The following is a 63099-nucleotide window of genomic DNA, read 5'->3' on the forward strand; positions in this document are numbered from 1 at the left end:
CTTCATACTTCTGACAGCTACTTTGCAGATTAAGATTTTATCTACAAAACATGTGATTTATAAAATATGATGTATTGCTATAGATGAAACTGTTCAGCAGTATATATGGTTCCACCTTGATGAATATGAAAATGCAGATTTTACTTTTAATACTCAGGCACTTTTTTGCTGATAATACATTTGTAGGAAAAGTAACATATGAATACATAAATGAAGTTGTTTTTTGCACTGTGGTGTTTTTTAATTTGACTTAAGTGAAGGATCTGAATCCTTTTTCTTGCTTATAAATACAGTTACACCTGTAGAAATGACTGTTTTATGGGGCCAATTTTAGTGAAATTGTAGTTTTGGTTTTATTTCATCAAAAGTTTTCTTAAGTTTTTTATCCAGTTTGCAGTTAAAACCTGTTTGTTATTCTACAGTTTAAAAATGTCAATCCTGCATAATAATCCAGTTGCAATCCAGGACATTTTTCACTTTGAAAGCTCGATTTGAAACTCAGGCCTGCAGAGTGAACTGGATGGAGGAGGTGGTGGTGGTGGTGGTGGTGGTGGAGGGGAGGGGGGGTTTTAACCGCCATGCAGCCCTGCAGGAATGGCCTGATGGGTGCTAATGAACTTGGGATGTGCTACCACAATGCTGAGCGGCCCCTGGACCATCTCGGTGCCCGGGTTCCCATGCAGCCGATGGAAGAAGAGAGAAGGGGTGATGTGGGGGAGGAGGAGGAGGAGGAGGAGGAGGAGGAAGAGGAGGAGGAGGAGGAGAGGGGTGGGGGTGTTGGATGGTGCACCCAGGCTATTGTGCCCGGTCCTTAGCCCATTAGCCACCACCAACCACTCCGCTTTCCCAAGAAGAGCTCGAGGCCTGCCTGCCTGCCTGCCTGCCTGCCCGGACTCGGTAACCAGGCATCGGTTAGGGCGGGCGGTGAGGAGGGGAGGAGAGAAACAGTAGCCGTATTTAGAGTTTGATCTCCAGGAAAGCGTCCAAAATTTGGAGAGAAAGAAAAGGGGAGCCCGGGACATTGGTAGGCAGAGAGAGCCCCCGACAACAAACCGGGGGCTGACAAAGTTGTCTCTTTGGCAGTCGCGCCTCCTATTGAACCAGTAATTTATTCAAAGGAGATTTTTATCCCCGCGATCTGATTATTATGATAATCAAGTGACCCAGACCCCCTTTCTTGGCTCTTGTCTGCGGGCTCTGGGCTCGGCGGTGACAGTAAAAGCTGATTTGCACGGTCTTCACCCCCTGGTCACATTCCTGGACTCCTCTGTATCAAAGACGCAGACAATGAGAATAGTGGATGTGCGCACTTGATCCAGGCGCATGAGCGGAGGCCGCAGTCTCCGCCGGGGGCTTTGTGTCAAACGAATACTAGTAGCCAGACAAGATTACACGAAACTTTTATAATCCCACATGGGCCAAAACGGGGCTCCAAACGACACACTTGATGTGTGAAACTCCCGAATAGACCCACAATAGAGGCAGCAGAGAGGATGCTGTAAGTGTGGAGGCGCTTATGGTGTCCATTTATGCGTAATTAGAGAATTAATTATGAATCTGGCTATAAGGTTTCATCCTATATGAGGATGGGTGACAATATTTGGTTGGTTGTGTTTGGTTTTGTCTCAAATCTTAAATCAAATGAAGAAATCCAACATTATTAGTTTCTATTAGTTAGATTCTGATCCATCAGGGCAGAGAACTTCCATGCTAATTCACGACCACGTCTGCTTTCATTTTTTTTTTTTTTTTTTTTTTTTTTTTGGGAGGGTGGAGACAAAAACAGACCTGCATCGTGTCATAAAGGGGAGGGCCTTGGTGGCGGTATATGTTGTTAGAGCAGGCATGTTTTAAGTTCATATTGCATCTGACGCGAGGAATGGCGAGTGCGAGGGACGGCGCGAGGGGCAGCAGCAGCAGCAGCAGCAGCAGCAGCAGCAGGGGGGGAGGCGAGAGCCACCTTCGCGGGAAATAATGGGGATGATAATAAAACAGGGGGAAAACCCATTCGAGGGAAGCTGAATGGATGGAGCCAGAGACACGTCACGGCCAGCCGCAGCCATGAAGACCGTGCGGTCCAGCCTCCGGCAGCTCAGTTGGTCTCCATCTCCCGAGCTGCTCGCTTCTCGGTTTTGGAGCTCGGACGCTGCAGCGACTCGCAGGCGACGGCGTAAGTATGAAATATAATCTGTGTTTTCTTCAAAAAGGGGAGGGGGGAGAAAGGAGAAAGCAGGTGCGGAATACCGGTTTTTAAAAAAAAAAAAAAAAAACGAAAGGAAAGCGTGTTTGCATCCGCGCCGTGCATATACGTCGCCAACCTGCACATATATAACGGAGCAGGATGCGTGGATGTGGCAACGACAGGCGAATATAGGCGATGAGTGTTTGAGCAGCAGGTCCTCAGCTCTAAATTGAATAGCATTTTTATATTTATGTGTCTTTTTCTGTCTTGATGCACTGAGCAGTGTGGAGTAGGAGGTGATATTTCCTTCAGAATGGCAGCTGTTGGGGAGCGAATAGGAGATGGAAACATATTGCTCAGCACTAAATATGCACATCTTGTCTTTTATTTAATGTTGTATTTTCAAACTGCATACAGGGCTCTAGAGATCAAATGACTTCTAGTTAATTCATGATTACATGGAGTATGGAATAGTGCCCAGGTCCAGTGAAAGGTCACAGATGAACAAGCAGAAACAAACCTGCTGCTAAATGATGAAATATATCAGTGAAAGAGCAACTTGTAATTATACGTGGTTTGGCGCTGCTTTGAGGGGAGAACTCCTGTTTTTTTTTCCACAGCATCATGACGCATTGTGCACAGGCTTTATATGCGCCATTCACAGCCACAAAGGCCAAAAGGCGCTTCCAGCCCTGATTTCATTTCTCATACACACACCTCCAGGCACTTAGCAGGGTCACTTCTACAGCTCTGCTGGCTGTGGCAGCGGGAGCGACAGAGAGTCAGGCAACATATGGCACCAAAACCCGCTCAATCTGACACAATCAGGGTCTGGGGACAAAAAGAGAAAACCTTTTTTTTTTTTCTTTCCCTTTTTTTTCTCAAATTAAGCCCTTGCAGGACTCTCTGTATGCGGCCATGTGGCTCAGATATGAGGATTGCCAGCAGACAGGCCTGCAATGCATGCATAATAAGACAAAGTGGTGGCGTTCACACCCATAGTTGTCGGATAAAGGGATCACAAGGCCAAATATCCAGTCCACACGTGTGCGCAGAGTACGAGGCCTGTGCCGAGAACACGTGTGCGCCCCCGGACACACCGGGGGGAGAAAACAGGAGCTGTGGAGCTCTGAGGAGGGTTTAAAGCAAAAAAAAAAATAAATAAAAAAAAACTAGGATTATGCAACGTTTCACATGATGAACATGAGAGTATTAATGTGTATGCACGCAGTGGTCAATGCATGAGGAGAGACAGGAAAAACACCAAAAAACATCTTCATCTTACAACTGGACATTTGATTCAGGAAAAAATTGAAGTTAGACAATTTTAGAGGTTTTCTTATTTATTTCTTAATTTATTCATTGAACTAGTTGCACCACACACACACATACACTAACACACACACACACTAACACACTAACACACACACACACACACACACACACACACATACAGTTGTGTGTATCACTGCAGTGTGGAGTTTTGCTAAAACCCACCAACTGTATTCCTTTACGTTCAGACATAAAGACGTCAGGTTGTGTGTTATCTTATGGTTTTACATGATTATTATAACAATGCTTGAGTTCAGCACAATAACAGCAGTGATGTGCAGTAAGAACAGACGCGCTGCTGAGGCATCACACGGTCTGAAGTCTGCACCTTTTCACGCCCATCATCGTTGTCTTTTTAAAAAAAAAAAAAAAAATCTTTTGCTTGCGGAAGGAAAAAAAAAGCAGTTTGTTGATTGTCTCTTTACTGTTTGAACGAAGGCTACAGTTTGTATAATTTGGCTCCTCCGTGCTGTGTAGTCCATTTTTTTAAGAATAAAATGATCGTCTCTTTTTTCCAGGGATCCCTGGAGAGACATTCAGCGGCCTCACAGCACATGGCTCACTGTAGGTAATACTGGCTACCAGCTCTCACTGCCACTCACATCACACACAGGCTTCCTAGGTTGGATATTTGAGGAGGTTTGAGGGAATTATATATTTTATATTTGAGGAAATAGGATATGAGATGGTGTAGTCAGTGTAACATGAAGTTATACTAACATACAAATACAGTTTTAAGGTAGAATATTAATTACGATAAGAAAAAAGTTAAAGTTTTAACACAGATATGATGAAAACAGCCACAAGCCAACATTATGTCATAGCAAAAATTATGCTTTTATTTTGTCAAATTCATACAATATCAGAGATGCTAAACAGCTATAGATTTATCACATACAGGTGCGCGTGGAAATTTAACTGATTTATCCAAAAACGTAATTTCAATCAATCTCACATTCTACATTCAGACACTTTTGAACACTGTGTGTGTTTCTATTTGACAGAAACTCACAGTCACAGTCTGCCAACAGGCCACCTTCATGTTCCATTCACATTCTGGAACAAAAATACACGGATCCACCTTTAAATATCACTTTAACACGTGCTTTATGTGGTGCGTAAAACTCGTGCGTAGCCTTTGTTGAAACAGAATGTAGCATTTAATCTGAAAATTCAACTTGTGTTATAAAATGGCGTATAAAGAAATGCCTTTTTACCCCCCCTCCGGATTTTACCACGTGGTTTTAATCAGATGATAACCAACGAGATTTCATAATAGGAATCAATTTCTTGGTAATCAGCTCTGCACCTTCGCATAAATTATTTCCAATTAGAGGCGCCGGATTTGTTGACGTCATGCAAGTCTTGTCCAATGGCACAGCCTGATGAGGTTTGTTTAAATGGGGGAGAGAAAGAACCTGAAGCTCGACTGATACCTGAATTGTGTTTTTTTGGGGGGGAGTTGTCTGAGTCCAGATGAGCTTAAGAAAAGAGGCCGAACTGACTGACACACTGCGGTTTACACACACACATACACACACACACACACACACACACACACACACACACACACACACACACACACACACACACACACACAGTTTTTGGTGTAAACTTCTGCAGAAAAGAGACACTTTAAAATCTATTCAAGCGTCTTTCTCTGAACTCACGGCGTCAATAATTTCCTGGTCGAAATGCATCATAGAAGGCGAACATTGTGAGGATAAAAACCCAGAGGGCAACTATTGGAATTGTATTAATTTATTAGAATTATATAACAGCAACACAGTCACGAACAAGCCAGTGTTAATGAAGGGAGCATTAATGATAATGGGGAAAGAAGTGCAATCTGCATGTAATTATCTTTCTCTTTATCCAGCTTGGAAATTGTGAAAAAAAAAAAAAAAATCAGATCTAAAAAAACGAGGCATAAAGTTCACATCACAGGCGGCAGCGATTACAAATGTTAATGTTAGTGTTGCATCATTCTAACGCAAAATATTATTATGATGAATTACTGGAGTTCAAACAGCGAAATCAAACCCCGAAATAACAGCAAATTTAATTATATGATTTTTTTTCAAACAGGCATTTAGTACATTTAAACATTTTTTAAGATTTTCAAAAAATATTTTTGAATTTTCAAAATTTTGCAGGTTATTATTGTATATAAGTACTGTAAAATATAATAATATAATAATAATAATACAATCTGACCATTATGTAATTTTTAATATTAGAACAGGTGGAAAATTGTGTCTTTTAATATTTTATATTTTACAAAAAATATAAATTAACTACATGTAAATCTGACTGAGCAGTAAACATGTTAACATATTTTACATGTATGACTGCAGCTGTGTGTGTGTGTGTGTGTGTGTGTGTGTGTGTGTGTGATTGCATGCATTTATGTGTGTGTGTGTGTGTGTTTGTGCATTTATACTAAAGGTCGTCTGTTAGTCTGAAATTATCTGCAATTATGCATCTAAACACATTCACACTCTGTAAAGGTACATATGTGTGTGTGTGTGATCCGGTGCAGCAGCATTCTGGGAGCTGAGGCATGTTTCTGCTCTTTAAGGGCCTCGCTTTGTCCTTGTGGATTGAAACAAAGCACCTTGACGAACCTCCGTGTTATGATGACAGCCTTCTGAACGGCAACAAAACATCTTTTTTTTTTTTTTTTTTAGAAATATACACAGATTCAGACAGTAGAAGAAGAAGACCAGCTGTTTATTGTAACCTGGAGGTAGAACAATGCCAGTGGGATTTGTTGTTTGCTAACAGGGATGTAGCCATCTCTGCTAACGCCTGCAATGTTGCCAGTCAAGCCGTGCAGGAGTGTTCAGGTTTGGGTGTGTGAGAGTGTGATGGAGGGCGAGAATATTCTCTGCCTCACTCTCTCTCTCTCTTTCTCTCTCTCTCTCTCTCAATATCTCTCCATCTCTCTCGCCTTTCAGTCAGTAGAGCTTTACTTGGTGTTGGTGGGGGAGGAGCCTGCCACAACAGGGATCTGGGCACACAGAGCAGCTTTAATTAGATGGGGCCTCGTGCCATGTGCCACCACGGCATGTGTGAGAGGGAGAGTGTGTGTGTGTGTGTGTGTGTGTGTGCTACAGCATTGTCTATACTCACAAATGTGAAGATGTGTTTCGTTTGGCTTTATTTTTGCATGTTTTTTGTGGACGTTTTTGAGTGTGAAATGATGCGAGCTGTGCTTCACGTTCAGATGAGGCTGAGTGTATTTATACTACATCACTGTTAGTGTATGTTAGTGTATATGTTAGAGCATTTTTTTCTTTATATGTGTGTATATATACATCTTAAACCCCTCTATCTTGGCTTTGACGCCAACCTCGAGCACTGGCCAACTGCTCTGGCATCAGATAATGTAAATGAAGATAAACCAGTTTCTTTTGTAGTGAAACAGCCAGCATCTTCTTTTAATTTAAAAATGCATTTGGGCCATGGCGGGGGGTGGCGTTAGAAGCCATCACCCTCCTATGGAGCCAGTCAGCGGGTGAGGCGGGTGCACCATAGGGATGGGCGCCAGGCCGGAGAAGGGAAGGTTGGCGGCAAAGCCGGTTTGGACTGGTTTGACAAGTTGCGTACATTTTTTTTTTTTAAATTGGTGCTTGCTGATTGTCTGACTTTGGGGACTTTCGATATAGAGACATTACCTGCAGGCCAATCAAAGCTTTCAGTGTGCAAAGGGAGGTCTCCGATTGGCCGAGGCGGTTCGAGGGGGGGGTGAGGGGCCACTTGGTGATGTCACAAAATGAAGGGTCAGGACATTTAAGGGCCACTGTAGGTTGAGTGAGGAAAAAAAGGCCCCAAGCTAGAAGAGTAACGTCTTTGTTCGGAGTTGGTGTTAACTGCCGTTAGGTTTTTTCTTTAGTTAGACATTCAAACTTTGCTCATTTTTGACATAAATTCAAACTTTTTCCCAAGTTAGTCTCTAATCCTTCAAATTATGCACAAATCAACGAGATGGAGACATATAATCATGTTTTATTAACAACTTTTTCCTTTGCTTATAGGCCAGAGTCTGGCCCATGTTACTCCGCCTGCGGCTTGAGAGGATGGGTAGCCTTAGGGGTTGGTTGTTATCTTTGGTTATCTAGCTGTATGAGTGATGTACATTCTTCATAAAGCTAGATAACCGAAAGTAACAAGAATCCCATTACACTCCTGAAAAGGCATCAAGACCCCAAAATGCGCCTCCCCACAAAACTCTGCCACAAGAACAGCAAGATGACAGAAGAAAATGGACAACGTTTAAAAAGGACATGGGAACAGAATGCAGCAAAGGTAAGGTGCATGATTTTGATCTGTTCTATAGATTTATTGATTATATGTGTGAATGCGTGTGTGTGTGTGTGTGAGCAAATCCCAGATCACAAGGCCTTTACCTAAACCTAACTTTACTGCGAGGCTATTGTCTATACTTGGTGATTCGATTTATTTAGATCGTTGGTAGACATGTAGAAATAAACGGGACATTGCTGAACATGTTCCTTATTGCTCCCTGCAGCCAGTGGCAGTGATCCATAACAGTACGGTTTGTGCAACAGGATCACTTTTAATCTAATAAGCCCCATGATCCTTGAGTGTTGGGCTGCATGCAGGGGCTTAGCTTTTAGTATCACATGGCTGGGAGTGACGGCCTTGCTGGAAAAGACCCGGACTGATTCACCAAATCCAGTGGACTTTGACAAGTCGTTTAACAAGTCGGTGTTGGCTAATCAGTTTGCTAGCCAGCTTGGTCAATGCTCTATTCATTATGGCTACATGAATTTCAGCTTTACTGCTTGCATCTTTGGCATCAAGAGAACATGCAATATGTAAAGAATGTGGGCCTTTCATATCATAGGAGCTGCATACGGTGCTATGAATTATACATATGTTCCGACTTGGATGGGATTGTGCGAGTTAAGAATGCTCCCTCCAAGTTAATCCGGGCTCCCAACGCCCCGCCGGCATCTAAGCGAACAGACAAGAATTTGTTTGAGGCCAGTTTTGTTAAGTTAGCCGTTGTTGATTTTTTTTCTCCTTCCCACCTACTCCTTTCTCCCTCTTGCATGAAAAGATGTTTGATTTGGGGTCCTGGCCGTTGTTTGATTTGACGTGACAGTTGGCTTGGTTGTGAATGGGCCGTGGCAAAGCCTCCATTGCATGAGGTGCTACCATGTGGAAAGGCCTGATGGGATCTCACTGAATGCCGCTGTGTGTGCGCGCAAGGCTTCGAGGGGGGAGTGGTCCAGGGGCAATCAAGCAGAAAGTGCCCCCAGTGACGAGATCCATGAGCGAGGGAAGGAGAACAATCTCAGCCTTTAGGTTCTTTGCCCGGGCTCATGGTGAGGAGTAATTGGTCAATCAGATCTCCAACCTCAAGGCCTCTGATGGCTGATTGAAGGTGTGATTTCTTTTCTGCCCATCAAAGCTAGAGGGTAACTCCTGCTGAGAGAGGCCACTAAGGATTGTTCCCAAGGTCTCAAGGCTTTGGAGCTACATGGCTAGCGGTGAACTCCAATTGTAATACATATTCCACATGGCGCTTTGCTGTCTCAACACGGCTCGGCTAAAGCATCAACCTCGAGTTCGGATATATTCAGCCTGACATGGTACAAATTCTAAACAGTTGTGCAGGGCCGAAGTGAAATTCCCTAAAAGCTTGTGTGGCAACCTCACCTCACAGTGTCAATCTCTTCAAGCCCTGCAGCTGTGCCTGCCTGCCTGCCTGCCTGCTGCATTGCAGGTGCTGAGTGTGACATTTGAGCTTTGGGCTCAGAGAGTAAGAGAGAGGAACGAGGGCCTTGACAGGAAGTGACAGCCGGAGATGTCACCTTCTGGGATGGCAAAGTAATACCTGGTGTCCTCTTTATTGTGTTGCTATTGCCACTGTTGATGTTTTTTTTTATTATAGTGTAGACTTATGAACAGGGCATGGGTTCGATCTCTTATTGTAAATGATAGATTGTGATAGAGTCTAATTGCGCGGATGCATTTTTGCATTTAGAAATTTAACAGATTAGGAAAAGCGCAAAGCAGACAGACAGCAGCGTAACGATGGGTCGTCTCCTCTTCCTCTCCCTTTTTGTGTCAGTTACAGTGTTGAGGCTAAATGGGAACTGAAGTCTTCGACAGATTGTGTTTATACCCTAAGCAGTGCCCTGGGAGACACATGTCATGGTGCAAATGCTTTGTGCTGGCTCTGTGTGTGGCACAGTTATATCACTAACACTTCACACTGGGGACCCCAGAGTAGAGACTGTCTTAGCTTCTGCCTGCCTGAAAATGGCACGGAGATGGGAGAGTTCCTAAAAACCACCTTAGGGCCTTTTCTCTCTCTCTCTCTCTCTCTCTCTCTCTTTCTCTGTGTCCCATGGCAGTATCTGAAATAGAGTGCAGAGAGAAAGGGTGGAGGAGGAAAGAAGGCAGGGAGAGGAAAGAGGAGGAGGAGGAGGAGGAGGAGGAGGAGGAGGGTGGGTTTGTCTTAGCTTTCATGCACTAGGCAAGCAGATTTAGACTCCAAGTGTCAAATAGAAAAACAGCCATTGTGGTCAGGTCCTACTTGCCCCCCCACCAGTAGACTTTACAGTCAATAGAGCTAGTCCACTTGTCACTGAGGGACAATGCCCCCCTTTGCCTCCCTTTCAGCCCTGGCGGGTCCGAGCAGCCAGACAGTTTTCTGAATAAGACCCAGTGATTCTTGCCCCCTTTTCTCTGCCTCTCTTTCTCTTGACGGAACACACCAACAGGGTTTGGAAAATGGCTTCGCTGTTGGGCCGGAGCAGAAGGCCAGACCCTGTTATTTTCTACAACATTGGCATTCTCTCCACCCCTTCACGCTCACAGAGAAATGAATGTATCTTAGGCAGTTGCAAAAGTCAATGGGCCTCCCCAGACAAAGGAGATTAAGTTTGGCAACTTAGCAGTAACAGGTGTACTTTGACTGTGCTCGGACCACATGGGGGGTGACTGCGGTTGTCTGACCCGTTGCTCTGTTTGCCTCCCTGTTGGTTTTGACTTCTGCGGAGATAAAGATGAAACCCGCTTTGTGTTCTCGGACGTCGAGAACGCGTCAGCCCTCGTCGACTTAGAAGTTTTAGTCGGGAGTGTGTTCGGCCCAGCTGTCCAGCGCCGTTCTCTTATCATTTTTCGCTGCTTTTGAAAACGTAGCTCAGTTTTGCCACATTTCTCCAGTGATTTGCCAAAGTTTTCTTCCAAAGGGATTCTGCAGATAATTTTAGATCTCGAGCTGTGCTCACCCAAGGGAGCGAGTTAAGGGTAAACAATGCGGGCACACAGAGGAAGAAAGAAATATCAGAGTGCGGCACAGCACTGAAGCATGAATACATTTTCACATTTAGAATGGAGACAGTGATGTTTTAAGAGGGAAAATATCTTTCAAAGAGAATGAGTGAAGCCTTTTCTATCCATACCTTCAGTATTTTCAACCACAATAAATCAAGCCATTCAGCAGCAGTACAAACAGAAACACTCTCAGAGCCAGAGCAAAACAGTACATGCATTTGTTTGTTTCAGTCGTTAATAAAGCTTTTACCGAGAGCCTCTGTCCTCAGAAAAAGCCCATTCTGGTGAAATGACTTGGCAAAGCATTGATGAAGGGTCTGTTCAGACTGAAGCTGCTCCCACTGCCATTGTCTAGCTCTCTCTCACACACCTACGAGTCCAGAGTAAGCACACAATTTCATTGTTGCGTGAGCTGTTAATATCAGAGGCTTCACAATAGAGCCCATTCGCCATATTTGCATAAGGCACTTTTCCAACAAGGACCCGGAGAGGGCTTGAAAGCTGGCCCACTCCAGTGCCAATGGCAAAAAAATGTCAAGTGCCAATTAGGAGAGGTTTGCCACCATTCAGCGGTACCCCACCCCTGTAGTCCTTCCCCTCCCTGCTTACCCACCCCAACTCTCTCACACTCCAAGTCACCCCTGTTTTTACCACCTTATTCCAATTTCAGACATAGCCTTCCCCTACTGACACCCAGAGACAAAAGCTTGCTCCCTCCTCTGCTGGCTAATGGAGGATCCTTTCTGCTGGGCTCCAAGTATTAGCAAAATCAGACAGCGTGCTCCCTTCACCGATTAGTCAGCTTTCTTTGTTGATATCTTTGAATAGAGGGGTTCAGGAACTATGCGGCTAAACCTGTGAGATAGAGACTCCACCTGCTAGTGAATATTGAACTTAGCAAGCTGGCTACATTGTGCTACTTTGGTTGTAGACTCTCAGGTTTGCATGGGCAGGTGTGAGTAATTGAGGGAATGATTTCGGTAAAGACAGACGCTGATTTCAAGCAATTAAAAATAAATCCTTTCATCTTATATCTACAGTGGTCCATCTGTGTTAGTGCTAATAGCATTTAGCCCCCTAATAACTTGCTGTAAGCTAGTCCTACTTATTATTTTTGCACTGATGCACATACAAACACAGAAGATTCTTTGATGAGAAAAGCTGCAGTCAGAGACTGTTTAAATTGAGAGCGCAGACGTTGAGTCAGCTGTTGAGGCTAAAAGAAATGCATAATAACACTACAGTTGGATTTACCATAGCTACGTCATATCCAAGTTAGCTTAACTGGTGAGTGTCAAAAATGCTGAACAGCTGTTTATAATTTCCCCGGTGCTGAAAATGCAGCATTATTCCCACTAACGCTTAACCAAAGCTGTCAAATGCAAAGTACGTGGTGACAGGAATGTAGAACGTCATCAGTGTCCTTAGATTTAAGTCAAATTCTGTTTACATTGGGGAAAAACCTTTGCTACAAAAGGCAGATACATCAAATGAACAAAAAAAAATACATTCAAGGATGCAGCAAATTATAAAAAAAAAAAAAAAAATGTTGTAGACACAATAAAAAAGGTAATCGTGTTTGCCCAATTGGGCTACTGTTGTTTTCCACAGAGCATTTACCTAACTTACCGCCTCCTGCCACTCAAAAGGATTTTTCTCTTGTCCCTTTTTCTCTTTCATTCTTTCATTCAATCTCTGTGTCGAGTTTTTTTTTTTCTTTCCCACCCTTGATTCTCAGATGGTTGGATCTGATTTGCATGCATTTGCATAATGAAAGTCATTTGCATGCTCAGGGGCAGACTGTACCATGAGAACAGACATGAAAAGGTGTGTGTGTGTGTGTGTGCATGTGTGTGTGTATACATGCGTTCATGTGTGTGTGTGTGTGCATGGCTTGCATTCGTATGCTTCCGTGAACTATACATGTGCGTTTTGATGGATAAACCACGTTCTGAAAATTTTTCCTCTTGCCCTCTGATTTCCCCTCCCCGCTTTCTGTGCAGGCTACCACTACCACCACACCACTGAAGGAAAGCTGGCAAAAGGAGACTGAAAAACAGAGAAGAAGGAGGAGGAGGGGTTGCTGTTGATTCTGCCCTCCCTCTCTTCTCGCCCTCCTCTGCATCGCCTCTCCCCTCCTCCTCCTCCTCCTCCTCCTCCTCCTCCTCCTCCGCTCCATCCTCACCAGACTGCCCCTTTTTCCTGTACAGCGAGACGCAGCCCGCGCCACCATCTTAGAGCAACGCTGGCATGAAATGGAAGTGGGAAGACCAGTCAGTGCAGGTAACACACCAAACCCACTGCGCCCGCCATGTCGCATCTCTCTCCACCGGCGCCGCCTCGACCCTCCATCCTCTCCTCTTCCACCTCCCCGTGCCCGCGCTCCCCTTCTCCGGCAGGCTGTAGCCTCCGTTTTAATCACCTCGGATGCGTTTGTTAATTGCTAGATTCACGAGCTGATGGGAGATGGGGGTGAGCTGATGTGGGCGGGGCGTGTTTTGTATGTGTGTTCACATTAAATCACTCTGCTCTCAATGCCTCTCTCTCTCTCTCTCAGGAGGCTTTCAGTGGGCATCTGTCCTCCGAAGCGCCATGTTTTCTTTCCCGTTTGGGAATTCTCGTGCCATCCTCCAATACGTGCCCCGACATGGCGGCGGCTGCCATTTTGGAGAAACGATGCAAACCGTGCCTCCTGGACAATACAGAGGCACAATTCATAACTCCAGATAGTTCAGCACTCTAGGATTCGTATACACGGATAAAAAAAATGTGGTAGAGGGCTTTTAAATTGTGATTATTTTGCAATTGTTATGTAACAGAATATATAAATAGAAAGATTCTAAACACTCTTAAATGAAGTCAGAAGAAATGTCAAGTTGGGCACATCTGTGGAGAGGAAAGTGATGATATCCGTGAACCGCTATTCACATTCTCATACAGGGACATTGCAGCATATAACCACTAACCACAAAGCAGGAGAGACACAGACAGAGAGAGAGTGAAATAATAGAGAAGAGACGGTGAAGAAGTGAGAAAGTGGGACCTTGAGAGGCAGAGTCTCAGTGCTGGAAAGCCTCTCTTTGTGCAAGTGGCAGTCGTGTTGGAGGGCAGTCGGTGCTCAGACAAGTTGAGTATTGTTCTCCCTGAGCGAGCTCGTTGTAGCGCAGCATTATTCCAGCCAGGGAGCTCCAAACTTTGAAAACCGCTTAAACCAAAACACCAATTAGCGTCGGCTGGGCTTGATTAAGTAAGGCAGCCGGTAAACAATGCGCACCATTGTCCCTGCAAGACCTGCCTTTGTTTGTGTCTGTGGTGTGGAGGTCAGAGAGACAATGCTAATGCTAACTTACAGTAGGGTGCTACTCCATGGAGCTAATAGAGAGGCTGCTAATACCCCCTGTTGGGTGGAGGTGAGAAGAGAAATAGAGACTGTTGCAAAACACAGGAAAGCATCACATCACTGAAGGTCTCAAGACTTTCCCACTTTATGAGAGAAACTCAGAAAATCAATTTCAATCAAAGTTTGAAAAGTTTTTAACTTCAGCTAAAACTTCATCTTTTCATTTTAACACTGATTGCCAGCATTTACAAAGACTAAACCTTTCACTGATACAAACTCTCAAATGAGGTCATGCCAAGCTTTTCTGAATTAAAAATTTTTTGACGACGCAGGCTTTAACGGCGGAGGCGTCGCTTGGCTTTCCTGAGAAGTGCTGTGGTAACTGTGTCAAACCCAAAGCGCACTAATCACGGCCAGGCCTCCTTTAACAGGTGGTAGATTGAGCAAAGGGGGCTGGAGCCGTTCTCAATTTACTGTGTAAATTATGCAGAGCCCAAAACAATGCAAACAGTAGACAGTGGAGTGGCTGGCGTTGGCTAATGAGATGATGAGAAGCCTGGGAGGGCTGGGAGCTAGTCGAGGTGAGGGGGTGGGCACGGCCGGCAGCTTGTGTCTGGATCTGTGTATTCGTGTGTGTGTGTGTCTTCGTGCGAGTGTGTGTGTGTGTGTGTGAGGGTCTAGAGGAGCTTTGGCAGGGGAGCAGACACTGTCCCGTCTGTGCAAACCCCACCGTCAGCACCCCTCCTGCCCAGACTGAGTGCTGCAGAAGGAGGGGAGGGTTAGCAGGCAGCTGGGGCACCCTGCCCCCATTGCTCTGGCGAGAGCACCAGCCTTGGGAACCTCTGTGGCAGGGGTCCCCCCCAACACTGGCACGTAGGGGCCCCCCAAAAGTCTGGCTGCAACCCCCCATCACTACCATCCCCTCCTCCCTCTTGTCTCCCCAACCACCACCACCACCACCACCCCTCCCACCCTAATGTGAGGCTGGGGGCCTGGGAAGGACTTCAAGTTCACGGCCAGACCTCCTATTGAGCTGACAGCCTGACTGTTTGCTCAATTCGGCTCCCTATTCAGAGCCGTGCTGGAGGGGGGAGTGTTGAGAAAGGGCTGGAGGATGGGGAGGGGGTGGGGGGGTGTGTTTCTAGATGGGACACCGTAGCACTGTGATAGCTATTCATTCAGCAGGGGGAGACAAGTAAAGAGCGAGGGAGAGAGTGAAGAGGGATGCGGGGTTGAGACGGGGTGCATAAATAAAAAAAGTGAGGAATCCAGGCTCAAAGTTTGCTTTGAGCAGTGTGCGCCTCTCTCACACTCTTTTAGACTCTTAATTACCGGCGCCTTCCACTTTTCTCTCTCCCTTTCTCTAAGTACACCCCTCTCCTCCTCCCCAACACACACACACACACACACACACACACACTCCTGAACAGACACACACACAAAATCGCAATCATTCTCATCATCCTCTCTATCCCCTGGTTTTATTAGGCCACATGCTGGGGCTGTAAATTTACCATTAACAAGCTTATTCACTGTAGTCCTCTCAACAAAACAAGACCATGATGCCAATAACTCAAAGCGACACCAATACCCGAAACTGCCTTTTATGCCACCAACCTCCGCTGTTAGCCACTCCCTCCCTCCCCTCCATCCATCCCTCCCTCCCTCCCTCCCCCGAGCCGAATGCAACCGCTCTGAACAGCGGCGCAATGCTAAATGCCAAAGCTAACGTGACGCTTGCTAATAGCTCAGGTGATGCAAATCAGCACGATGGTTGTTGATTTCTGCAGCTAAGCTGGACGGCTGCATTATAGGTTCACTCTGCACTCGGTGACCCACTGTAATATTTTACTGTAAGTTGCTTGTCTGAGCTGCTTGAAAATGGAACAAAAAAAAAAAGGGGGTCTGATAGTCCTCTGAAGTCCAATTCAGCCTAGCTTAGGGTGTGTCACATGCTTCCTCTTTGTATTAGCAGCTCGTAGCGTACCAGTCTCCTGTTAAGGCCTTTCAACTTCAGCCTCAATCCCTTCAGCTAGAGCTGTGCTTACCTCGGCCAGATTTAGGACACACAATAAATACTCCCAATAAGTTATTCTTCATGTTTAAAGAACAAAGACTTCTTTTGATACTCCTAAATTGGCATTCAGGGTCCACTGTCTTCAAATAATTGTTTTGACATTCACATGATTGGCCTCACTGTGTATTTCGACTGTCTCGGAGGAATGGAAGCTGTATCTTAATGTCATCTTTCTCTCGCAGGTGAATGTTGTCGAGGAACGACCGGAGCACACAATGGAGAGACAGCGGTGTACTCCTTTCTACGGTGGCTGTTTGTCGCCTCTCAGCCTGGAGTAAACAAGGAGGATGGCGTTGATGTCTGCGTGGTGACTCCTGCGGTGATTTTGGAACATTGCCCTCGCTCCTCTCTCCTCTCTTCGATGCTGCTGTGTTTATTTGACCCGACAGTCAAGCTGGACCGGTTTGCGAACGCCCGGCGTTTTAGCCGAGCAACATTACGGTGGACTGTGACTGTGGGAAACAAGGCTCGGAAAGAAGATCAGCAGCTGGAAATGTGGACAAACGGGTCCATAATTCTGCTTCTGCTCTTGAGTGTGTGGCCTTTTGTAATTATATATATTCTCATATACAGTATATTTGACAATATTTCTTAGACATGAAGAATTATAATGTATCTTCACTAGAATAGGCCCCACTTGAGGTAGGTTATATTTGATCAGTTGTAGCCCACGTTTTTGTTCGATTTCTTGTTTTCGTTATAGTTGCTAGGACTCAAAGACACGTGAATGTGAGACCCACGGCAGCAGTGAATAATACTGCACTGCGATTGGACAGCTCCATGTGTCGGCTGACACAATGGCGAAGGAGTGAGCTGTCGTCTTTATACTCTATGCAACTGTTTAATCTATTTTTTTTTGTTGTTGTTGTTCTTTTTTTTTTTTTTTGAGCCCCTTTCATCATTACTGTGGATTTTTTTTTTTTTTTGGGCTACCAGTTTATAGACATTCCCCTCAGACAACATGAAGAGAAATGGTTTTTTTTGAGGAGCCAGCGTTCCTGTTGTTAATATACTGAAAGAGAGAAATTACAGTCAAGAGTGTGTGTGTGAGAGTGTGTGACAGATGACAGAATAAAGATTAGTTTCATCAGTGGATGTATTGAATCTCACATTTGCAGCCCTTTGCAGACTTTGATTTGACTGTGCAGCCATGAGCCACAGTTCTTGAGTAAATGTGGACTCACACATTTAATATTCCTGATGGCAAGAAGTGTGTTTGATCAGCAAGGAAGTAGCTGAGCAGGGCTCATGGGCTGCGTGTATACACACACACACACAACACGTCATACTATTAAAAACCCTTACCAGCAGGCTTTGAGACGCAGCAGTTTGGTTCATGGCGGTTACCTGCTTCGCTGTAATGATACATCTTTGGGTGAGACATGACAAATACATTGGCTTCAAACGCTGCCTTAATTTCCTGTCCTTGACATTAACACACACACGCACACACACACACACACACACACCCAAATGCAATAAAGCAAGTACTATCTCAGCCTAATTCATTCTATATTAATTTTCGGGAAGTGGCAAATTTTTTATTACGATTGATAATCTATGCAAATCTTTTAAATATTACTTTAAACAATCTATGTCTATGCAGTGCTTTTGCAATTGATTCAAGGGAGACTATCTTGGCCTAATTTAGAAAATGTATTCTTTTGATAATCATGCACAACCCAGTGCTCAAGACAATTACTTATCTGCCTGGATAAGCTTGAAATTATGTTTTTAATCTCCAGTAAAAAAAAAAAAAAAAAAAAAAAAAAAAAAAAAAGCCACTCTTATGATATCAGTCCAGAGGCATGAAAACCATGAATTGTGGTCTAAAATAATTAAATTGGTTGCACTAAGTCTCTTTTTTTCCTTAAATGCAGATCAAACATATCTATTCAGCTCTGCCCTCCTGTAGCTTATTGTTTTATATAAGCACCAATGTTTATATTATGCAATCTAATCGCTGTGAATGAGTGTTCACCATATGTGCCTTTGTATGGAAAACTGTGTTGGAATAGTAATAAAGGTTTACATTGAAAACAATGAAAAAAAAAAGGCTATCGTGCACGTTTTTGTCCATTTTTTTGTCGTATGTCATCAGTTAGCTGGTTCATCTAGTGATTGATGTGGAAGTTCAGCAGCCATGTTTGCTGCTGGAGTGTCGTTGAGCAAATCACTGAGCTCGGTCACTATTCTGTAAACCAGTAGTGATGTAAAACAGTGAAATACATCAATGTAAATATCTGTCTAATGGAGACAGGAGGTAGATTGAAGTTTATGAAAGAAAAAAAAAAAAAGTAGCTGGCAGCCTTCCTTAAACGTTTTGCTTTTACGTGGCAGTCGCACCTACAGAGAAATAAACTGCAATTCACTTCCAACATAACGTTACAGCCAAATGAAAAGATTATCACGATTCCCTTGAGATAAAACAATTTTCACAAACACCATCATGGGATGTGGGTTTATTTTCTGTAGCGTTTGGCACCGTTCTACGAGGGATAAAGACGAGGAATCGATGCAAAGACGCTCTCTCTGTAGTAACCAGAGAAAAAACCCCTGACCTCATTGTTGTCGTATATAGATGAGTAATATGCATCTACACACATGCCATTAACCTACTGCTATTCCGAATTTGGGGTAAAACAAAGAGCACAGTAGCACTTTCATCCTGGATTATAAGGATCTGCATGCGGCAGCGATGTTGCGCGGGCCACCGTGTGCTGTGCAGAACACACTTCCCCTGCGTGATTTGCTGTCTGACACCACATATGGCAAACGCGCCCACACCGACATATGGGCCCCTCACAATTCATTAGCATTGTCATGTAAAAGAGGGTAATCCCACTGTAAAACAAATGAAATGTAACCCTTTACAGTACAGGTTGATCACGAGGCTCTTTTCATTCATTCCCCCCCCCTCTTTTATGAAGTCTCGTGTAATTCAATGAAAGAGGGTTTTTAAAGCAGCTCCAACGCACCCCCTTGGGTGTCTGCATCCTCGGTGTGTAGCAGCAGTGGCTTTACAAGCCGCACTCCTCTTGTTTACAGCTGCTCTGCGCATTGAAATGAGCCGTAGTACACATAAACAGCAGCTCCATGCAAATATTACAGTGCCCTTATTAACCAGGGCAGGCTGCAATTACATTATGTCCCAGGCGTTAACATCCAGAGAGCGAGCGCCAGTCCTCTGTGACAATTCCCCTCGCCCTCAGTGTTTCTTGGCGGCGTTATGGCCCTCATAATCTGATTCACAGTTTTTGTCATGCTGCCAAGAGGCAAGTTGCATTAGCCAAGCACTATAGGCCTTAATGAACTGAGTGTCAATGTTAAGCACACTAGAGCAAGCCAGAGTGACGGCGTACAACCGGGCTGTCATTTGCAGCCATGTTGGATCACGGTCTAAGTTATAGCTGCTGTTCGAGGTTTGTCAGGTCTCTCTGGTGAAAAAAAAAAGAAAAGCAAACCTCCACCCTCCGTTATGCTTGATGTGTCGAGCATCCTGAACGACAGAAAGTCTCGTGTGTGAGGAGCTGCTCTTAAAGAGTTAGGGTGTGGTTTCCTCTTGATATAAAAAGCACAAAATGGCTGCTCGCTACATGCAATCGTGACACTGAAGGAATCAGATTCCAAGATGGCGTCGCAATCACATTAACGTCGTTTAGATCGGATCGGATCATTAAAAACTGGAAAGGCCGCTCTTCTAGCCACAACATTTTGATGGACAAGTACACAAGAGCCGGTGTTGGGAGAGGGGGGGGGGGGGGGCGGGGGTGGCGGTCCAAAATGGGAAATGGCGGGTTTTGGTGCACGTCCAAGGTCTAGGAACTCGGGTGCTGCTCCTTTCACAAGTTCCTCAGAATCGTCATTGGTATGCAGGAATGCATCCCTAGGAGGCCATTCTGTGTGATTTTGGAGGGAAACGTGCTTGCGACCGGTCGCTAGGACAGAGGATGTGTGTGTGTGTGTCTTTGGATCCGACCGTGGTCAGTGCCAAGAAAAAATGGGCGTCCGTCCAGATCTGTCCACCTTTGTAAGCTGCCTCCCAGTGTTGCAGCCCAGCAGCTCTGTTCACTGAGCAAAGACAAAATGGCTTCAGATGCTATGAAGGGTACGTTGTCCTGTGACACATTACAATAATAATAAATGTAGATAATGATTAAAGACGTGTGTTTGTTTGTTTGCGGTGAGCTCGATTGTCTTGGGTGAAGATTATCAAGGATTTCAGATGCTCAACGTTTGCGGTGACGGCACTGACGGAGTGACGCATTTTAGTCTCTTGTACACATAACAGACACAAGTTGTGGTTTTTCACGCTCATACATGATCCTATTTTGAAGCTGTTGTATTTGAAAAATAGCCAGAATCATCGTCATGGCCTTTCTACAAACCAAGATACTTGGGTCTGATATTCTGACTGTGTAGTCTCTTGTGATTGGGTTTCTTGCTGCAGGTGAAACCACCACACAAGGTGCGTTTGACTGGTTTTATCTGGAAAATGTTGCTGCTTTCGTTCCCAGGAAAGAAGATATCTAGAAATCTTACGAAGGCCCAAAGAACCTTAAATTTGACGAAAATTGACACGATTCAGCCAAATAAGCTTTGATTTAGTTATTTGCAAGTCAAAAGTCCTACAAGTTAAAACTGAGCTAAATGTGGTTGAAAAGTAAAAGTTTTTTGGGTTATAAGTTACAGTAAAGTATATTTAGCCAAGTCCTGTTTTAGGCTACTTTATACTTCTACTCAACAACATTTCATTGACAAATATTCTACTCTTCACTCCACTACATGCATCTGAAAACTGTAGTTACTCTGCAGATTAAAGATTTTAAGTATAAAACATGTGATCATTTTATGAAATATGTAGCATCGTTATAGATTAAACTCCCCAACAGTTGTAAAAGTAGGTAAAAATAACTCCTCAACCAGCTAACACTACTGTAAAAATGCTGTTTAAATATTAATGCATCAAATAATGTAATATATAATGATATAACATTGACATTTTCCATTCTTCATGAGTACTTTTGATACTGATAGTGTTATAATAATACTTTTACTTAAGTACATTTTTGAATGGAGGGCTTTTACTTGGTAATAAAGTATTTTTACATGATGTTATTAGCACTTTTAGTTAAGTGAAAGGTCTCAGTACTTCTTCCCCCGCTGCTCTCAACATCATTTAAATATTTCAACATATATTAAGACCTGCTTCACATTAAAATATATTAATTGAAATGCTGCTAAAGGAGTGAATATGTGTAACATAGACGTATAAAAAACCCTTTTCAACCTCTTGACCAAATCAGTGCTTACTGGGCACATGACACCCACATGGAAACCTGCCAAAATATTTCTTGTGCAGTTGCATGTGAGCTTATACTAAACTAGAAAAGACCGATTAATTCACATCTCACATGTCCTAAATGTAAGCTTTATAGGAAAATGTTAATCCTGCTTTTTTTTTTTTTTTTTTTTTTACCATGACAGCCCTGTACTTTCCAGTTTATCTACTGGATTTGATAACCAAAACGTCTGCGCTGCATAATGTAAGTCAAAACCTGAGACAGACGACGGAAGGGTTCACCTGACAACTATGATATTTCAAACTCAATTTTCGTCACTTGCGCAGGTAGTTTCAGTAACAGCACTCTAACACCCTCAAGTAATTTCTTGCAGCTTATGTATTTATATAACGAAGGAGAAATACTCGAGCAGGAGAGGTTAGCAAAACTTGCAGCTCAGGCCCTGATGAGTTAGACGTCCGGATCACTGAGGATGCTTTTCTTGAAGGAGAGGAGAGCTCTGTTGTGGAATGTCAAGTAGTTTGGCCGGGGCGGGTGACTGAAGCGGGAAGTGATTTGACTAATGTTTTCCCTTTCATAGCACTCCTCTCCCTCCGTCCTCCCCAACCGCCAAAAACCTCCCCAAGAAAACTTTACGGTGATGTCATTCATATGCAAAACAGGCGTGCTTTCAGTGGCTGAATGTGTGTGCATGCGTCTGTGAGCGAGTGTGTGTGCATGTGTTGCTTGACTGGCTGATTCCATTACTTGAAGGACCATTACACTTGCCTGTCAACAGCCAAAAGACCTGAGAAAAATTAGCAGATTAAATCACTCGGATCCTATCCTCCTCCTCCTCCTCTTCCTCCTCTCCCCCCTGCAAGCATCCGAGGCTTGTTGTTCACGCCGCGGAGGTGTTTTGACAAAATCAAAAATGTAATGCATCTCCTTTGAAAGTCACATCAGTATTTGATCAGTGACAGGTCCTAATTTTGGCGAGAAATCTCTCAAAAAAAATGACAAAAAAATAAAAATAATGATAATGGTGCAAGACACAATCAGGGCAGAGCTCCTGGGAAAGTGAGTCGCTACGAGGCAAAATCCTATAAACAGGGGCAACCGTGGAGACTGAAGCTAAATGTGGTTTTACAGTCTTGTAAAATCAAATAACACTGCGACATTTGGGGTTCCAGTACACGTTTATTGATGCAGTTGGGTGAGAGTTCAAATGTCGGGGAGGGTGAAACACATTCATGATCGGTTTGTGCTTTTTCAGTGGATTCCTAAGAAAAAAAAACATCAATTCTGCGACTGTTTTTAATCATCAAAGTCACTCCACGAACATAAATCCTCGTCATAATCTTGCAACGGACTCCAGAGGTTGCACCTAGTTTTACTTATCATGGGATGACAGGAATCCAGCAGAGCTTCTCCGCTCAAAAACAAAGGAATAAATCCAAGATCCCAGAATGTGGGAATGAAGCCCCCTCGGGTCAGATTAACATTCTGGGAAAAACAAAATTCCCCACTGGGGCGTTTGCCACAGACCAGATGGGTGTACCCCAGAAATCAGCCACACAGGGGGAAGTGGCTGAAGAAGAAGAAGAAGAGGAGGCTTGGCCCCTGGGGGAAGATGGAGGAGAGAGAGAGTGTTGGAAGAGGAGGAGGTTTGTGAGAGAGAGAGAGAGAGGGGGCGCGAAGAGTTAATGCCGACAGCTCAACAAAGGCCGCCACCGCCGCCGAGGGCAGAGAGGAGCACGGGAAAAGAGCTAAGGTCAAGGGGACCTCTGGGGGGTTCAAGTTCAAGGCGACTGTCAGTGTCTGCGTTTTAACTGCCGCGCCACACCCTCCAAGTACTTATACTTCCATTTGCAACAACAACAACCGCCGCACCCACCCCCCCCCCCCCCCACATCTCCGTTTACTCCCCAACATTAAATCTGAGGCTTACACACAAAACTGGCCGTTGTCTCACTGTTTGGTATCAAGGCCACATAGAGGCAAAAAGGTAAAAGCAACACAGAGGAGGGTTGGGATTCGTCTGGGCGGCTCTTCATGGTAATGTGTGAGATTTTGAACTTGTGACGGCCTCCGCAAGAGAGAGAGAGAGAGAGAGAGAGAGAGAGAGAGAGAGAGAGCCTGTTGTGGGGGGGTTTGTGTGTGTGTTCGGTGGCTGTGGGTGGTATTGTGGTTGAAGGACAGGAAATGTTCAGTGACTTGCATGAAATGTGTTTTTATTCAGCGGTTTCAGACTCTTCAGAGATCTGGGTCTGTCTGGAGTTTCGAAGGTTTGCGGCGTTTTCAGACATCAAATCGAGACAGGCTGAGAAAAGAGATGTGAAAAAAAAAAAAAGTCCTTTTCTGACTCAGAAGAGAGTTTTTTTTCTGATAAAATACTGTTCAGTGTGCGTTTGAACCCTGTATCATACAGTTTTTCCCCTAAGTAGCAAGTCTGACAGCATCTCATATGTATAGACGACGAAGCCAAAGTGAAACCAGAAGTAAGAAAACCTTTAAATTCCTGTTGACATCTGTAGAATCCAGCCATGAGATATAACATTTCTCACCAGTATGTCGTCTTGTTCACTCCATATGTTCAGACAAGGACATTAAATCTAAAAAAAAATGACCCTATATCAGTATTTATTCACTATTTCTGTTTTTTTTGTTGCAGCATTTGACAAACAGCATTTCCCACAAGCCCACAGAACATCATCATAGTTCATTTAAATTTCTCTCGTCACATCTTAATGAGCTTCTTTTGACTCAAACATGTGAATGATGAAAGATTCAGTCATGATTGATTACGGTGTCACCACCAGACTCATATTGGGCTTTTATTAGTTATCGGTTGGTCATTAGTCATCTAAATCTGATATGATGGAGGTTGCTCCTTTTTCCTCCGACAGAAAAAAAACACTTCTCTTTATTTTCTTTGTGTATTTTCTTTTCATTTAAGTGTCCTGCAGTGTTTTTATAAGTTAATTTAAAGTTGACAAGACAATCTCCACTCAAGGTCCGATTGTTCTGGAGTTCAAACTTTCAACAGTTCTGGAAATTTTCTGGCATAAAAATGTTTTTGTGAATTAATTTGTCATTTAAAGGGCATTACGTATTTTAGTTTCTCTACACTTTGAGTGCTTATATTTCATTTTAAAGGCTCTATAGTTATATCTAACCATCTTGAATACAGTCAGAATGTGTGAGCTCTGAAAAGAGGATTCTTCTGGATGTGCAGAACAACGGCCTAATGAGATTTTTAAAGTCAATTATATCGATTATTTCTGCTTCTCTCTCATGTTAAAAAGGTCACATCAGGACGCCAAAACAATTCGGCGTAGAAAGAAGAGTTTGAATCTGCTGCAACCTTGAAAAACGTTGTGTGTCATCACGTACTGTACGAATCACGGCGGCCAGCAGGAAGTAATGTCGTAGTGCGACTTTGCAAATGGAAATTTTCAGAGAGCTCGATCACGAGATAGTGAGTTGTGAGGTTGTGAGGAGGAGATGTGTATGTTGATGTTTTTTAATGCTGACACCTATAGAAGTTATTTACCTTTAAAATAACTTTCTACCTGTTTCTTATCCTTATCATGGCACAGAAATGGAGAAACTCCATAAAATATAAAATCATTTGTGAAAAAAGAACAAGGTGTTGTCTGTTGTTAGTCACCTGGCAGCAGTAACATGCTTGAACACGGTGAATACTGTGCACTCGACTTCCCAGTATGACCTGGCAGGTGACCCTTTCTTCCATCTCCTTCCAATACACACCAGCAAACAGAAAATACCAGAAAGCAAGTAGAAAAACATCAGGTGTGCTGTACGATGGTGACATACAGTACATCATGATCATTCAATAAACACACAAAGAGAGCATCGTTAGGTTATGAAATAATGTAATCAAATAATACAATCAGAAGTATAATGCATCATAGTTCTGGAGACAAAGATACCGCCTAGCTATCTTTTCTTTGTCTGAAAAGTTGGGTTAGAGTTAAATACTTAAATACTACTTGTACAGAATTTCAGACATCTGTTTACTAACCTCACAGGTCAGGAACCAACCTTCAACTAACCTAGGAACAGTCTTTCTAACCCTAACCCATATATGACAGAACATAAGCATGCACCAAGTAGCATCACTAAATAACATTACTACTATATTAACTTAAGGACAAACCACACTATCCTCTAAAAGCTTATCGGATTTACACATAAACATCTACATAACTATAGTTTATCTTATCACTGGCTCAGGTAAAAGTATAACAACTGCCTCATCTTACACAGCAAAGAACTACGTTTAGAATAGACACAGCACACGCAAACTAACACTAAACTCAACTTTAACACTATCTGAAACATGTATGATATATTCTTTCAAACCGCCACTGTGGAAGTTTTAACAGCAGCAGGTTAAAAGACATTTTTGTTTGGTTAAATTTGATTAAAATAACTTTTTCTGATGTTTAGGTTAAATATAGATGTTGCTATATTTCAGCGTGAAGCCGGTCTTTATAACATGTTGAAATATAGTCACTGGAATGCAGATAAAATAACAGATATACATACTTTAGATGTCTTTTCAAGCCTATTTAGCTCAGTCTTAATCTTGACGTCTTGATATTTTTTGACCTGCAAAGCATCAAATCAGTGCTGACTGTGTGCAGATGATTTTTTATAACTCTATAAAATTTTTGGGGCTGAATTTATATGAAAAGTTGCTGCAAGAGATTAAACTCCACTGAAAGTTGCAGTTAACATCTATATTAGAGTCTGATCCATTCAACCCAGGTGTTTGGGAGCAGGGTCAGATGACCTGTGTTAACCTGTTCACACTGATATCAGACGTGGGGTTTTTCCATGCTTGTTGCTTCGGTCTGGGGAGGGGGTGTGACATTACATCACTGCTAACTAATCTTGACCATAGAGCAAAAGTTCAAATCCATTTAATGAACTGGAACACCATAAGTTGTCCCTCGTGATTTAGAGCCCATTGAAAAAGAGCATATGTTTGTTTTCTTTTCTGTGACCAGGCAGAGGTCAGAGGTCGGGCAGACCACCACCGTCACCCCATAAAAAACACAACACATCACCGCTGACCCCCTCGTCACCTCTCCGACCTCTCCACAATGGAAGGTCAATGGAGTAGAAATCTGTGTCCCTGCGTCTTTTTGTTGCCCTCAAACGAACTAGACAAACCACAACATGTCCACAAGCCGACCTCTGACCCCTCAGCCTGCCGGCCACACACCCAGAGGTCTGTGGGATGTCGCGGTGAAGAGATAAATATCTGGACTGTTGACTTTCGATGCCTCGCTGGCGACCAGGGGAAGGTGGTGAAAGTTTTTTTTAAAAAGATAATTTCCAACACTTGAGCTGCCAAACGTGCTGTAAATCAGTAGTTTTAGCTCACAAAGGGACACTAAGAAGCTTTCTGCTGATGGTTATTAAAAATCTTGTACCTACAAAATGTCAAAATGTAGAAAACCAGCCAATTTTTTTACCCTTATTACTCTGGTTTTCTTATTGTTAACAAATCTCATAAAAATAGGGCTGAAACTATTATTAACAATAGTATTAACAATATTAACAACAACTAACAATTATTTCCCTTATGATTAATCTGTCCATTATTGTTTGGTCCATTAAATGTCAGAAAATGGTGAAAAATGTCAATCACTATTCCCCAAAGCTTCAGCTGACAGTCCAAAACCCCAAAATATTCAGTTTACTGTCATAGAGGATTAAAGAAACCAGAAAATATTCACATTTGAGAAGCTGGAACCAGAGAATTTTGAAATTTTCTTTTCAAAAAAATGACTTGAAATGATTAAAAATACTCACAAGAACACCAGCTGTGTATTCATGTGTATTAATCAACAGCTGAAAATAGTAACGTTTGTGAAAAACTACGGTTCCCATTTTTATATTTGTGAGCTGTTTTTATTTTAATGTCTACAGACAGGAGAGGGAGGTCAGAAAGTATTAAGAGACGCCGTTGATTTTGTTCTTTTAATGGGATTTTTTTTTTGACAATAACAAAAAAATATCCTTGAACATTATCCAACAGCGACTAACAGCCTGTAGAGGAGCAAAAATGATCCTTCAGTTGATGTTTAAACATTAAAATAACTTGAACCAAAGCTTCAAAAAAGGTTTTCACATAATCTTACTTATGCTTAGAGAGGTGGTAATGTTAAATCTTTTAATCTCTTTTAATTGTTCTTTATATGTAACACAAGAAAAATTGAAGTAACTAAGAGTGAATGAATTCAAGGTTCTGTGGCAGAAACTGTTCTTTGATATTTTTTTTGCTGACTGTTCAGGAGTTTCACCTTTTCACCTGTCTGCAGGTGATTATTAGATTATGTTATCTTGCAATTAACAAAAACGTAGGTTGACGCTGCATTTTCTCACTAAACAACTGACTATGAGAGGAAATAAACTCACTGTAAACACTTGAACACAACATCTGTTCATTGTTTTTTTTTTTTTTTACAGGATAACAAGTTTTGCATCTAAATGTCTTTCATATTATTTGTAGCTGGGTTAACAGACTGCATTTCTATAGTGCTTTGATACCAAAGTGCTTTACATTGTGCCTCTCATTCACCCACACACAGACGCTGATGGAGGCAGAGCTGCCGTGTGAGGAGCTCAGGAGCAATTTGAGGTTCAGTGTTCTGCTCAAGGTTAAGACTGAAACTGAAGAAAACAAAAAGGCTGAAACAAATCAGTTGTTTTTGTACATTTATGTGGAGCAATCCATGCACAGTGACCTCTTTATACATGGTAGATTACTGGAGTTTTGATATCATATCTTTTCCTGCCTCCTTAAACTGAAACATCCTTCAGGCCTTTTGACAAGAATGCTGTCAAAATTTGGACTTTTGCTGCTTCTACAGTACATGAATTCAACCAAACTGGACCAAATATCTTTGATAAAAATCTACCGAGGCTCTGACTGTTATGTCTTCAAATCTGCATTGAAATCATCTGGTGTGGCCTCCACTTTAAAATGTGACGACTCCGACAATAAAGCTTTTTGTACATACAGTTTTAACATGTACACACACTCTATAGGTTTTTATGTAAACTCATGAGTCGAGTGAAAATGTTTTTCCAGCCATAAAGCGACATCTAATTATTCAATTTAAACAGCGAAGTGTAAGTGGAAAGCAGACGACGGTTAATGGACACAGCATCTTTTGTTATTTACTCTTTCTGGCTGTTAATGTCGCTGTCGTCCCCCCCGCCCCCCCCCCCCGCCTCCCCTGTCTCATTATGGGTCAACACCGGAAAATGCACAAAAACACACTGCATAACTGCATCACTTTTGCACACACACACACACACACACACACACACAACACACACACACACACACACACACAAGGTGGCAGTTGCTTGTCAGACTGGTGCCATGCTCCACCTCTCCTCACAGCTTTCATGCTAGCTCCTGGTTGCCTTGGCAACTGGCTCTGTGTGTGTGTGTGAGTGTTGGCACTGTGTCGAGTACAACGTGAAGAGAGAGAGAGAGACAGAGAGAGAGAGAGAGAGCAGCAAATGCAGATACACACGCAAAAACATGTGCAGGAAACACACACACACACACACACAAATTAATTTATGGAGATGTGAGAAGTGCAGGATTAGCATTATGCCTGGTGTTACTACACATCCACTTTAGTGGCCTGACGGCGAAACAGACCACAAAACCACATCGTCCAAACCAAGACATGTTGGATCTCCCTCTCTCTCTCTCTCTCTCTCTCTCTCTCTCTCTCTCTCGTTTTGGAGAATGCATTAAAGAAACAAAATAAAAAAACAATAAAAGCTACTAGAAATAACTGAATGACAGGAAATCTGTGATAAATCAGCTGTAATTTAAAAGGTGGTAATAAAGTGTAATTGACTGCTGCTGTCTGATAAGTGCCTCCTGTAATTTATGGAGACTGATTCTGTTGTGTAATGTGTGCATATTGTTATGTGAAAATTAGATGCATGGATTACATTCTACCTATATTGCTGGTGTGTGTGTGTGTGTGTGTGTGTGTGTGTAGACTATTGTAACTGCAACCACAAAAGGTGATAAATGACTTGTGCATTAACAGCTGCAGATATTTACTGTATATGGTGGGAAAAAAAACAACAAAATCATGTTTCAACTGTAAAAAAAAAATGTTGTTAAAGGATCTGTTTTAGCTTTAGTACGTCCTTAAATTAACAGTGTGACATCACAGCTATATATGATCTTAACTAACAGCTTCCACTCTTCTCCTGGTTTCAGACTTCCCAGCAGATGTTCAGCCACGAGAGGATCAGTGAGGTCCGACACTGATGTTGGGTGATCAGGTGTTGATGGCGCTGAGGTCAGGACCAGTCAAGTTCTTCCACACCAAACTGGGAAAACCTTTAATCTTTATGGATCTGACTTAGGGGAATTGCGTGTTGAAATAGATAAACTGTTGCCATAAAGTTGGAAGTATACTATTGTCTAAAACATAATTTTAGACATATGTTGCAGCAATAATTTGCTTTCATTTGAACTGAACAGGCCTGTATTTAATTACTGGGTATTTTGGAAATATTACAACATTTAAATCGTTAAAAAATATAATTTTAAGTCCATAACTCCGTTCAGTTGTCTCGTTTGCTTTTGTATAGTAAATTTATCACAACCAGATGTTTCCAACAGTTACATTCAAGTTTGAAGAGCCAGATAATTATGAATATACTTCACGAAGAATAAGACAGATATCTGACATGTGTGATACATTGAATCCGGCACCAACAGCAACGTTTTACAAAAGACGAGCCGGTTTGTGACCCGTCAGGTTCTGAGCCACTTGAGATTCAGTTATAAAAAAAAAAAAAAAAAAGAAAATATTTTGAGTATGTACTTATATCCTTTTCATTTTGACTGTGCAGCACTCGCAATTCAGGTTTTGAAAAAGATTTTACTTACCATCGTTGAAGTTTGTGACCAAATCAAGTGATGAGGTCAGAAATGTTAACAGCTGTCCACATATTTGAGAGTATCAGAGTACCAGGTAACACAGGATATAGTGGAACACCGGTACTGAGTCGACAACTTGAAGCAACAGTTTTAATCAGGAAATTCTGCTCCTGCACATCAAAACAGGAGATGGCATTTTTTTATTCTTATTATGCTGATTATTATTGAAATAAAAAAAGACACCTTGTACATGCAGCTGGTGTTCCAGTAATCTAAGATGTCAGCTGTAAATGTCAAGATTGCGGGCCAGCGTTTCTTCCACCAACATTCAAAAATCATACAGAGAGAAACCTGCTTCTACACCCAGATCACAATGCAATGCAGCCACAATTTGTGTCTTTTCTGCTTTGTCATCAGTAACATAGTAAGTCTATCGCCTTTTGTGGCTTTGTTTTGTACCCAAACTGACTTCTTTTCTCTCTCTCTTTTTTTTTTTTTCTTAGGAGAAACACACCATGCTATCACTATCACTGTCACTTTCTCCACAGACACCAGCAGCTATGCAGCCTGCAGCCACACTGCTGCTGTTTTTCTGTCTGACCAGCTAATTGCAGTTAATTGCATTCACCTGCTGGCCCTGGTGTGAATCAGCGCCTAATTAGAGGGTTAGAATGAAAACCAGCAGGGCTCTGCAAACTAATGACCAGGATGGAGAACCACTGACCTGCATGTTTTGAGCATTTTCACACTTTATCCAAAGCTGACCTTTGCTGCATGAATTCTGTCTTTTTTTGTGTGTGTGTGTGTGAAAGCTGTTGTTCAATCCCGACATTGTGTAGAAAAGAGAACCCAGGTTGACCTTAAAATGGCTTAAAATGGCGATTCAGGGCTTAAGCTGCATTCATGTAGCGATGGGAAAGATTGTAGTGTTCGTTGTGTGATGGTTTTATGGTCAATATAGCACAATATCAATTACTAGTGGGTTTAATTTCCTTGAACAACATACTTTAGCTGATGTGAGGCATCCATGTGTATTATTAAGCACCAAGTCAGATATATGAGAGTTTTCAGAAAAATACCCAGTTCTGATATTGATGTTATTTATGCGTCAGAAACTGGTAATTACGGTAACTCCCACATAATGTGAATGCAGCATTACTTCCCCTCATGGCACGACTCTTGTGTGGCTGTTTGACATCTACACGTAATGTGAAAGCCAGTTGATGACACGACTGGTGGAATATTTTCCATTAACATCATGTGTCTTTACTTAGGATCCAGTGGAAATCATGATGATGTCGTCTGACAGGTGACATTAAAAATTCATGTAAAATTGAAAGGGACATCTTACAATAAAAAAAAAAGCCTTTGTTGTTCATGTTTACAAAAATAGTGTGTTGAATGTTTGTATTTGATCAGTATTTCTAGAACTTAAATTCATATCGGACAGTTCCACATCTCACAAATTACGTTCCTTCATGTAGTGAGGCAGAGAATATAGGTGGAATTATGGTTCTCCAGCCGTTCATTTCACTTATTTGTATGTTCTGTGGCATGTTCACGCTTGTTTTTGTCTCCATTTCAGACCCACCTCACCCCAGCAGCAGGTCCGGACTATGCGCTCTCGAGATTTAAGGGTGTGCATGTTGGCTCCTCTGCAAATTTCTGCGAGCTGCGGTTACCCGTAAGACCCTTCTCTGTGTAGGTTTGCAGAGAAGTTTACGTGCATCTTCGGAGAAGCGTAATTCCAGCTCAAGGTTGCGGAGGTCAGGGTGGAGGATGGATGAGTGTCACACTTTCATGCAGGAGATTAGACTGTTTAAAAAAAAAGAAAAACATAATCATGATCCTTCCCTGATCTGCTTCATAACCATAGTTGCCATATAAAGTAAAAAATAAAGAATTTCAAAAACGTTGTCACTGAGCGTAATCAGGAGTTTTGCAGAAGCGTCTAATATTAATGTTCTTGTCTGGAATAATGCTTGTATGTGAAAACATCTACATCATAAGCAAAAACTGAATATGCAGAAGGACAATTAGACTGTAAAAACTAGTTATTTGAATACTTGCTCGGACAAAAACTCCTGGGATCAAACTAAAATACGTTATAATAATTTTTCTTTAATACTACAGTTGTCCGGTCTCTAAATAACAGCTGAAATGTAGTTAATAGAAGTACTTTTTAAGTAGCCTGGGGCCACAGTGGGGCCCTGTGGGGCCTCCTCAGTGAGGCCCTGTTCCTGGGAGTGACGGTGTCCATTTATGTGATCCCATAAGGTTAGTTGTTGTACACCTTAATCCACATGCACGCCTCCTCCCTCTTTTATTCAGGAGCTCTGATTGGATTACACCACAGCTCAGCCCATATGTGTGTATGTGTGTGTGTGTGTGTGTGTGTGTGTGTGAACAGCAGAGAGAGATTTCAAAGAAGGGCATATGGAAGGGAGGAGGGAGGAGGGTGTAAAGAAGCATGTGTGTATGTGGAAATGAAGGATGTCTACAGCTAGTTTCTCTCCGGCTGTATGGTTCGATAGCTTCAGATGTAGCGATTGATATCACATTCACTTCAGAAAAAATATTGAATATCTATCTTATCCATTTATTTCATTTTTTAGCAAAAGCAAAATGCAGTTTTTTTTTCATTCATGAGTATTTTGTTTGATTTTTTAACAAGTTAATTAATCTCCCACTGACAAACACCTGGAGACGGTTAAAAATCTTATTTTACAGCGTCTTTAAACATACAGAGATGACTCATTCTTCATACAAAAGAGTAAACATTTATTACAGCACATTTATTCATTCCTAAAACAATCTATGCCTTATTTGTCCACAGCTGCACTCTAGCTCCTCCTTCTGTGTGTGTGTGTGTCTGTTTGTATTTCCACTGCACACTGAAGAAGGCGTTGCTGAAACGTCCGCATTTTTTCCCCATGTGCTCAAGCTTGACGGAGAAAACTAAACTGAATTGTTCTGAGTGTGCAAACCCTTTTTTTTTTTGCTTTAAACTTTGGTGAATCACTGACTTTGGTTGCACCTCCGTCCCCCTTTCTGTTTCTGGTTGAGTGTGATGTTCTTTACTTCCACTTATATGTCATTCCCAGAGAAACCTGGATTCCAGTTAAAATTCCTTTCAGTTTTATGGTTTTTCAGTGTGTTCAAAGTGGCAAAATTAAGAAAATAAAAACCCTAACCCTTGATTTCCTGAACACTATCTGGAAAAAGTGGTATACCTTGAAAAAAGTTTTAGTATATTCTGTATATTAAATTGGGACACAGCTTTTGTTTTTGACTTGAATCATACAGTAACTTACCTCCAAACACATTTTTATTACCTCATCCATCCAATCCAAGTCTGAACTGCAGAAAATTTATTCTTTTGAAAATGAGTCAGCGGAGGACTAATTAAGTGACAAACAGACAACAGAATGAATGAAGAACTTGATTATTAAAGGTATACTATGCAGGATTTGTCATTTGGTGTTTGTAAACACAGCATTCAAAGTTGGTCCCTCCTCCCCGGCTCGACACCAGAGCGACACAGAGAGAGAGAGAGATACAGAGCAGTTGTGGTCGAGCGAGCTATAGAGTGAATGAAGAGAGCGAGCATATGAGAACGAAGCTGTGAATCAGATAAATAAAACGTTATTTTCTTAGTCTTTCAAGGTGATTATATTCTAAAGCACAAATAAACACACCCACACCCCCCGCACACCTCTGCACAATCCTGCGGGAAGGTGCAGCATCGTCGGATTTTGCGTGATTTTGCAGAGCTTCATCTTGTCCGCTGTGGCCTCTCTGCTCTGCGTCTGTGTAGCTCAGCCCCGCCCTCGGTCAACAGACACACAGACCTGCAGCTCTTTATACATCCATGACACAGAGACAGAGAGCAGAGCAGAGCAGAGGAGAGAGACGGAGACAGCGATGTAACCTGGTCGCTACGCTACGAGTCCCGACCTCACACCCCATGCGCTGTTATTGGCTGGGGGCTACACAGCCACTGCCCAAAGGTTGACACCCAGAGGCATCCCTAACACAGCAAAAATAAGCAGAGGGCAGAGTCAAGCTGCCACACACTTCTAGTGGGACATAAGTGATGATTGACAGGAATTATTTTTGTATGAGTTGAAATATTGTTTTTTTTTTTTTAGGAAAACCCTTCATAGTGTACCTTTAAAGGCATGAATTTTTGGAATGATATGCAAAATTCCCCACATAAAAAACATAATCATAAAAATATGAAGCAACAATATCTGTTGTAGCTCCACTTTTAAATCATTCTCTCTGTATTAGCTTTTATACCATGGCAAAGGGGAATCGTCACTGGTTAGGGGTTATGCATTACTTTAATCGCTAACCAAACATCTCCTCTTAGCAGTGTAAATCATGTGGAGTGTGGATGTTGGATTTAAATCCACATATTTAGAAAGCAAGCTGAAATTTGAATAATGGCATTTTAAAACCCCTTTTGAAGGTGGCAGTAAAACCTTTTTTAAATAGTGCCGCTAAATATCAAATGGCTCCATCCTAATGCTACAGTGTCAGCACACATCCTCCAAAATCACCCAAACCTGCTTTATTTGCCTGTTGGCATGGAATAACAAGCGTCAGTTTCTAGATCAACTCACAGGAACTTCTCAAACTGACAGTAAGGAGGTGGAAGGCAAGAAATGAACAAGATGCAACAAACTCTGTGTCCAGTGATCACATACAATAGAATAAGTAGAAATAAACAATATAGTGGGTGAACATAGTCTGAAAAGTTGTTTTTATACAAGTTGAACTCATCTACATTTGTAATTGCAGCTCATTACGGTTAAATGACAGTTTTGCAACACCTATTGCATACTTGTCTGTCCTGGAAGATGGATCTTTTTAGTCTTTTTTCCCATCTTAAAGGGTTTTTTTTAGGGAGTAATCTGTAAATTGGGATTTTAGGCTGTATACAATTCACTTTTTTCAGAGTTGTGCTGTTTTTCCAGTTTGGGAGAGTTGATAAAGTATTTTCTTATTTTCTCTCTCTGGTATGGCTCATACAGCTGAATCGTTGCATGTGGTTGCCTAGCAATAAGATAACACCGAAGAAAAAGAACAACTGTGGAGCCCATACTGCAGCTTGTCTCTATAAAAACATAAGTGAATAGGTTGTCAAATGCATTGTTCTTTACAAAGCAATAAAGTACAAAGGGCTCTACTGTCTATGATTTCATTTGAATCAAATGTTAAGTTTTTGCTGCGTATACACGACCCAGATGATGCTGAGAGGCAGCATGTTAAAAGCACAATAACACTTAAATCTCATTTTCTTTCAACTTTAATTCATTTTTCTAAATAAAATAAATACCATTCCCTCTAATTTCTACAAATTAAGAGAAAAAAAAGTTTTCTTATCTGTTGCTTCTATCAGCAGGACATCATGTGTCAGTGCCTTCCAAAACAAACCACTGTAGAAAATAAAAAACTGTTCTCTGAGCTGACTGGTTTGAGTTTAGGCACAAACAAGTTAGGGAATGATCGCGGTCGTGGTTAAAAGAAATCAACCTTGACTGTCAAAAGGAAACAGGACGCCAACTTCAGTCTCCTGTGTCAAAGTCAGACATTGTGTTGATCCATTTGACCACCAACCACCTCTCTTCTTCTGACTGACAAGAGTCATTCATCACTTGAATGTAAACAGAATTACATTTTGGGGCATTCATGGAAACTAGTGCAGTGCCTGTTCAAAAACGTGCTTGTTCAGAACGGGCTGATTGCTTTGCCTCCAGCTGCTACTTTAATGTAGAGAAGAATTAATACAGTTGCTGTTCGGTGTGAATGAGTTTAAACACCAATAACATGAGAGAAACTAAAATTCTATTATACACAGATATTATAAATAATAAATACTCCAATAGTAAATAAATGTTCTTTTCTCATTTCAAGTAGCCTCATATAAGGGCTGCATTTGTGCATCCTAAAATAAAGTAGGCCGATCATACTGGGCTCTTAGATTGTTCTTATTTTCTGTGCCTTCAGTTCAGAGTTCAGTGGGCATGTTTGTTCCAAAGAGTTGGGCTTTGTCTGTAGTGGTGCACCACTGTCTCGGAGTATATGAGACAAACAGGTTTTGAACTGCCTGTGGAAAGTATTTCCATCTTTTTCTCTGATTTGTGCCTCGTCTTTGGTCTCTCCCTGACATACTGGAGTCAGTCAGAAGGGCCCTGAAGCTCTGCCCTGTACCTGCACAGAGTGGAGCGGCTCACTGATTTCTGGTTTATTCAAAGTTTATTAATATTAATCCAAATTGCACCAAAGTTGATACTGCACTCCCTTTGGTCCCCAGCCATACACCCACCAAGAGTGGAGTCAATCAGATGAATGGTTCAAGAGATACGTGAAGGACATACATACAGACATACAGACATACAGACAGAGACTCTTATGTCTAATGTTTCTGTTACAGTCTAACAACAGATTTGGGCTTTGTCTGTAGTGGTGCCTCACAACAGTCAACACCACAGTCTTGGAGCATATGAGACAAACAGGTTTTGAACTGCCTGTGGAAAGTATTTCCATCTTTTTCACTGATTTGTGACATGCCTCGTCTTTGGTCTCTCCCTGACATGCTGGAGTCAGTTAGTAGGGCCATGAAGCTCCGCCCTGCCCCTGCACAGAGCGGAGCGGCTCACTGATTGCTGGTTTATTCAAAGTTTATTAATATTAATCCAAATTGCACCAAAGTTAATACTGCACTCCCTTGGGTCCTCAGCCATACACCTACCAAGAGTGGAGTCAATCAGATAAATGGTTCAAGAGACACATGAATGACATACATACAGACAGAGATTCCTATGTCTAATGTTTCTGTTACAGTCTAACAACAGATTTGGGATTTGTCTGTAGTGGTGCCAACGCCACTGTCTCAGAGCATATGAGACAAACAGGTTTTGAACTGCCTGTGGAAAGTATTTCCATCTTTTTCTCTGATTCGTGTCACGCCTTGTCTCTGGTCTCTCCCTGACATGCTGGAGTCAGTCAGTAGGGCCCTGAAGCTCCGCCCTGCTCCTGCACAGAGCGGGGTGGCTCACTTATTGCTGGTTTATTCAAAGTATATTAATATTAATCCAAATTGCACCAAAGTTGATACTGCACTCCCTTGGGTCTCCAGCCATACACCTACCAAGAGTGGAGTCAATCAGATGAACGGTTCAAGAGATACGTGAAGGACATACATACAGACAGAGACTCTTATGTCTAATGTTTCTGTTACAGTCTAACAACATCCGCAGCGAAATGTATCACACTATGAGATGAGATACTCTTCTCACTGCAACGTATATCCAACACAGCCTTTGTATTATGGTGGTGTGTTTAAGCTGTCAGTCTTCTGCTTATTATTTTGCTGCTGTGCCTCCTGATGCTGTTCATAAAGCATTTCAATGCTCTCCCTTCACCTCAGCATCCACCTGTAGGCTCAGAATCTACGCTTCTCTCAGGTGGAGGTTATTATTGTCACTCCTCGCTCCCTCCTGTGCCTAGCTTGGTGTTTCGTTGTGGGGAGTGACAAGGTCAGAGTTCATGTGGCAAATATCATCACTGTCCATATTCTACATTCACATAATAGTCTAATTATGATTAGAACATTGACAGAAAGTTTTGATAATTGTTTAATATTTAGTCATTCATCGAGCAAACATGTTAAACATTTGCTGGTTCCAGCTTTTCAAATTTGAGTATTTGCTATTTTTCTTTTCAGTTTTATATGAGTCTTAATTAAAAATCTTTTTTTTCCTATTAAGATTTTATTTACAATTAATTTTATTCACAAACAGACAAATAAACAAATAAATACACAATAAGGAAGTTGCTCTCTCTCTCCATATTTAACAGGTCAAGCTAGGCCTCCAACCAATGACTTATTGCAAAGCAGGATGGTTTGCACACTTTCCAGTTCATTACAATTGTTATTTTTGCTGAGAGACATCCCAGTGAGAAAATATCTTCTTTTAACTGTTTTTGTCTGTTGGTTGGATACAACAACAACCAATTTGAAGACATCACCTTGGACTCTTGAAGCTTGTTATGGGCAAGTTTCACGATTTGTAACATTTCAGAAGTGTGAGATTAAACAATTATTAGATTTATCACTAAAATCAAAAAATTAATCAAACATGAAATTTGATTTTGAAAGGAACAAACATGAAAAAAGACCATCAAAAGTGAAAATGATCTGCACAATATTCTGGACAATCAGTGGTTTGTGGATGTTCCAACGAGCCCTGAAGTTTGATTTCCTGTCATGTATGTATATGTGTACATGTATGTACTGTATGTAACAGACGTAACTGAGGAGTTTAGGCCTGCACTACTGCTGTGTGCACTATGAACTGTTCTAGATAAAAATGTGCACCCAAAATACACAAACAAAACCAGAACCTGAGGTCAAACCACAAGGTCACTCCTTTCATTATTTTCTGCCCTTACTCTCCTGATTCCCTTCAAATCAGCAGACACACACACACACATAGGAAGGTCTTAAGTGACATTTCACTCTGGGAGTCATGGCAACCATTTTACTCTAAACCCCACCATTACCACCTGAACATATCAGGGCTGCGACACACAAAGGGAAGAGGACTTCTGAGTATGTGTTATGTGCATTGTTCCTCCATGGGACCTCACTGAAAACACAGGGACAGGTCAAGGCTGGCACAAATACTCTCTGACCTCCAAGAGCTAATGGCTGAGCAGAGCCTGGCTGCTGTGAATCAGCCCTCTAGATTAGACCTCTGGGGGCAGGAAGAAGAAGGAGGGAAGGGAAGTCGCATGCAGCTCGTCACTTGACCTCTACATGTGTGACTGACTGTGCCCCTGGGAAAGGCAAGACGGAGCATCTTGATGGCCTCCTACAGCCAGCTCCGGTCTTGTACAGGACAATGAGCAATCAGGAGTAAGTGTTGGTGATTAGGGAGACACTCAGAGCAGACCTGAACCTACTGAACCTCCACGACAACATCAGCCTCCAGCAGGCTTCTCAGACCATGTTCAGACTAAGCTGGCTGAATCTGAAAATGCTTCTTTTTCTCTCAGTTTTGGCCTTCTGTCCACACAAAGCTGGTATCACCACCCAAGAATAGAGCTTTTTAAAAGTGCTCTCTAGAGTTGATAAATCTGAAAAATGCTGGCCTTGCATCTTAGCGTGGATGGGGAAAACTGACCTCTTTCAAAACAATCTCCCAAACTTGCTCTGACACGACTGAGTGCTGCAGAAAACTGGCAAGTCAACATTTCCTTGGGCATCCTTGTGGCCTCATGGTATAAGACATGTAATCATCATGCGTCCCTGCTGCGACTCCGGCTGGTGACATATGTTTCATATCATCCCCCTTGCTCTCTCTTCCTGTCACTGCTGTCAGCCTTCTGTCTTTTTCTTTACTTTGTCAGAAAGGTCTGTAGTTTTTAAATAGTAATTTGATCAATGTCTCAGAAAGAATGACTGTTTACTTTTTTTACAGGCACTGCAGCAAATGAGCTGTGATCAAATCTCTACATTATACAGTGCTTGTTCAGTCTTCCCACAACAGAAATAGAAAAACATTTAAATGAGAACTACATTGTGAGTTCAGCATTATCAAAACACATTAAGGTGACAATGGTGGACAGGAAGCAACAGAATTACAAAGGTTTAACCGGCTAGGATTCAGCTGAATTGCGTCTGTCCTATTTCTAGTCAAATGATGGCTGTAATACATAATTTTGTTTTCTGCCAAGCAAAAGAGGGGAAAAAAAGACATTTAGTCAATTCAAGGTAAGACATGTTTCATCTGTATCTCTAGAAATTAGTTCATATTGGACAATTCTGCAGGTCATGATTTATGTCCAGTGTAAATGTTCATTTGCAATGCATTGTAGCAAAGAATGTTGGCATTGGACATAAACCGCAGAATCAACCACTATCTGCTGTACCTGACTTTGCAAGGACTTTTCAGAGGAGACCTGCTACTTTGGCTGCATAATGTTTTATACACATAAACAGCATTCTCAGCTTCAGCCGGCTGAGTGTTGACATTGTGACGTCCTCTGTCTCAATGAAGATGCTTCAACTAGTAAAATGAATTCTGATTGATTTTATGATCACACAGTGTGATCATAAAAAGCGTCATTCCTGACATAGTGTGTACAGTAAAAGTCAGTGGATCAATACAGCTTTTTTTTAAGGCCAGTGCTGATAATTTTGGAGTGAAGTAGCTGATAATTAAATTAATTCTTCTTGACGTTGTATTCTAACCAGGGTGGGAAAGCTTCTGAAACATCATTTAGACCATCATGGGATGATAAAACTTTCCATTGAAATCTAGACTAATGAAATTCTTTCTGGGTTAGCAGCTCTTTAAGGCTGCATGACCCCCCAAACACGCACATGGATTCAATGGCTGGGATCTGGAAAACTGGGATGCATTACTGCATTTAAATGAAGAAATAATTCTCAAAACTGGACAATTGAATTACAGAAAAAACCTGCAAGGAAGATGCATCAAATCAGTGATGGATGTCTGGAATTTTTCAGTGTTTTACCAAGGTAATATACTACATTTATCGTGTGTATAAGACCAAAATAGCACAAAAACTGGCTGTCAGTACATTTTCAAAGCAAAATAGGAAATTATTAGCAAAACGAACATGCTGCTTAAATTTGTCCTTACAACTTCTGCAAAAATCAAAACCCCATGATTGATAAAATTTCTGTTTTTTTGCTGCTATAAAGCATCAGTTAAAAAGAGACACATATCTGCAGTGCTACAAAAATCTGAAAACAGCGGGATTGTAATCAAAACTGCTTCAGTGTTGAAAGCAGACGCGGCGATTACCATATGGTAACAGCAGCAAGCACAAAGACTTTCCCAGGCTTTGATAGTAAAACAGAGGACACCATTGATGGTGCTGTGAATGCGATGCACCCGTAATATGCTGCATATGTTTCTCATCCCGTTGCAACTCTATGGGATTAAGCCTCCAAAACCAGACACACACACACTGACGCACACATGCAAAGTCTACGGACTCGCGATCTCAGGGTCTCCCTAATCATGCTCCTTCCATGGGTCCCCCTCTCTTCATTAAAACTCAGACAAGAAAAGGGGGTGCAGACAGGAGCAGGGCGGCAAAGAAAGGCTGCTGAGACAGAGTCCTCCAGCCTGTCTGGTTAAGAGTGTGGGAGCGTGTGTGACGGTGTGTGTTTTTGGAGAGAGGGGGGTGTATGGGAATTGACTTTGGTATTAAACGACTTGATTGAGAGACACCCACCCGACCTCCTCCCCCGGTGAGAGGACGGCAGTGGCTGTCGAGCAGCGAGAGACCCGCCACTACCACTGCAGCAATTTGCTGTCTGGGAAGCACAAAGGGGAGGTCAGAGGTCAAATAAGTGCACTGAGATGGAGGTGCTTTCTCATGTTAATGCCGTCACAAACAACTCTGCATCATTCCAGAGCTGTTAGAGAAGCACGCCAGTGCACCGGATGGAGATATTTATGGATATGATGCTTGGTATAATGAATGACACCTTCAAGGACTCCATGAAAAGTAACACTGGTTAAGTGAATAGCAAACAACGGTGAATCACAGCTACACATGTAACATGAATCCACCAATCCAGCAGTTTTGGTGGAGATATTTAAAATATGACACTTTGAAAAATTAGACAAATCTGTTTCTGTGAATCAGAAAAAAACTGTTTCAATCCCACAGTTAGATCTGTCAGTGTATTCTGATGTTGGCGTGTTTCAGTTGAATTTGGTGGTCCTACATTAAGGTGAGATTTACCAAACCCTACCTGTATAGTCAACAGGAGTAATAACTAGCAAGCAGCATAAATTAAATGCACAATTCACATAAAAACGTAGAGAGAATCATAGTTTGTTTGAATTGTTCAACTGGCCCTTTGTCGACCAGGGGAACTTTTTAGTAACTGAGGAGCTTTCTTTCCCTGAAGCAGGACTTTCTGATGGCCCAGGAACTATCAGGGTGGAGTCTTCAGCCTCCATAATACTACAGATTCTGTACAGCATTTGTCAGACTGTAAGAAAGCACTAGCTGTCGCTAGTGTGTATCTTAGAACTTCAGTCTACTAATAGAGTAGACTGTTAACTGTTTCAGTGCTGTTCAAGTGGCAACTACCACAGCTGGAGGCTGAAGCCAATGTGGAAGTACCACCGGCTTCCAACTGACTCCCATTCAAAAGCCTCGACATTTCTCTAGAAATACCAAGAATATTTTTTTCAAAGAGTCATTATGGTCTCAATTGCTAAATTCAAGCCCTCTAATAAGTTTGGTGGTGGTCATTTCAGAAATTATTGCTCTGTTAATAAGACTGGAAGACTTATAGTAGCTTTGATGTCTGCTGTGTGGGTGTTGATTGCCAGCTGATTGACAGCTGGTTCATCTGTTGCTCTCCCCGGGTCCAGGAAACAATTGTCGCAATATGTCACTAAGTTTAATGTTACTTGATTACAATACCTGCCCTGTTAGTACAATTTAGCTAAAACAGCTAACACTAGCCCAAGTGCACACCGTTCAGTGTTTCCAGTAAACTGGCACTTGCTTTGGTCCAAGTTGGAGGGGTGTGTGCAAGGATCCAACAACGCATTTTGTTGTTTAATTTGGAGGACTAAAATGTATAGATGTCACCAAGTTTTTGAGTTTACTTCTTGGAACTATTTAGTCAAAAATGAATGTTAAGTGAACCAAACACGAAGCTACAATAAAGTCAATTTTGAACAACAGGAGGTGATGGATTGTACCCTTTCACTCACTTACATCCACCCTTTTGTCGCTGACTGGCTGCCTCGCAGGAGGAGGCTGTGGGATCAGGCTTGTCTAAGAAGCAACGAGTCTGCAGCACCTCCTTCCACCTTCTACTGAGAGAGGCCCCTGCACATGCAGACATGAAGCATTATGTTTGCAGGCTGCCTGTCTTGTTGTCTGGGTGGAGAGGCTGTTCAGACGGAGGGGAGGAGGCAGCTCAGGCCTCAGTACTGGAATGTTCATTAAGAACGTCTGAGATGTCGACGGAGGCTGGAAGGAGATACTCCAAATACCTAAATACTCACTGTGACTCCTGTGTTCAGGAACAGGCATGACTCAGATCTCTGAAAACCAGAGCTACATGAAAATAAAGCCAAAATATGCAGCCCCAAAACAATCACATGACATTGTTCGTTCTTCACGAAAATTTCAACAGGTTCTGCTGCCAGTCTGTGCACACAGCAGAAAACTAATGTGGTGGTAACGAACAGTCCAAAAGTCTAGAAGCTAAGATAGCCAACTGGACAACATGATTTCTTGTTGTTCGTTGCCGTCCACATCTTGAAATTTGACTTTGGAGTTCATGAATTTTCTTTATCTTGCAATTGTGTTTGAGTAAGAACTGTTGTTTCGCCCCACCATCCAAACACAACAATAGACTGTATATAACTGTATATAAGACTGTATATAAAGATGGACGGAGCGAGGTGTGACATCACCCGTTGGTTTGCATTGGAGCCGGTTTGAAGCCAAGAGTTGCAGCTTATTGTCAGCATCATCTTTTCTGTTTGGAGCCAGGACCTTCCAAATAAGTAGAGCAGGGTGTTGCCTTTCATGCTCTGGAAACACGCCCCACTACCTCAGACTGAAATTAATGCTAGCTTGCTGGGAACATTGAGTGTTGAACACTCAGGCTAATGTTAGCTACTTTAGCTAAATTGTGCTAACAGGGCAGGTATCATAATCAAGTCACATTAAACTTAGTGAATCCTGGAGCCAAGGAGAGCAGCAGGTGAGTCGACTGTCAATCAACATGCACATGGCAGACATCAAAGCTACTTTAAGTCTTCAAATCTTATTAACAGAGCAAAAATTTCCAAAATGACCACCAGCGCACTTATTAGAGAGTCTGAATTTAGAGATTGAGACAAATAGTGACTCATTGAAAACAATGATTGACTTAGTATTTCTTGAGAGAAGTTGAGGCTTTTTGAATGGGAGTCGTCTAACGGCTGTCGGAGGCACTTGAAGTACTTCAGCCTCAAGCTGTGGTAGTTACTGCTTGGTCATAGTCAGGGCCACCTCCATAACTGTTATTGCCCCCTACTGGCTTGGAGTGCAAATAGCCAAAACTGGCATAAACCTTTTATGAAATAAACAAATTAGATTTCATTTTGTTGTACTGCCGGCTCCAGCGGTGCGTCTTCTTCCCTCTCTGTCTCACTCTTTTCTGTTTGTATCGGTGTCATTTAACTGATGTGAATAAAAGACAAACACAGGATTAAACAAAATCTGATAATAACTTCTCTTCATGTACTTATACCTCTGGGTAATACTCTGTGACATTTCCACCTGCTTCTCTTCATCACGACTGACAAAACACATTAGAGCTTCAGCCACAGGATTTTTATTTGCTCTTCTACACACTCTATATGAAGAAAATCGCTCCCACAAGTCCTCTCTCCAGCACAGGGGCTGATTTTATTTAACTTTCCTGTTCAGATGTTTGATTGATCTCCTTGGTTTGGACTCTTTGATTGATGGATGGTATGTGGTGGTAAAGAAAAAATAAAAAAAAATGGGTACTTGCAAATTGCATCAGAGCAACATTGAGAATATTACTCAAATTGCATGATAAGGGCATCTTTTAGCTCAGTGGTTCAATACCAGACTGATATCTTAACTGTTAAATGTCACCGCTTAACATTACAAAACTGTGGTCTTATCCTGAATTAGCAGCAAAATATCACCCAACTACTATAAAATATGCATATATAGAGTACATTTTAGTTTATTTCTATCACCCGACAACCTTATTGTAGGCTCCCTACCTGCTGCTAGGCATTTGAGCAAAATCCCTGCAAATGAACAGATTAGTCAGAAAATGTTTCTCCTGTCAAATATTAGTTTAAAATTGAGTTGCCACTTCATGTATGCCATAGGCTACTCCCCTCACTGTTACATTTATCTAACGCACCCTTATAATCTTGGCAGTGTACTTAAGTCATTGGTGCCCTGCTCACACTTTGCTGCATGCCTGCAGCCATATTGCTCACACAAGTTATGCCTGCCATTCATACAACATTTCAAAAGCCCAGCATCCATCTGTAGGCTCTGGCCCTGTTCATTAACATGCATCTTGGGTGATCTGATCACAAGTGGACAGTTCTAAACACTTACGGTGTGGCCGAATACAAATATGTTGTTTGGCAAAGCACAAATAGTGGGTTTTATTCGTTTCATACAAATATTTTAAAAATTATTTGTTTTCGGTAAGAAAAAAAAACATGTCAAATACCAACATGCAGGTCAGTTACATCACTATCTCAGTCTCTCTCCTCTGCTCTGCTGTTACATCTATCAGCAGATCTCAATGAGGGGAGTCACATCCACCTGTTACATGCGCACATGTCAAAATGAGCCGCTCTGACTGTCGCCATCTTAGCAGGTCGTGCCTCTGCTTAACTCCCAGCCAATCCAAAATGGGCAAAGAGGCGGGTCAAATGGCTGAAACAAGCCACCTAGCGGCAGGTGGACCTGTCACTCAAGGCAGCCATGTCCTTCATGATGCATAACTTTATGGCTTAATAAAATTTAAAAGGGTGAGTTATAAAAAAATTCAACCCCCCTACACTTGTCATGAAAGAGGAAATTAGCTACAGAGACCAAAACCGTTTTTTGTACCAGGCTGTAAACATGTTTATTTCTGCTGTAAACATGGGGGTCTATGGGGATTGACTCGCTTATGGAGCCAGCCTCAAGTGGCCTTTCAAGGAACTGCAGTTTTTGGCACTTCCGAACTGGCTTCATTTTTCAGCCCCGGAGTTTGCCACTTGGTTTACATCAGCGGTAACTTAACACAACTCTGATACAGCTGCTCCTCAGGGGGCTTCTGGAAAGCTGGCCAATCAGAACATGGGCCCATCAGGAGGGGGGCCTTAAAGAGACAGGAGCTGAAACTGCCTGTTAGAGACAGAGGCTGAAGTGAGTGAACTGTGAATCATGCAAATCTACTCTAGTGGAAATGAGCATAATAAGTCCCCTTTAACTGTTCCACAGACACACACTCAAAGAAGTCAAAGAAGTACGAATATAGCCACTAAAATCTCGTGTATGAGTGAGATTGCATTTCTGCTGCTAATTGGGGGGGGGGGCTGTGATGGTGCCTGCTCACTTAGTCTGGATTTGCAGTTTTGAGATAAGATGTGAAGAAACTCTAGTCAAGTAAAATTTTTATTTTTAATTTAATGAAGTAAATTGCACTTCACTGTGTACATTCATACTTTAGAAGACTTTTAAAATCTTATTTTTCATTTTACTGGTATATTTATTTGAACATTGAAACATAAAGTGCATCACTCCTTGTTCACCAGGAAGATTTTTTGTCAGCAATCAGCTTGTTTTAAGTACATATAAAACTATAATAATAACATATTGTATAAATCTGTGTTTTCTTCTGCTCTGTATGTCTTCCTGTATTTGTCTTAAAATCCCCACAGTTAGTAATCTGAAGTGCAGGCATCATCCACGTGCATGCTGCTGCTCTCATCCTCCTCAGTCAATTAAGCTGCAGGGTGAGAGAAAATAGTGCATTAGTCTGTGTGCAGTCAGACATAAACAGTAGTCAGTTAGTTACAATCAGTTTCCTCATTTTATTTTAGGGCCTGAATTTATTTCATGGTAGGACAAAATGCAGAAAAAAATATTTTCACTCAACAGAGGTTTTTCAAATGTTGACTATGTGTCCACATGTTTAGTTACACAGAAAAAACATACTTCATAGAAAATAATGAAATGAGTATTACTATTATTATTATTATTACAACACGACCATGAGAGCATATAAGAGACATTTTCCAGGTCTAACACAACTCCACTGCCACAGATTCAAATTCGTATTATTGCTGTTTTAGCGGGTAGGATTCATATGTGGTGAGTCATTGAGTCTAATTGCAATTTAAACCGTGAATTAATCTAATAATAACCAGAAACACATATCCGTTGTGCTGGAGGACTGTTCAACAGCACAAACCGCTGAAGCTGGAAGTCAAACCTGCTTTCTGGTTAAAGGACAAACAGGACAAACGGCCTCAGACTCGAGTCAAATGAGTAAAAACGCGGAGAGTCGTGGTGCGTTCAAGTTCTCCACTCCGAGAAGTCATTAGTTTGATTGTAATTGAAAAACAAGTCAAATGAACAGCAGAGTGAAGAGTGTTATATTTCATATTCCTCATCAGGTGTCGCTGAGTTTCTGCTTCCTGTGTCTTGAGTGCTGACTCGGATCTACAGGTAGCCTGGAAGATATTAGGAGCAAACACAGCACATTATTGATTAGCTATTAATTCGACAGCAATTCGTTGATTTCACAGAGAGCTCTTCTCAAAGAAGAAACTCCTCACATTGCCAGTTAATCCAGCTTCTCAGAAACAGATTTTTACTTCAGCTCACTGGCAGTGTAACAACCTCAACTTCAGTTGATAAATTAATTCGTAATTTAAATGATCAACTCGTCAGTTTTATATTTTCAGAATTAGATTTTAAGTCAACCACAGGACTGAACATTATTAGTTTGAATCATTAGAAAATCAAAACATTTCAGGTCAAGAATTGTAGTTTTGTAAAAAGGTTTTTACCTTTAAAAATATTTTTTGTTTTAGTTTTTTCACGTATAATTATAGTCTTCAACGTTTCCATAAAGGATTCATGATTTCTCTCTCACTTAAACACTGAAGCAGCCAGAGATGATATGCTGTTAAATAAATAAATAAATAAATAAATAAATAAATAAATAAATAAATACCAGAATTCTTACAGCTCTTACAGATTTGGAAAAAAAGTTTTTTCTCCATTAATTTTTCCCAAAATGGTTTCAAGGAAACACTGAATTGGTTTAAAAAAAAACCGAAACTATTATTTACTTGGTTTGCAACGGACCTTGTTTGTGATGTTTCTATACTTTATACCTTATTTTATATGATATAATAAATCAAATGTAGTACTGAATGGTGTTTTAGTTTGGTCAGTGTTATAGTGGATTGATCTAAATCATATCATCATCATGAAAACATGAACCCAACCTATAAATTACAATAGAAAGAGTTTTTTCCTTTATGTTATCAGAGAGAAATGTCTATAATATTTGCAGACTACAGAATAAGCGTCCAAAATCTCCCAGTGTGTTACATAGATGTGATCTAAATCATCCTGTATATCATATCTGGTGTTAGAGGTCGAAATGATGCTAGAAGTAAAATAGTAACAAATTGAGAAGCGGCCTTTTTCTGCTGCGGTGTCCGTGCAGGAGCTCTCCTCTCCGGGCCTGTTCTTTCCCCGGGCCCCTTTCTCCCTCTCTCTCTCTCTGTCTCCCTCTCTCTCTCTCTCCCTCTCTCTCGTCTTGTCTGCTGAAGGGTGTCTAATCAGGGAAGACAAGCGGCTGACGGAATGACGATGCTTAATTGGCATGGAGTCGTGGGAACGCGTAAACAAACAGCTGCCATTTTCATTTTGCTTGTTTCCCCCTCGTCCCTCTTCCTCATGAATAAAAGCCGCCGCGGAGAAGAAGTGGAACAGCAACCTGGCAGCTGCAGGGAGGGCGAAGGAACGAAGAAGAGAAGAGGAGGAGGAGGAGGAGGAGGAGGAGGAGAAGGAGGCCCGGACTGGAGATTAGCCTCACTTTAATCCGCCCTCTACCTCCTCCAGTGATGGGAGGAAAAACACAGACATACCTTCTGAACAACAGAAAAAAATCTCCTCTTCACATAAAGGAGAACACATTTCCAAGATAAGCTGTGCATGTGATTATCCCTCTTTTATACAAGCATGGATCTGCCCTGCAAGATCCTCCAGAGTCCTGTGCTCTTCAGTGTGTAGTGAATCAATGGGAATCTTATTGTTTTTGTCTCATATGGTACAATATTCTTATAATATTCCTACAATACAAGGCCTGGGGGGGCGTAAATCTGACCCTTCTTCCTTGTCAGTTAAGAATTTCTATTTGGCTTCAAACTGCTTTAATACAAAGAAAATTACTGCAATAAATATGTAAAGAGTAGATCAAATAGATGTATGAAAGAAGTACAGAGCCAATAAAACTCATACTGAAAAGTTAAAATATGGATGTGTAATCATTTTTCTTATTTCTAATCTTTCCTCAAAAAGAATATTCTTTAAAATCTCCTGGTCATCACTATATATTATATTATATTATTTTATTTTTATTTACTTATTTTTTTATTGGAGTGATTGATTGATTTCAGTTCTGTACTACATGGAGTGTACAATACATACAACAAGTAATATTACAAATCATAATGAACAGATCCGCAAATTCAAAATTTAAAAATAATTTCAAAAGACACAGTTTATAACAGAAATATTCTGTTACGAGGGAAAGTAAAAAGTAAGTAAATATTTATTTATATAAAACTCAATCATCAAAAGTTACAAAATGCTTCACAATAAGGTGGGAAAGTAAAACACACAAAAGGAGCAAAACGGATTTGACAAAAAAAAAAGCAAAAACATCAGTAAAGAAAATCAAGGGAATATAAGTGAGCGCTGAGATTTATTTTTTAAGTCTAATAGTGACAAAGAAGGACAGTAAATGCATCATCTCCCCCTTATTTTAAGCCGAGCTTAGGGATCATCCAGTAACTGATGTGAGAGACTTTAACTTTCTATTATATGGACAAAGCAACTCAGATAACACTGTGTAAAGCCTGATAGTTAAAAACTGAAATGTGTGTATTGGATTCTTAACTCCACACTGGCAGCCAATTGAGTTATTTTCTCCCTGAGCTTTACCTTGACGCTGAAATAAAACTCTCTTCATTAAACTGAACGTATCACCTCCAAACACACACAAAACAAGTCAGGATTCTTTTATGAATCAGGAAGTTGCTGCACAATATCTTTAACAACACCTGAATGATAATAATAAAAAAAAAACACATAAAGGAATTGACTCTATTGCCAGTCATAAAGATCGTACAGTGGCCTTATGAAGTTCTTGTATATTTATTCTCTCTCATTGTATCAACATTCAGTGACTTTCTCAGAATATTCCTGTATAGCTCTGCTCAAAATGCTGCGTTTCCACTGACATGATCATAATTTATGGTATTTTGAACCTCATATTTGGATCCACTAATGATTATTTTACTTCTCAAGTTTGTCCACATTGTCTTTTGATTTGAACTGAATAGCTGCCTTTATTCTATATGTTTCTTCTTGTCAACAAATCAAGTAAAAAGATCAAAATCAACACAGTGTTAGTCCGTTTCTCAATACTCTGACTTCCCTACCCAGTCTGGTGCTCTCAGATCCAAGGATTTAAATCTTTGAAAATGCCTCTAAAATACAGTTTATTTATTTAGACTCAGTAATTTTCCAAAAATCAGCTGGACACTGTAGTTTCTAATGAATGTTAGTCAAACGGGTAGAAATACATGCAGTGCATTTGTTGGGGACTATTTTCAGCAGCGGATGAATCCACATTTGATGCTCTAGTGAGTATTACTGGCAGCATGACGGTGTGTGTGTGTGTGGGGGGGGGGATTGAGTGAAAGTAAACTACAGTGTGTGTGTGCGTTCATGGTAATGAATGAAACATGTCGACCAGTGCAGCGGTCGACGTGTTTTAACAATGGAGCTCTAACGGCACAGATGAATAAGATATATAAAGATACAAGATTCGACAGCTTTATTGTCACATACACAGCAACACAGCGGATGGAAATTCTGAAGGCAGAAAAATTTGGCTTCTTTTAGTTTCAATTAAAGTACTGAGGAAAATATTAACAACTGTGGAAAAAGGAGGAAGATGAGAGAGAGGAGTAAGTCAAAAGAGTGTTGAGAATGATGAAAATCATGCAGGCTTTGGGTCATTACACAAGTAATGCTTTTGGATTTTTGGTCTTTTTATGGGATTTGTTGACAACAAGAAAATGTAGAATATCACCAACATTTTTCTTTATTTCAGCTGTAGTCTTCCTCATTTAGGAGTCTTCCTCATTTATTGGTCCAGTGGACTTTAACTATGAGGATGAACAGACTGACATGTTCACATTTACAAATGAATGGTTGTTATCCTGCAGAACTGGCCTTTTAGTATCAAGGTGAATGCGATGGACCTATAGAAGAGCCTGACCTTCTTTATGTGTCTCTTTTATACTGCTGAAGGTTTGAATCAGCCTTGTCAGTTAAAGGAGAAACATGCATTATTCATCAAAATAAAAGTTAACATGTTCTGCTTACTTCAATCTATAAACCAGCTATTGCAACACATCCTCATAGCAAAACAACACGTCTATTTCCAATGACTCCCTAAGCGACATATATGAGTGTTTTCAGCGCCCTCTAGAGGATGCATGGGGACCAGAAGAGCAACCCATGGGACTGTTTTATAATAAAATGATATTTTATGGTGTTACAACACTGTGGTTAAGGTCTGGTTAGGTATAGGCACAAAAACAACTTGGTTAGGGAAAGATCACGGTTCAGACACGCGGTGACTCGCATGAAAAACACCAGTGAAATACATTCCTTCCTGCAGGGAAAAGCACACCCAAGCTGCAGTTGGAAGCAGGAGTTCAACAGTGGTCTCCTGCAGCGAAGGCCACTTTTTGCCTTTTTTCCATCTTGCTAACTATCTAGTAGGGATGTCCAGAGTATTTGTATTTGTATCTGTATTTGTTGAGGCAGCTAAATTATTTGTATTTGTATTCGAATAAAAGTGGAAAGAGGCTTAAAAATCCTGTTTTAGTTTCTATTACGCTTTTAATTTTAGAAAATTAAAGTGTTACAATAAGTGTTCATGAAGCGTGTGTCAGTAGTTCAGCTTTATCTCTGGGGAACACTCCCAACTCCGGGAGTGATGTCCAAATTAGGAAATATGCGTCATGTAGCAAGTGGATGTGACTCCCCTCACTGAGACCTGCTGATAGACGTCACAGCGGAGCAGAGGAGAGACACTGAGATCGTGATGTAACCGACTTGCACTTTGGTATTTAATCTGGTTTATTTTTCTTCCTGAAAACAAATAATTTTTGAAATATTTGTATGAAACAAATATTCGTAAAAAAAACCCCCCCACTATTTGTGCTTTGCCGAATAATGTATTTGTATTCCACTACCCACCTCCTACTGATGAGGAAGTCACCTTAGTCACTTCCCATGATCATAATTACAACGGCCACTAGATGGCGTAAAGTTAACTGTAGTTGTTTTTGCTGGACTGAATTTTAGACATATACACATTACTTTAATGACATTTTATTGAAAAGTTGAAAAAGAAAGTGTATATCTTGGTGAATAATAATATTTTTTAAATACTTTTAATGTTTTCTTTAGGCCACACTGGCAATTATGCAGTTTTGATGCTTTAATTTGATTCTGCAATATGTTATTCAACAGTTCGGATGAATCTCAGTCTTCTTCTTGATTACATTCTTAGCATTTCATTTTTCAGCATTTTAATCCCCGCATATCTTATGTTAGACATCCATATAGTGCTGAGCAGACATTAAGATTAAGCCCTGATTAAAAAAAATTTGAATTAATTAATTCTTTTGAAGTTACACATCCCACTGATTGGCTCTTGTAGCAAAGCAAAACATAATTCTGAAAGCAGTTGATCGTCTTCATCAGGTGAGATCTGCTTCGATGGGGTTTCTATAGCACTGGACAAACAGGGAAGCAGAGCAAAAATTCACACGTTCACATAACTGTATTTACAGAGCAAATCAGTAAGGAAGAGAGATATTCTGAGGTTTTGTTTGGTAGCTACATTTCAAACAGCTTTGACACTGCCAACTAATTAGCCCCCTAGAAGAGCCAAAAAGGAGCTGAGAGGATGGTAAATTTCACTGTATTTTCTAGCTGAGTGGCAACCTACAGTCTAAAAACTCTTGATACTATTGTTCAGCCTTGTCCAGGCTTACTTACACGTAAAATTTGTATTTGTGCTGATGTATGTGCTATGCATGCACCAATTGCCTCCTTGACCTTCTGCAGAAATTATGTTTGTATAAAAAAAAGTCAGCAAACATACAGTAGGTGCTAGAAAAATTACGTCTGAGATCATTTTGCATGTGCTACTTTTACAATTGTACAATTATACCTACAAATTATATTTATATTTTAAAATACAAAATGTGTAATAACACATATACTGTACATGTCACACTTTACTATTAAATATATATTTAAGCAGGCTGTATATACTGTACATAACCACTGACTGTCTGTATAAAAAATAACTTATTACACACCTTTGCACTACTTGTATCCTTTATATAATTCACAAAAACGTTTGTACCTGTATATAGCAGCCCCTCCTCAAATGAAAAAATGACAGTATAGGTCGAAAATTCAGCCGTCAAAAATGACCTATAGTTACATTTGAATGACAGACGCCATCTAGTGGCCGTAGTGATTATGACACTGAGAAGTGAGACAGTTCAGATGACGTCAATATAAGGTGACAAATCCATAATCGGAGGTGGCGGATTGGGTGGATGATAGATAGTTAGATGGCAAAAAGTGGACTAAGCTGCAGGAGACTAAGCTGTTTACTTTCTGTTTCCAACCGCGAGTTGGGACAGTTTTTTAAAAACTGTAACTACGACTGATGCCATGATGACGAAGGTCAGCTAACTTTAAGGCAGTAGTACCTTTAACTCGCACCATGTTTCAAGTGATCATTTTAACCCAAACCATGATCTTTTCCAAACCCTAACCAAGTATTTTTGTACCTAAACCTAACCAGACCTTAAACCACAGCGTTGTCACACCATAAAACATCACATTATTGTAAAATAAGCACAGATAGAGGCAGCATATTAGAAAAAGCTCCTATGGGTCATTCTGGAGTACATGGTACAATCGACCTACTGTATGTGATCGTGAGGATGTGTTGGTATATAGACATTGTATGTTGTCGTCCAGTTTGTTGTTTCTATATGTGTATATATCTATTTTTTCATTTACATACTTGTACATACATGTGATATGTTTATATTTGTGTATCTTTGTTCAGTCAAATTCCTTGTATGTGTAAACATATTTTGCTGATAAATCTGATTCTGATTCTAAGTTTATTTATTTGTTCTTCTCCAAAACAATCTCACCACAAGTTCCGCTCAGTAGCTGTTGTGGAGCTTTCAGTCGATCTTCCTCAGCAGATGAAGTTGCCAAGTTGTCACGGCATTGTAGATGTAAAATTTCCCATGTAATTTGAGCACTTCCATTGAGATGTTTCTACCATTTTATTTGGCTGTTTTAAAGTTATAATGTGTGCGTTGAGTTGGCTAGATATGTGAATTACCATCATGTGACACTACACCTGTCTGTGATGGTGCAAAAATGATGATTGATAAACATCTGGAATCACAATTAAAGGACGGGTTCACAATTTTTTAAGCCTGTCTTAAAACAACAGTCAGGAGCCCAAATGAACATTGAGACAGGCTTTGCTCACTGTAATCAGGACAAAATCTACAGCCCTTGTTTTGAGAAAAATGAAAAAAAGGTAATTTAAAGTTTAGCTGAAGCTTACAAACCATCTGAGTTGATATCTTCCACAGTTACAGTCTTTATAGTAAAAATTCCCTCTTTGTGTCTTGACAGATAGTGTTTTCCAGTTTAGCTGCAGAGAAAGGATCAGAACAAAAAGAGGGACTTTGTCACTAAAGAATTAATCATTGAAAGATATCTACTTGGTTTGAATCATTCCAACAGCAGAAGCTTCATATTAGCTTCAGATAAACTTTTAAATACATATTGCACAGAAGGAGGACTGTGGATTTCATCCCCAATCATTTACATTGTAAGTGCATTATGAAGGGATCTTTCAAAGGTCAGTATGAACAGAAGGAATAATTATGGCTAAGAGAAACGTATCACTAGATACTTGTTTTAGAACGGACTTGAAAAATTGTGAGCCTCTCCTTTAAGTAATCACTGGATTAAAGTATTGAGGGTGTAACTGAGGAGTGAACACAGCTCCACTTCTAGAAAAGTTATAATTGAAGTAATTATAACCTTCAGTCGATCCTGTAGCGATGTGATTGGACAGTGGGTAGAAATGCTGCTCAGTGTGTTTTGCGGTTCACTGATTGTCCTTGAAGAAGCTCATTGGTGGACATGAGAAATGTGTTTGAAATGGAGCCCAATCAACAAGCGGACCCCTCCTCTCTGAAGACAATGATAGGTGGGATGAACGGGGAGGGGCAGTGAGTGGCGCTCTGCTCAGCTGGAAGGATTTAAGGATTTGAGGTACCTTTGATATATTTCTTTGAATGGAGGAGTGTATTTTTTTTTTTTGTTTCCCAGAGTAGTATAATTGAGTAAGGCAGTAGAGAGAGGACTTGTACTCCTCTGCAGAGCCACAAATTACATCATTTACAGAGTCGCGTTGCTGCTCATAAGAAGAAATGGTGGTGGTGTTGAGGGGGAGTGGGAGAAGAAAGCAATACGTCCACAATTGGGCCAATGAAGCATAGCACGCGCATTCACTTTGCATTTGCCACTTCCGTCAAGATTCTTTGATTTCTTTGAGGCACTGCGGCACTCCTCACATGCTAATAATAGACTTGTCCATCAACTGTCCCCACCCTTGGAGTTAATTGGCGCTGTGCAAAGGGAGCCAGCGTCGCTCTGAAGTCGGCCCGTCATTAGATCAGTGGATGCTGACCGTCCCCGGCTCCCTAACACCCCTCTGTTCTGCACACACTCCCCATCTCTTTTTCACCTCCCCACCTGCTCTCACAGCACGCCTCCTTTCCCTACAGAGCGGACCCTCCCTTTCAGCGTCCCGTGGCGTCTTCTTCAGAATGTCTCGAGAAGGCCGACCTGCCTCCTTTCACATGTACGCCTCAGATGCCGCTGTGATCTCACTCTGACTAGATATCTCTCTAACTCGCCCACAAGAGGAGCCCGGGTGACCGTCCTCGTGCTGCAACTGTGTTTTGTTTTTACCGCCACACAAACATCTAATCACTGCTTGTAACTTTCAAGCTTGTAGTGGTTAGATCTCTGTGTATTCTCCCTTCAAAAGTCTTATCAAATCATTTTTGTCTCTTGTTGTGTCCTTTAAAGCCTTAATTCTCTTTTTAAAGTAATAAAAACATCTGTCTGTGTGGTGAGATAATTTCACTTTACCACACAAATCAACTTGTTTCAACAATTTGCTGGAATCAAGTATAGTTTCTTTTGATTCTGGTAGAGCGATCTGCCTTATCCTACAGACGTGCTTCTCTGGAAAATTCTTGTCGATTTGGATTGGAAGCAAATTTAAATGATTTTACTGCAGTGGGAGAAAAAAAAGGTTTCAAAAAAGATTTTTTTGCAGTTCTGATTGTCTTCTCTATTTTTCCATTTTGCATTTTGCTGCATTAGAAAAGAGGTTATTTGTGCACAGCTCAGCATCACCTATAGTGTCTCAAAGCATTTTGTAGGCCCACAGCAGCATCAGTTCTCAAACGAGCCCAAAAACACAAAAAAATCAGAAGAGGAAATTCAAATTTAAGGCTCCCTTCTTGGATTAGCCAGGGTTGCAACAGGAGCCGTGCCACATTGACACTGAATGCCAAGAAGCTTGTCATGAGTGTGTGCACATGCAAGCTTTTGATGCATGCAAACACATGTACTGTATATGCATGCAAGTAAGTGTATTCCCAGTTTTTTGGGGTTTGTATTCTAGTTTTTGTGTGTATTTATGGGTAAGCAAAGTACTTTTGCATCTCCACAAAGGTTTGACTGATCTATCATTACCAATATTGGCTGTGTTTTCCACAGCAGAGTGAGAAATGAAGCACTTTCAGGCTGTAAATCCTGACAAAAAAAAAAAAAGAATTTTTTGTAATGAAGAATTTTGGTGTCTCATGTAGTGTATCTCATACATCTTTTTAATTATCAACAAATCCCATGAAAATACCAAAACCATCAATGAGTTGCTCTACTATCAAGTATTTTGTGTTTACAAAGGCTGATATATTTTATTGCTCTGTGTCATAGAGCTCCATTGTTGTCCCAAAACTATTAAAAACATGTCAATAAGCCACACCGCTCCACTGGGTGACATGTTCCTTCATTTCCATGAACACACACACACTCTGTAGTTTATTCTGACTCAATCCCACACACACCGTCCTGCTGCCAAAAATACTCACATGCGCACCAAATGTGGATTAGACCATTGCTGAAAATAGTCCCAAACAATTTCATTAATGTTTGCCAAACACAAAACAGTGCCCAGCTGAATATTATTTAGCTTTTTAGTAGATATATAAATATTTGTGACCCATTTTTAAAGATCTACGTCTTTAGTGAAGCACGGTAGGGAATTCAGAAAGTGTTGAGAGATGGACTTATGTATTATTGGTTTTTGGCCTTTGGGCTCATCCTATGTATGTGAGATCGTGCTTGTATTTGGATAGGAGTTGTATTACATAATGTATATACAGTATATATATACTGTAGAGTGTGAAAATGTGTGTATTCCTGTTTGATTCTCAGATTTACCATTAGACAATGACTCTATGATATTTTCAGTAAGTCAACTCTAAGGACACCTACACTTGCTGGTGATGAACTAATTGTTGATAACAGGTTATAAAGACAAATTTTGTGCTGAACAATTGAAAAAATAGAATCAAAAGAGCCTTTAAATCATTTTTTCTACTCACAGAACAACATCTCAACAATTATCCGTCAAAAATATAAAAAAGCTTAATCGAAAAATACTGTTGTCAGCCTTCAAAAGCCTGCAGCAACTGAACCCTGGCGTGCTCACACACTTGCATGCATGCATCAGTTTGTGTGTGTGTGAGAGAATAAATGTGTCCTTTTAGGAGTGTATGTGTAAGTCTGTATATGGTTGGGTTCAGAACACAAAACGCCGCCTCATGCCCTCTTTGTCCCCCCTCGTCTGCCCTGGCAGCTCTCCCATGATGCCCCTGCCGCCGGCTTCCTGCCTCTAATGGCCGTCTCTGTGTGCCATCTCGGGAAGCCTGACATCCCCTCCTGAGGCAGAGGGCCCAGCGTTAATGGAAGCCATTGATGGGCAAAGAAAGGCTCCTTTGTGGCGCCGGGGGCAGGCGTGGGCACCCGTTTGCTCACGCACAGCTTCCCCTCCGCACACACTGGGCCGGCCGCTCAGAACTGAGTGCCAACAGCGGAGATCGAAAGACAGGAGCAGCAAAGTGCCCCCTTACCGGGGAAATGGCAGAGAGGGATGGGTAGAGCCGAGGAAAGGAGGGAGGGGGAGGGTTGGTGAGAATGAGAAAGGGAGGGTGGAAACGACAGAGGGGTGAGTTGGCAAAGAGAGGGAAAGCAAAGAGGAAGGGATAGGCCACAGCGAAAAGAAAGGCCAAGAAAGAGCAGGAGAGATTAACCGAATAAGACAAATTCAATTGGCACATAGGAGGAACGAATAAAAAAAGGACCTGAAGGAAATGGGGTACAAACCTTGCAACCAAACACAGAGCGCTGGAGAAAAGAAACCCTGGAGAAAAGGGAAACTGAGCAGGAAAAACAAAGAAACGGAGGTTGGGATCGCCCACGTCAATGAAGCTGGGTGGCCCTGGAGGATAAAAAAACGGTGGCAGGGTGCTGGAGGTCTCCCTCTGCCACTGTACAGCCTGTCAGCCTCTCGCTGGCTCGCTCCCCTTTTAGTGATTTATAACACCTGAATTGTTCTCCTTTAACAGAGTTGTGAATGGGGAAAAAAGAGGGGAGCTGCTGGCATGCCAAACAGTCCCATCGTTATTGATAACCAAACAGATGTGTCCAGTTTGGAATGAACATCTGACGCTAAATCTGGGCTAACGGTTTTTGTTGTCAGGGAAATACTGTACGCTGGCAGCCGGGCGCTCAATAGAGACGTGGGTTTTTTGTGTGAGATATTGTTTTCATTCATCCTAAATAAAAAGCCTGTTTCCTGGCGCCATGCTTTCCAGGTGACGTCTCTTCTTCTGGTCATTGTTGGCTGTGAAAAGGCTTCATCAGAAATCCAAAACATACTTTTCCGATTACATTCATTTAATTACACCTCAGGTTTGAATGCACATTCTGAGGCTTATGAGAAAAAACAAAAGGAGCTGTTGTGCAGGTCTGAGCTTGCTTGACTCAACGTCGCCACCTACTGGTTTGACATCCACGCCATCAGCCACCTCTTGTCTCCCTGCTGCGTAGCACACAGCCTCCTGCATTGTTCAGGTCGCTAATTCATCCCAACAGCTCCTGCTGCTAATTTCCAACAACTGGCAGCATGCCATGGCCGGAAGTTGCATCGTGCACCGCCTGTATCCATGCGCCACCGTGGGAGAGCAGCAAGAAAGTAGTGCCATATTTGTACCAGTATGTCATCTGTTTAACACGCCTGATTGGCTTTCACACCATAGCCTCCTAATTAATATGCAGCGGCCCCTCGCCCCGCCTCTCCCTGCCATGCCCTAAGACAAAAGCGTATTGTGCGAGCACCTCCTGTTTTAATTACGCTCAAAAGGGAGCCGTGTGAGGGTTTTCTGTGTGTGTGTGTGTTTGTGTGTGTGTGTGTGTGTGTGTGTGTGTGCTGCATTTATGAATGCATGAGCAATGACTGTGTGTGGGTGTATGCGGCATATGTGTGTATTTGTGAGAGCACTGTACACAAACGTACAGTATTTGCACCGAGGGAATCATAAAACAAGCACATTCATCGTCATGTCATCCTGCACGTATGCTCCTGTGAGTGTGTGTGTGTGTGTGTGTATGTGTGAGTGTGTGTGTGTGTGTGTGTTTGTGTGTGTGTGTCCTAAAACAAGAAGAATTGTGATGCCATTGCTAGGGGAGGAGCTGACGCTGTCCTATCCCACAGGAGAGGGAAAAAAAAGTGTTGTTGCTTGTTGCCTTTATGCAAATTGGCATCCGATAAAGGTTTTTTTGGGAAAGCCACAAAGAGGGTTTGTGATCCGAGCGCTGGGGAGAATGGGAGAGGTTAGGAGGGGTTATGGGGAAAAGACAGCAACTAAATTCCCATCGGCGTACCCAGAGCCATCATGTTACATTCCGCTTTTCTCCTTTTTCCCCCTTTCCTCTCCCTTCTTTTCATCCCTCTCTTCCTCACATCCATGCCCCGGTTATTAATTTGGTTGAGATTAGTCGCTCGTTAATTAACGCATGCCCCCCATCTTTTTCCTCTCGCCGTCTCTTTCTCTTTCGATTGTATCGGATTCTGGGTTTTTTTTTTTTCTCTCTCTTCTGTCTTTTATCAGTAGCCTTCTTTTCTGTCTTTTTCGCTGATGAGAATGAGGTAATGTGCAGTGTGAGGGGAGTAAGACAAGAGGATTGGGTGGGTCCCCCCTCGATTCCCTCAGGGACCGTTTCAAATGCAGATAGCGAGAGTTTAATGACTGAATATGACGGTCTGAACAGTTAAATGAATTCATAATTTTATACCATATGCGCAGTCGAGATCTGGATTCAGCACTTGTGCTCTTTAGATCTCCTCTAAACAACCTCAAACTGATTCCAGGGCAGTTTAGTCCTTATAGATTCAAATTGTTTCACATGATCTCATTAATTTTCTTTTGCAGGACTGAAGACGATTACTGCCTTTACAGAAGTCTGTTATTTCGCAGCTGTATGGTTTAGTGAAATGGAGTCAAGGGAGGACTCATCTGATATGAAGACATACGATGCAGTAAGGTTGAATAACTCGAGTCTAAGGACTTTGCTATAAGTGGATTCGACTTGAAAAGTTTTATATTACAGCCCAGATAGTCTGACATAATTCAGGCTCTCCATATGCTTCTCTGCAAAGCTGCTGTCTTCTTTAAGTGTAAAAAATGGTAAAATGAGCATGAAGTCTAACATGCCTACTCAATTGGCTCACATTAGCTACTCAGTAAGCTTCCATTCAGGTTTACGCACACAAAAGATCTTAGGTCTAAGGTTAAGGTTGAATTTAAGATTTGAAAAAGGAAGTTTCTCCTGGCACAAATATTACTGAGTTACATGAGTAGAATCAAATCCCATGTGCCTGGAAATGAAGGTAAATCCATACCCTTAGCCCTAACCCCTAAAACTAAAAATCAAACCACTTCCTGTTTCTAATCATGTCTTCTCCAGCTACATACATCATTTCATGGGAAACTTACGGTGTTTCTTTTGCTTTTCATGCATGCATTATTTGGATTGGCTGTGACATCACTGAGCAAGGAACCAAAACATCACCATCCTACTGGCTGATAAAGGAGGGTCATCACACTACTCAGTGACGCTTATACATATGAAACACTAGGCGAGATCCCACCAGTGGATGCAAGAAAAAGGTCATAGAAAATTTGCCACAGCTACAGAAGGAGAAAACCATAAATCTTGAACAATATCATAAATTACACCTTGGAGAACCCATCTCATGCATTTATGGGCTCCCCAAGATTCACTAAGAAGGAGTCCCCCTCAGGCCCATTATCAACGTCAACTCAGTTACTTACAACATTGCCAAACACAAATCTACCATCTTAGCTGCATTGGCTGGTAATACTTCTCATCATATTCAAAACTCCATGGACTTTGTGAACAAGGTTCGAGGATTGAATCTGGACTCAGATGAAACCATAGTGTCCTCATTGTTTACATGCATCTCAACTATGGAGGCAGTGGAAACCGTAAGGAAATGACTGCTGTATGACAACACCCTTAACAATAGAACCAACCTCAGCCCAGACCAGATTTGCAAACCACTGGACCTCTGTCTGAACATCAGCTATTTCCAGTACAACAGGGAGTTTTAAAGACAAAAGCATGGCTGTGCCAGGGGCTCACCAGTATCTCCCATTGTGGCCAACCACTACATGGAAGAAGTAGAAAGCAGAGCGCTGAACTCCTTCAGAGGAGCAGCACCAAGCCTCTGGTTTAGATATGTGGAGGACTCATGGGTCATAATTAAAACCCAGGAAGTGCAAGCCTTCAGAGAACACATTAAATCAGTGGACAGTAACATCAAGTTCACATGAGAGGATGTCAGGAATAACACCTTGGCCTTTTTGGACTGTGCTGTACATACTGAAGAGGACAGGAGCCTCCACATTGTAGTATACAGGAAACTCACACACAGACCAATACTTACTCTTTGATTCTCACTATCCATTAAGCTAGGAGTTATCAAAACACCATTGAGCTGATGATGTACCAACAAGTACCCAGAACCAAGTGAAGGAGCAGAAACACCTGAAGGATGCACTTAAAACTTGTGTATACCTTAACTGGACCTTTGTGAAAACAGACACAAGATCCAGGAAGAACACCAACACTGTGGGTGAAGAAAAGAAGAATAAACGCAGCAACAGAAACTGGTCCACCCGAAAGACCGCACACCCAAACACAAGAAAAGCAATCTAGTGTATGCAGTCCAATGCAGTAAAGAATGCACAGACTTGTATATCAGGGAAATTAAACAAACCATTAAACAAACACATGGCTCAACACAGGAGGGCCAACTTCGCAGGTCAAGACACAGCACTTTACCTACACCTGAAAGATAAGGAACACTCTTTTGAGGACAACAACTTACATATTTTGGACAGGGAGGACAGGTGGTTTGAAACAAGGGTAAAGGAG

At 41.5% G+C, this 63099-nt stretch overlaps 1 long non-coding RNA gene across 1 annotated transcript; it reads left to right on the top strand.

The window, feature by feature from the left end:
• Positions 1-1844: 1844 nt before the first annotated feature.
• Positions 1845-17993, top strand: LOC122988224. Its single transcript, XR_006404737.1, has 5 exons — positions 1845-2170; positions 4033-4082; positions 7555-7825; positions 12835-13114; positions 16431-17993. It is a non-coding gene; the product is annotated as an uncharacterized LOC122988224 (long non-coding RNA).
• Positions 17994-63099: the final 45106 nt, after the last annotated feature.

The sequence above is a fragment of the Thunnus albacares genome, chromosome 8, assembly GCF_914725855.1.
Source record: "Thunnus albacares chromosome 8, fThuAlb1.1, whole genome shotgun sequence".
NCBI classification, from domain to species: Eukaryota; Metazoa; Chordata; class Actinopteri; order Scombriformes; family Scombridae; genus Thunnus; species Thunnus albacares.